General features: G+C 32.4%; 5 protein-coding genes and 3 long non-coding RNA genes across 21 annotated transcripts; 7 read left to right on the forward strand and 1 right to left on the reverse strand.

Moving 5' to 3' along the window:
• The first annotated feature begins 1,420 nt into the window (after nt 1-1,420).
• Nucleotides 1,421-2,987, forward strand: LOC140957622 (uncharacterized). The gene is made up of 2 exons (XR_012171655.1): nt 1,421-1,554; nt 2,492-2,987. It is a non-coding gene; the product is annotated as an uncharacterized lncRNA (long non-coding RNA).
• An 11,379-nt stretch (nt 2,988-14,366) lies between these two features.
• LOC140957064 (ruBisCO large subunit-binding protein subunit alpha) lies at nt 14,367-18,044 on the forward strand. Of its 2 annotated transcripts, none has more exons than XM_073414139.1 (8): nt 14,367-14,590; nt 14,681-14,870; nt 15,383-15,504; nt 15,684-15,891; nt 16,000-16,145; nt 16,228-16,534; nt 16,815-17,266; nt 17,528-18,044. In XM_073414139.1, the coding sequence occupies exons 1-8, from the start codon at nt 14,534-14,536 to the stop codon at nt 17,831-17,833; spliced, it is 1,788 nt and encodes a 595-aa protein (XP_073270240.1). In that variant the 5' UTR covers nt 14,367-14,533; the 3' UTR covers nt 17,834-18,044. The 2 variants fall into 2 exon arrangements, with proteins under 2 accessions (XP_073270240.1, XP_073270239.1); XM_073414138.1 differs by having other exon boundaries at nt 14,370-14,590; nt 14,675-14,870.
• Nucleotides 18,045-23,238: 5,194 nt separating this feature from the next.
• LOC140957402 (P-loop NTPase domain-containing protein LPA1 homolog 2-like) lies at nt 23,239-30,566 on the forward strand. Of its 2 annotated transcripts, XM_073414635.1 has the most exons (9): nt 23,239-23,543; nt 23,681-23,850; nt 24,683-24,754; nt 24,794-25,008; nt 27,092-27,173; nt 28,207-28,620; nt 28,725-29,468; nt 29,650-29,757; nt 30,008-30,566. In XM_073414635.1, exons 2-9 carry the CDS (start codon nt 23,692-23,694, stop codon nt 30,365-30,367), a joined length of 2,154 nt encoding a protein of 717 aa, XP_073270736.1. In that variant the 5' UTR covers nt 23,239-23,543; nt 23,681-23,691; the 3' UTR covers nt 30,368-30,566. The 2 variants fall into 2 exon arrangements, with proteins under 2 accessions (XP_073270736.1, XP_073270735.1); XM_073414634.1 differs by having other exon boundaries at nt 23,240-23,543; nt 24,683-25,008.
• An 807-nt stretch (nt 30,567-31,373) lies between these two features.
• Nucleotides 31,374-37,370, forward strand: LOC140956595 (uncharacterized). Its single transcript, XM_073413403.1, has 12 exons — nt 31,374-31,521; nt 31,622-31,715; nt 31,816-31,882; nt 32,157-32,258; nt 32,547-32,611; nt 33,365-33,460; nt 33,865-33,944; nt 34,032-34,245; nt 35,111-35,166; nt 36,295-36,420; nt 36,703-36,886; nt 37,106-37,370. The coding sequence occupies exons 1-12, from the start codon at nt 31,490-31,492 to the stop codon at nt 37,223-37,225; spliced, it is 1,236 nt and encodes a 411-aa protein (XP_073269504.1). The 5' UTR covers nt 31,374-31,489; the 3' UTR covers nt 37,226-37,370.
• Nucleotides 37,371-38,227: 857 nt separating this feature from the next.
• On the reverse strand, nt 38,228-50,215 carry LOC140956478 (uncharacterized). 5 transcript variants are annotated; one of them, XR_012171477.1, is made up of 4 exons: nt 49,294-50,215; nt 48,857-48,981; nt 38,571-38,795; nt 38,228-38,498 (listed from the first exon to the last, which is right to left on the reverse strand). It is a non-coding gene; the product is annotated as an uncharacterized lncRNA (long non-coding RNA). The 5 variants fall into 5 exon arrangements; XR_012171478.1 differs by lacking the exon at nt 38,228-38,498 and having other exon boundaries at nt 38,510-38,779; XR_012171476.1 differs by lacking the exon at nt 38,228-38,498 and having other exon boundaries at nt 38,510-38,795.
• Nucleotides 47,118-48,982, forward strand: LOC140956480 (uncharacterized). Its single transcript, XR_012171479.1, has 2 exons — nt 47,118-48,082; nt 48,207-48,982. It is a non-coding gene; the product is annotated as an uncharacterized lncRNA (long non-coding RNA).
• A 9,541-nt stretch (nt 50,216-59,756) lies between the features above and the next one.
• Nucleotides 59,757-63,693, forward strand: LOC140957098 (SNF1-related protein kinase regulatory subunit beta-3-like). Of its 8 annotated transcripts, XM_073414215.1 has the most exons (5): nt 59,764-59,877; nt 60,125-60,153; nt 60,331-60,457; nt 63,054-63,097; nt 63,172-63,693. In XM_073414215.1, the coding sequence occupies exons 4-5, from the start codon at nt 63,071-63,073 to the stop codon at nt 63,484-63,486; spliced, it is 342 nt and encodes a 113-aa protein (XP_073270316.1). In that variant the 5' UTR covers nt 59,764-59,877; nt 60,125-60,153; nt 60,331-60,457; nt 63,054-63,070; the 3' UTR covers nt 63,487-63,693. The 8 variants fall into 8 exon arrangements, with proteins under 8 accessions (XP_073270313.1, XP_073270311.1, XP_073270316.1 ...); XM_073414212.1 differs by lacking the exon at nt 60,125-60,153 and having other exon boundaries at nt 59,757-59,877; XM_073414214.1 differs by having other exon boundaries at nt 60,331-63,097.
• A 5,528-nt stretch (nt 63,694-69,221) lies between these two features.
• Nucleotides 69,222-70,413, forward strand: LOC140956764 (uncharacterized). The gene is made up of 2 exons (XM_073413626.1): nt 69,222-70,189; nt 70,304-70,413. Exons 1-2 carry the CDS (start codon nt 69,458-69,460, stop codon nt 70,316-70,318), a joined length of 747 nt encoding a protein of 248 aa, XP_073269727.1. The 5' UTR covers nt 69,222-69,457; the 3' UTR covers nt 70,319-70,413.
• Nucleotides 70,414-72,089: the final 1,676 nt, after the last annotated feature.

Genomic DNA, 72,089 nt, shown 5'->3' on the forward strand with positions numbered 1-72,089 from the left:
TCAGTAAAATACCGTCATACCGAAAGTATATATAAAAAAATTCATTCTCTTGTAATTCCAAGATCAGTGATTAACAATACTAAACAAATCCCTTAAGACAGTCAAAGAAATCAGGAAAGTTATATACAAAACAAATCTATCAAGACAATAAACATCAACCACGACATATGTTTGGAGATCCAAGACATCAATAAACACCAATAAAATTCAACCACAAAATATGCGACTTCTTCATCCGGTATCTTTGCAACAATATCTGAGGTCCTGTGATTTCTCAAGCATGTCAGCTTTTTAACAAATCAAGGCCCAGCATCCAGTCCTTTAGCTAGCTGTAAGGTTAGGTGACAGAGATAAGACTTCTCAACAATTTAAATTCTTAACTATGAGTCGAGTTGCTTAATTGAACTTTGATTTGGACTGTTCCAACATGATGAGTCCAAACAAAAGTTAAATTATTTATTTTAGTACGGTATCGATATGGAGTTTTATACCAAAAAAATACCTTATATTTTTTAAAAATTTAACTTTATAATAAAATATTATATATTTTTTAATTTATATATACTATTTCGATATTTCGGTATTTCGGTTTATATCGAAAATTTCAAATTACATACCGTTACCATGCCGTACCGAAAAATTTTGATATACCAAAAATTTCGATAAATTCATTATTTTCGGTACGATAACCTAGATTATATCGAAAATTCGTTATTTTTCCCCACTCTTGTATATACTTAAAAAAATTATAGTAAAAATAATACTATATATAAATATATACGTACACAGTACAACATTTGGCATCATGAGTGATGAGGCAAAAAATAGCAGGGTTTTCACTGTACGTAGCCTTTTGACTTTAGACAAACTTCATCCACTAGGATTGTGCGAAGGAACTATTTATGCGTTCAATTATGAAACAAAAAATAATTTTGAACACGAAAACTCTACATTTTCATAAATTAATTTTGTTAGACAAATATTTTATTTGAGTAACTTATAAAAAAAAATTAAAATTTTTATGGCAAAAATATAGATATAAATAATGTTGACTCTCATCTCACGAATAAGATTCGTGAGACTATCTCACGAGAGACCTATTCTAATTTAAAATACAAAAAAAGTTCCCGAATAACTGTATTTGTGAATGGTTTGCGAATTAAATTATAAAGATATGTGATCAATTTTATTAGATACTTAACGATTTTAAATGATACAGTTTGAGCTCTAGCTAATTTCTATTATTCGATTGCATAGTTTACTTTCACTCGAATTAATATTATTTTGCATTTTGGACTTTAATTTAATATTGGAATTGATCATCAAATGAATGCATGAATATTGGAATTAGTCATAATTTTGATAATTGTGACAACTGCTGTTGTTGCACCTCCCACTTGATCTTGCCTCACTGAGTGGATATAAATAGACCCCATCAACAATTTTTATGATAAATCCTACCTACTATATATATGAATTCATCCCTTCATTAATTCTCAGACCAATCAAAATTCTATCTAGAGAGAGAGCCTGCAGATTTCTTTCTTCCAGTGTGTAAGTTAATTCTCTCTTTAAAAGCTTCGTTATACTTGTAGATGGACATATCGAAAGTAAAGAAATGAGCAAAAACGCACTTTTATGTTATAAACCAAAGAAAAGTACCAACTGTTAGGTTATAAACTCAAAAAAAATATCATCTCAAATAGCTTGTTTATAGAGTGGTGTAACATCTTGAATTTATAAGTCACTATTTATTATTTTAATATTTTAATGTGAGATATTGTAACATTGCCGACTCCTTGAGAAGTCGACGTCCACGGCGGCCCACTATAGACGTCTTTTATCCACTTTTCAGTATTCAGTGTATGTATAGTCTATAATTTTTTATCAACACTGATATTATGTTAACCCTTTTCTAAGTCACTCTTTCCGCTATGCCAACTTTCAACGAAAGTATCGATCTTAAGTTATAAACCTAAGATCAAGAGTATCATCCCAAAAGTTTTGTTTTTAGGCGTTGTAACCTCTTGAGTTATAAGCTACTATTTATTAGTTTAATATTTCAACGTGGGATATCGTAACACACGCCAATCAATTTTTTAAAAAGATCAAATTCTCCATATTATAATATCACGATCTCTTCATTTTTAAAACAATATATTAGACGTATGCGTTTAATTTCTAAACTACAGTAAGCTATCATTCATCATTAAAAAGGTATGAATTAATTATTAGGAAAAGAGCCATCGAACCAGTCAGCAGTCCATAAGAATATTCTCACATTTTATGTTTAATAATTTCTCAAAAAAGTTTATTTCTTATATCTTACAAATTCGATTATTTAATAGAACAAGACTTGTTCTTTCTTTCTTTATTTTTTTTTTTTTAAAAAAAATAAAATAAAATTCACGAGCCCACCCTTTGCATGCATGTCCCTTTATTTTCCCATGCAAACAACACCGATTTCTATGTATATGGTATGTGTGTACAGGAAAAATGGGCGGCAAGAATAAGATGAGAGTCCCTGTGCTGTTGATTGTGTTGCTATTGATCCTCACAATGGTCGAAGGAAGAAGGGTAGCCATGTTTGCTGAGAAGCACGAGAACATGGACGACAAGCTGGATGGTTTTGAAGAAGATGGCAGTCTGAGTGGTTCCGATGGGGAAAATCACCATTCCTACCCCATACCCGATTTCAATCGCCATAATAATAATGATCAAGGGGATAGGAGTCCTGGAAAAGTCTAATTAATCACTATAAACAATTAACATACATATATATATACGTATATGTGTATGTGTGTGTGTGTGTTATGTACGTAAGCTCGTGGTAATTTAAATTTGACTATAGTTGGTTGCTGTTTATATGTATGAATAAAAAAGTTACTGTAAATATGGAATGACAAATAATGGTATATGTTACTAATTATTGTGTAGGGTGTGGTTACTAAGTGATATTTATGAATAATAATGTATTTTTATGAGTTTTTATAATGTTTAATCTGATTTTATATTTATTGACCAACCAAATAGTGTAAAATTGAAGTCATTAAAACTGTAAAACACTTGAAATTTATATCTCAGACTACTATATCCAATGGGGTTAATAACATTTGTGGCCTTGTAACTTGCCTATTTTTCATTTTTGGTTTTATTATCGGTCATTTTTTATATTCTTGGTCCAGATTTGCATTTTTTTAAGTCATTATTAGTTGAAGTGCTGACATAACTCGGAAAATGATTATGTGTCATCGAAAAAGATAACTTAACAACAAAAATTATGGACATGGGAACGGACATCGCTGACGCGTTTGCACATCTTTATGTTGAAAAAAGATTAAAATTGAAAATCAAGTTCGTAGAACTAAAATCCTGAATTAATCGATAACCAAAAATAAAATAAAAAATTATGCAAATTACTTGACAAAAAATGTAATTTAATTTCCCTGTCATATCGTGACCTCATTCCAAATTTATGGATTTTAACTACGATCTATCTTATTATGATATTAAAAAAAGGACGATATTTATCTAAAATTCCAATATTTTCCAAGTTTTTATTCATTTGTAGCAATACGTATTTTATTTCATGACCGTTTTTAATACATATATGCAAAATTAGGTCATTAACCACGTAATATCAACTACCCCAGGTTCTCGTTCACCGGCTTCAGGCCCAGAGCCTTCCACACGGCGTCGGACCCATCTACTTTATATTGTTCCGATGCGGCATGGTGCGTATGTTCGGCTTCGCAACCTTTCCTGGAGTCACATTCATCCACCATCTTCGCCGTCGCGCTCCGCCCATTATTTGTTTGTCTTGATTATTAGTTATTAAGCATATAATATATTTTACTTGGTTTTTTACAGGATAATCTTACATGGATTATTATATGCATGTGATAAAAATACGCCTTGATTTGAGAACAAAGACAACATGAACTGATCTGGATTAATTTTATATTTACTTGTCAGTTTAACAATGATGGCTCAATGTCTCATTGTCCGAATCAATTAATTGCACTTACCATACAAAGTTAATCTATTCTAACATAAATCGTTATCTATGTGCGGAATCATTTCCAAATTCAGATATGGTGCTCATGAAGTAGGGTAATTCTATCCTAATCCGGGAGATTCACTCCCTGTTATTAAATAATATATTAGTTTTTTTTATTTTATTATCAATTTAGTTTGATTATTAGCTAATTCCTGCATTTTATTCTCGTTACTAGTAATTATTTTTCCCACTAGATCATTTTTCTTAAAATATATCACTAATTAAAATAAATTTAAAAGTATAAAAAAAATTACTCTACCACTAATATTCTTATTTTCATGATCACTTACATTACCACTTTCACCAAACTTCTTCTGCAACTTTTTTTCCAAGTACGATTTGGAAGCATATCATTTTTATTTTTTTATCAAAATTTTAGATTTAGTAAATTTGAATAAATATATAAACAAGCTATGTAGTTTTGATATTTAAGTAATTGTATCTCTTATATTGTATAGAATTTACAATAGCTAGAGTAATTTTATTGGCATTTATAAATGAATAGAATATATATTTATATATAAATTTTTTATAATAATTAAATTTTAAAATATTTATTTTTGAAATTTTATATGATTCTACCACAAAAATAAGAACAATAAAAACGAAAAATTTAAATCTCAAACGTAAAAGTTTTACTATGAAATAAAAATTCATGTAATTTTTAAATATAAAATATTAAGTTTTAAAATTTGAGAATAATAATAATAATAATATGACACATGTTATATACATGAAACGAAATTAGTTGAATGATTTTGTGTGATTATGGTTAAAGTAGTGTCAAATGTAATAATAATTAAAAAAAAAAAGAAAGAAAAAGAAAGAAGAAAAAAAACACGTCTAAGAAAAAAATTAATAAGGTGTAACTCAACTGATCCATGAAGTATCGATTCAATTTACTTGGTTTTTGGTTAATTAAAATTGGATATGATGCTCATAATTATCAACAAATATTTTTGAAGTAAAACATCCACTCTTTTTTCTTTTTTTTTTTATGTGTCGTGCGATCGGGATTCACGATTTCAGAGGGGCGAGAATTCATCTTTGGAGGGCAAATCTCAGTCGTGGTCGGTGGAAAAGTGAGACATTCAACTAATCATATTGTTACACATATACAACTAATGCATATTCAAGCAGATTAATGGGTGGAGACAAAGGACCAACGGTGTAGTGGACGCGTGCAATGTGCATGTATTGTGGAGATCCGGACACTAATCATCTTCTTAATCGTCATTGGGATAATTGGATCAATGTAATTAATATGGGTCTACAATTTTTTTATTTTTTAATATAGTGCGGAACGTAATGAAATCAATCTAATTATACATATCAGTATAATAGTACAAGTCTTGTACAACAAACATCAAACTCAAACTAAGGTGTAACAACTAAATGTCAAATGTTTCAAACCCTATATACATCAAAGTCCGAAGTCTCCACTCTAATCACGATCTCTCTCATCTTCTTCCTGACCCCGATCCTATCTCACCTGTTGTCATGCACACATACAAACACGACAACAGCCGGATAATTCCGGTGAGAAATACATCCCAGTATAAATCAACAAAACATGCAATCATATAATCGATATAAAAGCATGAAACAAATATCAATCACATGTATTAAATCTGAAAACATAAATCGATATAAAACTGTAAATAACTCGTGACTCTACAGCTCAGACTAGACTCATTCCTAGTCTAGGGATCCCGTTTCCAGACGTTGGCATACTATATCGAATCGCAGTAATAGAAGTAAATCCACTCCTAATCAAACATCGATATAAACCAAACATCTAGTGTCTTGACCTATCCGTCAAAGACTTTGGTACCTCCGCCAATAACTCCTCTGTGACAATGTGCAATGGGCCAGTGACTACTTTATAACAGTCTGGCACCTCTGTCACAAGACCAATCGTCTAATCACGCTTTCTATAAATCAATAGAACAAGCATATCAATTCAAATCAATGCATATAATAACAATAAGTATGTGGTTTAGGGAAACTCAAGTTATATCTAACTCGAGTCATTCTCCCGGGTTCGACATTGACTTATACATTTCTTTCGTAGTCTCGGTCTGAAGCAATATAAGTGCTGAACTCAAGACTGTCTCTATAAATCTGAAATGACATATCGAGAATAGCAATATCAACATTCCATTCACAATTCAATACCTAATCTGATCAATCTGAAGTTAATTCAAATCAACGGTATAACGGTACCATCCCGATATCCCCGTCAATACAATAGCAACATATATCAATTACAAATCATAACCCATATCCGTTACAATCTGTAATCAATCAATAATCCAAATCTGATCAATTTCAATCGATAAAGTCAGAAAATCATAACAATTCCAAAATCAACTTGTTCTTCGATCTGACTTCGATTCTACGGTGTCTAGTATTCCCAGAACACATAATAATGGTCAAATAATAATTTCTCCAATATCATAATTTCAAATTATAACAGAACTCAATAAAACTTACGTCCTGTAGTAGCTGTCGACGAGAGGATCTCAGAATTGTCTTCAGATCGAAATTCTGATAGCCGAATCTTGAATAATCAAATTTCTAAAGGATGGAAAAGCTTTGAAAATTCTCGGGAGCTCTCTGTTCTTCTTCTGAACCTTTGTAATTGAAATGAAAGATTCCACTTTATATTTGCATGACAAGTGTCATATTCAAGTTTCAATATTGCAATTTAGCCCCTGAAATCTTCACTATTTGCAATTTGGTCCTCACAACTCTTTTTAATTTCATTTCAATCCTAATTAATTACAAAAACCATGGAATCTAATTCAACATTCCAAAATTCATAAATTAAATAATCTCGGATTAAAATGATAAAATCTCGGGCCTTACATGCATCATGTCATGCATTGAGTCCGAGTCCGAGTCCGCCTCTGTGTGACTTTATAATGGATCTCTATAACAATTACTTCGTCCTCATTTTACGAAAATCATTAACCCAATTTACTATATAAGTCCATTATATTCAATTATAAACTCATTTTAAATCTGTTATTTTTATCAATTGAGAAAAAAAGATATCACATATCAAAAGAATTTGACGTGTGAATTTGTTTTGTTTTTAAATCAAACATTTAGAAATAAAAAATACATTTTTTTCCTTTTACGAAAGTCAACTTCACATGATGTCTAAAATTTAAATCACGTATATTTTTTAAAGAGTCTATTTTTATTTTTTTAATATTAATAGACAATACCATTCTTCTATTAATATCTTTCTTTTTGGTAAATTTATTTATAATCTTGCTTCCTAAAATAAGTTATCTAGAACCTTTAGTTATTCAAAAAAAATTTATAGTTAAATTTATAAATATGGAAAAATGAATAAAATAAAATAAAAATATTGATAATTAAACTAACTGTTAATTTTACTTCATTTAATTTACTTTTTATTTTCAATAAATTCTAATCAAGCGATGTTTTATTCTTATGTTTTTTTTTATATTTTATCCCAGCTTTAAAATATCTGAATTGTATAAAATTTTGTTAGACTTTGAGAGAATATACGAAACATTTTTTAAAATTTGAGATTAAAACAAAATTTTCAGTTATTTTATACTTTTTTTTTTTTACAAAATATCGATATTACGCACTATAATTTTTATAATCTTTCATTTTATATAGAAATATAGTAAAGATTAAAATAATCTATATCCGCCTTCGTTTTAAATTTTGAAAAAATAATTACGAAAATGTTTTCACATTAAATTTGTAAATAACATTTTATTCGAAAATAACAATTTTGTCAATAACTAAATGATATTATGATTTTAAAAAAAAGTTACAGAAAGTTAGAACATATAAATATATATATCAATTACTAATAGAAACAAAAATGGTGTCTTGGTCTGTTTTTGCTCTTTCAATTTTACTTTTATGATGATATCAATATTACACTTTTATTTTTATTAATTTCAACAAATATTTTTGTTTTTATTTTTTTAATTACAACAATTCAAATAGCACTTTAGTTTTTTTCGATAATTATAAAAAAAATTGTATACACATAATAGCTAGAATATGTTGAAAATTAATATTCAAAATAGGTGTATTGAATATTTGAATGTTGAAAATAAGAATTGTAAAAATTAGAAATTTTTGTGTGATGATGAAGGTAATGATGTAATTTATTTTTTGGATTATTATCAAAGAAATTCTATAAATAGCCTCACCATTTGTGAAGAAATTCACAATTGAGTTGAGAGAAAAATATTATAAAGTGTGTAGTTTGATAATTTTGAGAGTTTGATATTTTTATTTTTTACCATAAATTTTTATTTTTTCATAACACGTTATCAGCACGAATCTCTAAAAGTCCTCTATATTTTTCCAAGCTCCCAAACAGAAGAAAAAGGTAACAAAAGTAATAATATTTATTTTACTGTTTATTTATTTAGTGTGTATATATTTAATATATAATATAATGTTATTATATAATAAAGATCAGAAATAATAAAAATAAATTTTTCAAAAAACTTGTTATAAATCTTGGGAGGAAGTTAAGACGACATCCCACATTCCCGGTAAGGGATACGACAAGTATAAAAGCCTATAATATTTTTAAACAAAATAACTTAAGACACCTCATTATAATAATGTGATATGATATACATAATTATTTAAACATGACTAATATTATATACATCATATTATTACTATAAAATTATACAAATACGTACATTTATTTTTTTGTACACCAACGGTCATAAACGGTAACAAAACGGCTAGTTTTTGCCATATAAATATGATCTCACAAACACATTCAATCACTACAACTTTCTTTTCTTCTCTAAAAATTATTATTCCTCAAATTTTCAAAGCAAAAAAAAGAGAAGATGGTTTTCTCAAGGTTATTTTTAATTATTTTGGTTATAATACTCACGAATCTTGTATTTATCAGAGAATATCCTCCTCGTGTGTTTTCTTTATTTTTACGAATGCTTGTACTTGTTGTTTATCCATTACTTTGTATTGCAATATTCATTAACTAATAAAATGTATCATAATTTTTTTTAGTACCACCATGTCAAACTTGGCAAAGCTCAAGTTCATTGCTCTTGATATTACGGAGAAAAATTATATGTTATGGACTCTCGATGTATAAATGCATCTTGAGTCATTGGGTTTAAATGAGACCATAAAAGAAAATGGCATATCCACATCACAAGAAAAGGTAAAAGCCATGATATTTTTGCGTCGACATCTCGACGAGAGATTAAAATGTGAATATCTAATTAAAAAAATCCAATGGCTTTCAGGAAGAGATCAAAAGAAAGATTCGAACATATAAGAGAAGGTATACTTTCGATCGCCCGGGATAAATGGAATACGTTGAGATTCTAAGATTTTAAGAAAGTCAGTGATTACAACTCGGCGATGTATCAAATAATCTCACAATTGAAATTTTTTGGGCACGAGATTACTGAATTGGAAATGCTTGAAAAAATATTTCCCACTTTTCACGCATCGAATATAACTCTACAACAACAATATAGAGTGCGTGAATTTTTGAGATATTCTGAACTTATCGCCTGTCTCCTTGTGGCGGAAAAAATAACGAGCTGTTAATGAGAAATCATCAAGCACGACCCACTGGTTCAACGGCGTTTTCTGAAGTAAATGTTGTAAGGAAAAATGAATTTAAATCTGAAAATCAAAATCAAAGTTCTAGACAAGATTTTAGTCGAGGACGAAATCGAGGTCGTGATCGTGGACGTGGAAGTGGTCGTGGTCGTGGACGCGACCGTCGTTTTGAAAATAATCGAGATAGTTACTTCAATAACTCATCTCAAAAGAGTGTCCCAAACCATCCACTGAAAAAACATCATGAGAATATGAGTGTTAATGAGAATCACTCAAAAATATTTGAAATTTCTTGTTTTAAATATGGTACTCCAGGACATTGGTCCCGTATTTGTCGAGCTCCTGAGCACCTTGGTAAACTTTATAAAGAATCAATAAAGGAGAAAGAAAAGGAGACCAAATTCACTGAACACAGTGAACCTTTGAGTGATTCAACTCATTTTGATTCTGGAGATTTTCTGATTGATTTCTCGGACAATGATCAATTTGCTGGTGGAATAGATATGTAAAATATTTTATTTTCCCATGTACTTGTATGATAATGTTTTATCGTGTGTATTGTATTGTATTTTATTTTTATTAATGTATTGTCAGTAATTTTATTTCATTGTATATTTTTTTTTGAAGTTCAATTATGGAAAATGATATGAACAAAGCTGAAGTTTGCATACCTGATAGTGATACAATGCATAATATCATCTGAGATAAAAGATATTTCTTGGAACTAAAACCAACAAAAACAATGGTGAATACAATATCATGTCTTGTAGACTTGATTAAAGGTTGTGATAAAGCACAATTTTTGTTACCTAATGGTAAAATTTTTTTGATCAATGATGCTTTGTATTCACCACAATAGAAAAGAAATTTGTTGAGTTTTAATGATATCTATTCTCATGGGTATGATACTCAAACAATGAATGAAAAGAATGAGAAATATGTGTCTTACCACATATAAATCAAGAAAGAAATATGTGATTGAAAAACTACAAATGCTCTCTACTGAATTGCATTATACACATATAAGTCACATTGAATCAAACATGGTAGTTGATAATTCTTCAATATTAACAAATTGGCATGATCGATTAGGACATCTTGGTTAAACAATGATGCGAAGAATTATAGAAAATACACATGATCATCCGCTGAAAGACCAGAAGATCTTTCAGAATACTAAGTTTCAATGTAAAGCATGTTCTCTTGGAAAACTTATTATAAGACCATCACCAGCCAAAATCCAACCGAATCACTAATGTTTCTTGAACGTATTCAGGGTGATATTTGTTGACCAATTCATCCACCATGTGGATTATTTAGATACTTTATGGTATTGATTGATGCCTCCAGCAGATGGTCGCATGTATGTTTATTGTCAACTTGAAATGTTGCATTTGCAAAATTACTTGCTCAAATAATAAAATTAAGGAATCAATTTTCCGATTATACAATCAAGAAAATTAGACTTGATAATGCTGGTGAATTCACTTCCCAAACTTTCAATGATTATTGTATGTCTATGAGAATCACTGTTGAGCATCATGTTGCTCATGTGCATACACAGAATGAATTGGCTGAATCATTTATTAAACGTCTGCAACTGATTGCTAGACCAATTATTATGAAAACAAAGCTACCTATTTCTATATGGGGACATGCAATTTTACATGCCGCTGCATTAATTCGCATCAGACCAAGTGCATATCATAAATACTTCCCATTGCAGCTTGCATTTGGTAAAGAAACAGACATTTCTCATCTGAAAATTTTTAGATATATGGTGTATGTGCCTATTGCACCACCTCGACGAAAGAAAATGAGACCTCAAAGAAATATTGAAATTTATATCGGTTATGATAGTCCATCAATCATTCGATATCTTGAACCTCAGACAGCGACGTGTTCACAGTACGTTTTGCTGATTGTTATTTTAATGAGAAAATCTTCTCTGCAATGTTAGGGTGAGAAAAGAAACATACCGAAAAGGAAATTACATGGTATGTATCATCATTGTTACATCTGGATCCAAGAACAAAATAATGTGAAAAAAAATGTACAGCAAATTGTGCACTTGCAAAGAATAGCAAATAAAATACCAGATGCATTTACAGATGCAAAAAGGATAACTAAATCATATATACATGATGTAAATGCTCATGCTCGAATTGAAATTCCAAATAAACAAATTGAAAAAACTCATGATGTCGTAAAACGCCTAAAGCGTGGAAGGCCAGTCGGTTCCAAGGATAAAAATCCTAGAAAAAAAATTCATAGAAAAACACGATAATCACAAAATAGAGAATGATGTTCCTGAAGAAACATGTAATGATCGCAAAATAGAGAATGATGTTCCTGAAGAAACACATGAAGATGAAAATGTTATGTCAGAACTACAAACTGATGAGAATCGTGAAATCTCTATCAATTATATTAATACTGGAAAAATATGGGACCGAAAAGATATAGAAAAAATTGATGATATATTTTCTTATAATGTGGCAATTGACATCATAAATGATAATGAAGATCATGAACCAAAATCTTTTGATGAATGTAAAAATCGACAGGATTGGATAAAATGGAAAGATGTCATCCAGGTTGAATTGGATTCGCTAAATAAACGTAATGTTTTTGGACCTATAGTCCTTACACCTGAAGGTGTAAAACCTATTGGATACAAATGGGTTTTTATTCGAAAGCGAAATGAGAAAAATGAAATAGTAAGATATAAAGCTCGACTTGTTGCACAAGGTTTTTCTCAAAGGCCTGGAATTGATTATGAAGAAACGTATTCTCCCGTGATGGATGCAATTACGTTTCGGTATTTGATTAGCTTGGCAGTATCTGAAAATTTAGAAATGCGTCTTATGGATGTTGTTACAGCTTACTTATATTGATCACTTGATAGTAATATATATATGAAATCCCTGAAGGATTTAAGATGCCCGAAGCACAAAGTTCAAAACTCAGAGGATGTTATTCTGTGAAATTACAAAGATCATTATATGGGTTAAAGCAATATGTCCGAATGTGGTATAATCGGTTAAGTGATCACTTGATGAAAAAGAGATATGTAAATAATTCAATATGCCATTGTGTTTTCATTAAGAAAACAACATCCGAATGCGTAATTATTGCTGTATATGTTGATGATTTAAACATCATTTGAACGAATAAGGAAATTCAAGAAGTTGTGTCATACTTGAAGGAATAATTTGAAATGAATGATCTTGGAAAAAACCAAGTATTGTCTGGGTTTACAAATTGAACAAAAAAATATGGAATATTTGTCCACCAGACAAATTATACAGAAAAGATCCTTAAACGTTTTAATATGGATAAATCAAATCATTTAAGTACTCAAATAGTTGTTAGATCATTAAACATAGAAAATGATCCATTCCGTCCATGTGAAGATGATGAAAATATTCTTGGTCTAGAAGTACCATATCTAAGTATTATCGGTGCCCTTATGTATCTTACAAATTGTACAAGGCTTGATATATCTTTTGCCGTAAATTTATTGGCAAGATTTAGCACATATCCAACAAAGAGACACTGGAATGAAATTAAACATATATTCCGTTATCTACGAGGAACGACAAACTTAGGACTTTTGTATTCAAAAGATGCTAATCCAAGTCTGATTGGTTATGCCGATGCTGGATACTTATATGATCCACACAGGGCACGTTCCCAAACTGGATATGTATTTACTCGTGGAGGCACTTCAATTTCTTGGCGTTCACGGAAACAAACACTCGTAACAACTTCATCAAATCATGCCGAGATTATTGCACTACATGAAGCAATCCTTGAATGTGTGTGGTTAAAATCAATGACTCAACATATCCAAATTTCATGCAGATTATCATTTGACGAGAAGCATGTGATACTATATGAAGATAATGCTGCATGTGCTGCTCAAATGAAAGAATGATACATAAAAAGCGACAGAACTAAACATATTCATCATAAGTTCTTCGCATTCACCAAGGAGCTTGAGAAGAATAGATATATTGATGTTCATCACATTCAATCAAGTGAAAACTTATTAGATCTCTTCATAAAGGCACTTCATATGACAATATTCAGAAAGCACATATATAATATTGGGATGCGTAATCTACGAAATTTGTGAAGAATTGTTCGTGTCAACATGAGGAGGATTTTATGTGACTGCACTCTTTTTCTCTTACTATGGTTTTTATCCCAATGGGTTTTTGCTAGTATGGTTTTTAACGAGACAGTATAAAAACACGTAATGAAGACAATCATTATGATCATCATCACAATGAGAGTGTTGAAAATTAATATTCAAAATAGATGTATTGAATATTTGAATGTTGAAAATAAGAGTTGTAAAAATTAGAAATTTTCGTGTGATGATGAAAGTAATGATGTAATTTATTTTTTGGATTTATTACCAAAGAAATTTTATAAATAGTCTCACCATTTGTGAAAAATTCACTATTGAGTTGAGAGAAAAATATTATAAAGTGTGTAGTTTGATAATTTTGATAGTTTGATATTTTTATTTTTTGCAATAAATATATATTTTTTGATAACAGTATATATAATATTTACTAATTAAACAATATTTAATTCTAGGGTGTTATTGTTCATTTTTACTTTAAAAAAATTAAAAGTGAAAATTATTTAACAAATAGTGAAAGGTAACATTTCCAAATCCTGATATCATATTGAGTGGAAACTTCTCGAATTCGTCGCTCTCTATAAGCCCTAGTTGCGATTTTTCACTCTCAACTAACACACTACGCCACCTTCCTTATCCCCAGATTCAGCACCACCAAGAACCCACCTAAACCCGTTTTACACTCTCCCTCGAGAATGGCTTCAGCTAATGCCATATCTACCGCCGCGCTCCTCCCTTCTCCTTCTAAACGGGTAGCTTTTTCTTGAGTTTGTCTTAGATTTTCTTTCTTTACTCGGTTTTGTGTTGTTTTATGCATTTAAATTTCTTAGCTTCAGTTACAGGGTGGATTGAAGGGCCGGAAAGTGAGCCAATTACAGCAGGGGCAGAAGTTTGAGAACAAGCAGGTCAAGAATCGGTTTGTTGTCAGGGCCAGTGCTAAGGAAATTGCGTTCGATCAGAAATCAAGGGCTGCTATGCAATCTGGTATTGATAAGCTTGCTGATGCGGTTGGCCTTACTCTCGGACCCAGGGGTAATTTTTTCTAAAAAGAATTGCTTAATCTGTGAAATTACATTGAATTTGTAGCAGTTGGATGTATATTTAATAGGGAGTATTTATGAGCAACTGCTGAATGTTGCTTTGTTTTCATATGCGTCTCGGGTAGATGGTTTTAAAGGAAGAGTGGAAATTCACGTCTTTTGATAATTATATGGTTGATTTAAGTTGCCTTTAATACGAGTGGAAATTAAGTGGTTGTGGGTCTCGACATCTGTTCATCAGTTGTCTGGCGAGCGATTAGTTTTCGTTAGCTAATTATCGTTCAATGATTAATCTTAGTATTTTGGCATGCTGACACATTTATATTGCGCTTGAATGAAGAGGGATGGATTATTCTGGATGTTCTTTAGTTTCCTCTCATTAGAAAATTGTAGTTGTCGTAGATTGATATTGTTTATGGATCAGTCCATCTGTTTAATGGTTTTGCTATTGGCAAGCATCTAATGTTTGTTTATTTTTTGTCTTTCCGATGTTACGCTACGCAGGAAGAAATGTTGTACTTGATGAATACGGGGCACCAAAGGTGGTCAATGATGGTGTCACAATTGCTCGAGCCATAGAATTGCCTGATGCTATGGAAAATGCTGGTGCTGCTTTGATTAGGGAGGTCTGTTTTTCCAATGTTTTCTCTCTAGCACATGAACATGAAGGAACACCGAACACCATTGCTTTTTGTGAATTTAACAGTTTTTAATAGTGATTGTTAATACTTGATGTTTTCTGTAACTTTCCCCTTGTTTCATTTTCGATTAATCTTGATGTTGAAGCTTTATATTGTGTTTGAAGGTTGCTAGCAAGACCAATGATTCTGCTGGTGATGGGACAACTACAGCATCCATCCTTGCTCGTGAAATTATCAAACTTGGCCTTCTAAGTGTTACCTCCGGGGCAAATCCAGTTTCATTGAAGAAAGGCATCGATAAAACTGTGCAGGGTTTGGTTGATGAGCTTGAGAAAAAATCCAGGCCCATTAAAGGTCGTGATGATATCAAAGGTACTAACCTCTCTATGGATAATTTTTGTGATTTAATATGTCTAATTTTTTAAATGGTGACAGACCCATAGCCTTAATATTGAAAATATCACTGCGTGAATGTTGCAGCCATTGCCACTATCTCTGCCGGAAATGATGATACCATTGGGATAATGATTGCCGATGCTGTTGACAAGGTTGGACCAGATGGTGTCTTATCCATTGAGTCATCATCTTCCTTTGAGACCACAGTTGACGTAGAAGAAGGAATGGAGGTCTCTTTGCATATAATAGATTTTCTTATTCTTTGCTTCTTGTATACTCACCTTTTCATAATGTATTATTTGTTGTTTACAGATTGATCGAGGATACATCTCCCCGCAATTTGTCACCAACCAAGAGAAGCTGCTTGTTGAATTTGAGAATGCGAGAATATTAGTCACGGACCAGAAGATTTCTGCTATCAAGGATATTATTCCCTTGCTTGAGAAGACTACTCAGTTACGAGCTCCTTTGCTCATCATTGCTGAAGATGTCACCGGAGAAGCTTTGGCAACTCTTGTTGTAAACAAGCTTAGGGGTGTTCTGAATGTTGCTGCCATCAAAGCTCCGGGTTTTGGAGAAAGAAGAAAAGCACTTCTTCAAGATATTGCCATCTTGACGGGTAAACACAATTTTTCGGAAAGACTACTGCATGATGATTCTTACATATAATATATGCCAACAAGAAAAGTACCCGATCCTTAATAACCTTGGTGAGGAGTGAAAGGAAGAAGGTTTATTTGGCAAATTTTTTGGAAATGAATGAGAGCATTAATTAATTACGAAGTTATACTAATATTTATTTTTATTAATCGACTGCTGTGTTTTCTATCCCTGGCTTTTGATAGTATACACAGTTGAGAAGATTTACAACCATTGCGTTCTTATATTTCAATTTTCAGGGGCTGAATATCAAGCTACTGATTTGGCCTTGCTTGTGGAAAACACTGATGTGGATCAGTTGGGTATAGCAAGAAAGATAACCATTAGCAAAGACTCAACCACCATCATTGCTGATGCTGCATCTAAAGATGAGCTCCAGGCTAGGATTGCTCAGCTTAAAAAGGAACTCTCTGAGACAGAGTCAGTTTATGATTCTGAGAAACTTGCTGAAAGAATTGCAAAATTATCTGGTGGGGTTGCCGTGATCAAGGTTGGTGCAGCGACAGAGACCGAGCTCGAGGACCGCAAGCTTCGTATTGAGGATGCCAAAAATGCAACATTTGCTGCTATTGAGGAAGGCATTGTGCCAGGTGGCGGTGCTGCATTAGTGCACCTATCAACTGTTGTTCCAACCATCAAGGAGAAGATTGAAGATGCCGATGAAAGATTAGGCGCCGATATAATTCAAAAGGTATGAGGTGTTTTGATCTTCCATTTTAGTTTGCTACAACTGATTATTAGTTCATACTTTTTAGTCTTCTCAGTGGGTTCTATTCCACTTTTCCTTGAATATAAAGGATAAGTAGTTGTACTAAAATAGGCAATTTTACCTCCTTGGTGGTGAAGATGACTCGAGACAAGAATTGTTAACTGAAATGAAGGTGATTAGCGCTAGCAATCGAAAAATATAGCCTCGAATCAGTTTGCTGTTTCTAAATGTGAAAGATTGCAGGCCCTAGTTGCACCAGCTTCGTTGATTGCGCAAAATGCTGGGGTCGAAGGTGAGGTGGTCGTGGAGAAATTGAAGTCTAGCGATTGGGAGTTTGGTTACAATGCAATGACCGACACGTACGAGAACTTGGTAGAAGCTGGAGTTATTGACCCTGCTAAAGTAACAAGATGTGCACTGCAAAATGCTGCTTCGGTTGCTGGAATGGTGCTTACCACGCAAGCCATAGTTGTGGAGAAACCTAAGCCAAAGATGCCACTAGCAGCTGCTGCTGGTGGCCCGCCAGGTATGGGCAGCTACTCAGTGTGATCAAGCATCGTTTTGCTTTTCTTGTAGGAATTTTGAAAGTGTTTACCATCTGGTCCAATGGTTCTTGGTCGCGGATGGGGTGAACAAGAGACTAAAAGGTTTTTTTTCCCTCTCTAGTTAATCAGTTTCGTGAACTCTAGGAATTGTTTCTTGGTGAGAATCTGAATGTTAAAACCGTGACATAATAAATTATTGTTTCTCGGATGTTGCATCAGTTATCTTAAGTATACTGCCGTAATGGATGTATCTGTTAAGTATACTGCCTTCATTATTTATCATACATCATTGCATTAAAAAACTACAGTATTACTCTATATATAATATTTATTTACATTCATTTATTATTGAAATAGTGAAATTATAATATACCACTATATCTCAAATTTAATTAATCAATTTGAACATTTTTTTATTTACTCATTTTTTCTCGTTATCCAACTCAAATGTTTAAGGAATCACACAATTTTTTTCACATACATTCAGTTAAATGAGCCATATGCATACTCTTCATTACGGGTGTGCATTCGGAGTAGAGGCGACAATATAGGTTGGTCTTGTTGGGTTGGTCGGTCCGCCAAACTATGTAATTGGGTTGAATTCAAATTTATCAACCTTTTTAAAGATGGGCCAGCTTGCGTGGCTAGGTGGGTTNATAGATAGATATAGCGAAAGCTGTGAATTTTTTGTGCAAATATCTTTGGTCAACGTGAAATCAAGAATTTTATTAAAATTTTCTAAAATTTTTTATTTATGAGATGCTCAAATTCAATGAATTATATAAGATTTTCATTTTTTGATAGTTTGGCTAACAAGTAAGACAACCTAATCCGCAATCCACTTTAAATTAGACTTAGTCGAGTATTTCTCAACTCGTCAGGTCGGCGGGCCGGACCAACCCACCGTCAGTTGGGAGGTGAAAATGTTCGGGGGGGTATGTTTGGTTTCATTTTCTACAATTCATTATTGAAAAACATCAAGTTATAAATATATTTTTACGGTGGATGATTACTTTATTTATTTAGATTTCTAATTAAGATAAATATGACAATATAATATATGTGAAGATTTGTATGTTGTAATTTTTTCCTATAAATAGGTTGATTGTGTTCAGTGAAAATTGCACCTGAGTATTGACTCGTTATCTATTTTCTTTATGAATTCTCTATGCTCATCTCTATTTTTTTTATGGTTTATAACACGACTCTCATTTTTATAATTTTATTAATATAATATAACTATCTTAATTTTCTAATAATTTTCCAAAAACATATTATGGTATTATACGATATTTTATTTTATATATTTTAAAATATCTTACAGAACTTAGAAGTCCATTTTTTTGTGCTTTCATGAAATCAGCATATTTTGCCGGAGATTTAGAAACCGATGCATCTTTAGAAAAATACGAATATAAATTACATTATCTAATAGATTTAGCGAAAATCAATAATAATAAAAATTGATATAGCAGTTACGTTTGTTTGACAAGTGGATCCGACCAATATGGTTTGCTGTCGTGTCCGAAATGGCCATTTCGTAATGGGAATGGCATGGCCAAAGACATTTGTTGTAGCGTAACGCTGTTCTTTGACGTGTATAGGTGGTTTCGTGCGAAACACCTGTCTGTTTTTTTTTTTTTTTTTACGAATTGGAACATTTTGACTATAATTTATAATAGACCGATTTACCCTAAATCCCTAATTATTTTTTGAGTAGGTCTCTTGCGATCTCACGAATCTTTATCTGTGCGACGGGTCAACTCTACCGATATTTACAATAAAAAGTAATAATTTTAGCATAAAAAGTAATATTTTTTCATGGATGATCCAAATAAAAGATTCGACCCACGAAATTGATCCATGAGACCGTCTCAAATTTTTTTGTTAATTTTTCACGCATCAGACGGTCTGCAAAGGTACCCTTTTCTTTTGTTTTTTTTAGTTGGGAATCTTAAACCATTTGAACGATATAATAAGGATTAGTTGTGTCAAACATCTCTTGTGAATAATAAAAATAAACATCATATGTAAAATTAATAACATATTAGACTTTGTGTTTTTAAAAATCAGACATAAAACCTCCTATCAAATGAATGACATGTGTTTGATTTTTACTTTTTAAAAAAAAATATGCATTAGCATATTAATATTTTTAGGGGGTTTTATGCATTTTAGATTTTTCATAAAGATGTTGGTGCATTTAACTCTTGTAATAATAATAATATTGAATGTCAATTTTCCCACAAATCTTGAAGTTCTCTTTATGCTGTTATCCAAATAGACAAGAAATTGACCCATTCCAAAGTAATAAGGGGAAGTCTCGACGATCAAGTGGCTTCTTGTCCATTTCCATTCTTGCCCTTGAAAGGGATGATGAAATCGTGTGAGGATTGCTCCTTGCACGATGTTGCAGACGACCACGCGGGTTCTCTCAGAAGCACCACCAACATTTTTTTCTTTTAAATATTTAAATAATTCAAATAATTAATAAAAAAACTAAATAAATAAAAATAAAATTAACGAAAGTAAAGGCGTGATTGAGATGATTTAGTCTTTCTAGATTTGGACAATGATTTATTAAGTTCATAATTTATTTGTTTTAATTATTTGTAATTTTTTAAAATTTTATTTATTTAGTGTATTTTTCTGTATGATTTCGCATTTATTCTTAATTACCATTTTTAATAGAATAAAAAAAATAAATATTTCAACATAAAAAATTAATATTTTAACATAATCTCTGCAACATTATCTTAACCTCACAAAGAACCATGACCATAAAGTTATCAACACTGACAAGGTCGTGAGATGAAGTTTCTCACCAAACATATTATGCCTTCGAACATGCTCTGATATTCCAATCTCGTTTCCTCATTTGTGATTGTTGTGTGATTTTTTTAAGAAATATATTGGTGTACAATAATTACTTCGGTTGGTAGAGTAATAGAAACATAATGTTTGTGTTTCTGCACGATTTTAAAAAGATTTGAGTTGTATTGTTACCGCAAACTATAACTGATACTTCCATAAGAACTCGGGTCATCTGTGACCTGGAGTATTAAATGGATAGCCCAAATCAGAGTCAGTATGCAGAGTACTTTCCTCAGTAGTCGCATGGAGATGCCCAGGACATTCTCTTCCCGGACAGTTTAGAGTTCGAGCTCTCGTGCGAGCTCCCGGGTACTTTCTACCCAGGCTATCTCGAGAAGCACATCACACTCGAGTGTATCGGTATGAGCTATCTAATCTATTAGAATAGTATGGGTTTGACGTGTTTTAGAAGTCATCAGAAGCAAAAGTATGAGCAGCTAATTTGCCGTACTTAGCAGGTGCCAGGTGGACACCGAAAACAAGGTAATCATGAGATTTTATCCTATAAATAGCAAGTATCAATTTCATTTACTTTTTCTGGAATTTTAAACTCTCGAGCACTCACATATATTCTCACATATATCACTTGTATCTTTTTTCTTCACATGCTGATTTAAGTATCGGAGTGGTTACGTCGGATACTCCTCCGGCGCCCATTCACGAGTTCATTTCATTGTCTGCAGGTCACAGTGGAAGTCATTATCCTTACTCAAATTTCCTAAACATAAAATTATCCGCATCATCCGGTGGATTGCTCACACCTCTCATACCCGATTCACCCGGATTATATCAATAACTTTTAAATAGGCAAAAAAATCTTATAATTGACATCAGAGCTAATATCATTTTTTCAATTCTCATTGATTGCAATGAGTGAAATTATTGAGATAGATTGTTGGAGCGTAATAGTTGTTTCAACGGAGTAAAACAATCGAATTTGCTACTGCATTATTTAAAATATTTGAGTTACATCGTTATATATTAAAAAACTCAACTCCGCGGTATTTTCTCACAATGGTGCAATGAATTAAACCTTGGATCTTTCCCACTTGAAGAGAGATTGGTCCGATCAGAGTGTGTTTCACAAGTTCAATTTGTATAAATAAAACTAACTTTGCATTATATTCGCATAACAAATCTCCAATTTGGATGTAACTTTTCGACTAAAGACAAAAAGTAAAAAACATGAAACACACTTTCAAAAAAGAATATGTTTGAAAGTATTTAATCTTCTCGGAAAATAAAGTGAAAAATTAAAGAATAATTTTAAAAGTACAACAAATATATCATACAAAAATATTTACAATAATTATATCGTGAAATTTTGTATCGAATTTATCATTAAATTTTAATAAATGAACTTTTTGTATTAAATTTTTTATATTGTAAAAAATAATATAAAAATTCAATTGTATATATAACATTTTTCATAGTTAAAAGTTACCCAAATCTATCATGCGAAAGAAAATACAATCGCGTAATTAGCGGAGCTTTTACTTTACTAGTTGCTACCACCGCTAGGCCCCTCAACATCCTAAAATAATTGAACAGTCCTTTTCTCCTTCATGTGAATTTTGTTTGGACAAGACACCGAGTTCGTAGTCATTTATCACAGTCACGGTCAATTTGTAATAATAATAATAATACAGATTAATTGGTCATGATATATTTTTATATTTTTTTAATAATAAATGCGTTAACTTATTAGATTTTTAAAATTTTTAATAGTAAATAAATAAATTAAAATGTCGAATTCTAGCTATCAAGTTATAATATAATATCTAAGAAAAGAAATACTTTTCAAAGGTGTGGACTTATTACTATAGCTATAATTAAAAGTTTTAGCTCACATTTTATAATAACTTGGTTGAATAGGTCTTTTGTGAAACGATCTCACGAATCTTTATCTATGAGACGAGTTAACCATATCAATATTCATAATAAAAAGTATTACTCTTAACATAAAAAGTAATACTTTTCATTGATGACCCAAATAAGAGATCCGTCTCACAAAATACGACCCGTGAGATCGTCTCACACAGGTTTTTGTCAACTTGGTTAGTAAAATAGTAATTTATTTATATTTGATTAAAAAATAGCAATTTATTTCACCGAGTAAGTTTTTTTTTTTTGTAAAAGTTTAAGGCAAAAATTTGCATGAAACGGTTTCACGCGTCGTAGTTTGTGAGACGGATATCTTATTTTGGTCATCCATGAAAAATTATTAATTTTTATGCTAAGAATATTACTTTGTATTGTGAACCATGAAAAAATATTACTTTTTATGCTAAGAATATTATTTTTTATTGTAAATATCGTTAAGATTGATCCATTTTACAAATAAAGATTCGTGAGACCGTCTAACAAGAGACCTACTCAAAGGTTGAAGGATGATAATCGTCACAAAAAATGTGAAATTTTAAAAAATATAAAAATATATTTACCTTTTTTTAAAAAAACAAATATTGACTTTATATTTTGGAATTTTGTGACTATAAAAAGCAAGAGTTCTGTGTTAAATAATATACCCACCCATTGTAGACTAAATTACAATCTCTGCCACTCTCCTCCTCATTTGCTAGAATACCCTTCCCGGGTCCCAGCGATTTCCGTGTATATAAATCTGCCCCGAATCGGTAAATTCACCGTCTGCTGTATAGGTTGAACGAAGGTGGTATTCTCCGAAGCAAATGCCGTTGAAAATGGACAGATCGATTCGAGAACTACGTCGTTTTGCCTCTGCTTCGCTTCCTACTCTCATTTTTCGTGCTTTCTCTCCAACTGCCGCTGCTTCCGCTTCTTGAAACCCTATCCCGAGTCTCTGGATTTACCTTCTCAAGGTTTGGATTCCTTAAATCTACAAACATGCATTGTGGTATTGTGATCGCGTATGAACTGTCTTTTCGTTGATTTTGAATCTGAGCTGTGTTTTAATTTTGGGGGTGTATTGTGCTCTGTTCGCATGCGGATTGAACAGGTTCGGGGGGAATGGCGGTGGCGGATGGGGTGACGAAGCTGCTGTACGTTGTAGTGGTGGACGATGATGCGGTCCTCGGGAAGAAGGATTTTCCATCGTTTCGGTATACGCGTTCTGTTCTACAGAGTTCTCTGCAGCTCATGGGTTGCAAGCCTCGGCACGCCTTTAAGGTTCTCTATTTGTTTTAGAAGTTATATTATATTATATTTATAAAAAGAGTCGTGCTTCCTATTTTTACTTCCTTTTCAAACTTTACTTGACCTGTGTTATGCATTTGTGTTTTTGGACACATGCATGACTTTTAAGATGTTATGTGTGAACCGCGTGTGATGATTGATTGGAAATTACGATGAAAAGAAAAATATTGATTTTCAGATCTACGAACTGAACTCATGTTTATTGCCTGTTAGTTTATCTTAATGCTATATTCTCAACACCCTCGATATGCAATTTACTGAGTCTTTTGTTTGTGGATTAGTGGATCCAAAATGGGCGTGCCTTTTCATCATTGTAGTTTAGGTTAATAAATTCATGTTGTAGTTTTTGTGAATTGTAGTACATTTTCTCCAGAGAATCTCATGATAGTTCTTGAAGTAGTGAAGTAATGATTCATATCTGGGCTTATGCTGTTATGTGTTGTTTCAAGAATGATCCATGTTTCATGGGGATCTATAATTTTCCACCGTTCTCGTGATGATTGTCAGATCTCTTGCCATTTTGATCAACTGAAATCTTCATTGGATTTTTTGTTTATTTATAGCAGTTGGTGTTTCAGTAATTTGATTCAAATTTGCAATTGGTTGCTTTATTTTTCTATAAAAATGTGTAAGATTATTAGATTCAGGACATCTTGAATCTGCTAGCAGAAATTTCATTTTTTTCTCAATAGGGATCTCATGTATTATCTGGTGCAGTCCAAGCATGCATGTCTTTGTTGCGCCTATCGCTTACCTAATTTTGTGATTTTTTTGTTTGTGATTCTTATGTTCCTAATTTGTTCAGATTAGTCAAAGGGTATTTGAAACGATGAGGCAGGAAAGGTTGGCTAATAAGTTGGCTTCAGCTTTTGTGGATGTATCCCTTGAGGATGCTGCAGTGTATCCTCATAGGGAGACAGGACGTGTCACTCATGCCTGCTTGGATAAGACAAAATCTGATCAGTTCACTCCAGAGGAAGATAAGAGCAAAGGGGAACCATTTGAATTGTACAAAAGGCGCACCACTGTGGTTGTCAGAAGAATATTTTTTCTAAATGTTGTTTGTGGAGCGCTTTCTGAGTACAAGTATGTGGGACTGAATCAAAGGGCTGATTTAATATTAGCTTGCAGGTACTGTTACCGTTTTATGCCCATCTTAAACTAAATATGATGTTTTAGGTTCAAGTTGAAATGGGAAGACTATTCGTGAAGAGAGTCTTTGTACACTGTAATAACTTTTTTTGGTGTTTTACTTTGGTTGTATTACTGGCCTTGTCAAATTGTTCTTCAGCCTCCTTCCTATTGTATGTTCATTTCTTTCATCAGTGATGCACAAGCTCAACCAACTGATTATCAATTTACTTTATATCATATTATCTTTTCTGAGCGCATTCAGAAATTTGAAGGAGCCTGTGCTGTGAGTATAACCTAAGAATTATTCTGAATTCCCAGAAGAATTCTGAACATGGTATAATGTGCGATCATACTAAAAATTGGTCATCTACTGCCAACTGGAATTCTTTTCTTCAGTTCACCTTTCAATGTGCTAATGCGTTCTTATTCCCCTTTCATTTTCTTCCTGGACTTTTGCAATATTGGGTATTCATGCGGATTCCGAAACCACTGGCCGAGCTTGTTTGTATGATATATTTTCCTGCAATTATTCTAGGTTAGAACTAAGAGGAAGATGTAATACTTGTAGGCGCATAATTTATACTCTTATTATGACGATTTTGCAACTGTTAAAAATACTATTGAATTATTATTGACAATAAAACACTGAGTTTAATTGGTGGATTTAATAGTGAACATGGAAATATATTGAAATTATAAATGATCTTTCTCTTGGTAGTGTGATTCTTTGCTTTATGTAGTCGAACTAATTGTTTCTTTAGTAAAAATTCACTCATTTCTAATTGGATAGAAAAGGTAAGAGCAGAATGACAGTTCCTTCTAGTATGGTGAACTTCATTGCAAGAGAACCTTTCACTTTTTAACTTTCCTACTCTTTTAAAAAAATTATTCTCTGTTTTTCTTGCTGGTGCTTTCTTCTCCTGTCCTAGCTGTGAACCTAAAAACTGGGGTGGCATCTGCATCTTGCGTGAGAGCCATTTTTAGTATATGAATTTTCTTGTTTCGTTTTAACTAAGAAAATGTGGTTTGGATCAACTGAAAAGAATACTGAGTTGCAATTTTCCATTCAGATGTTGAAACATACATTGAAAAATCTATGATTCAATATATGTGTACATGGTCCTCGCTCATTAGTGTTGTGTTTTTACTTTTTATACATATACTGCTTTTCCTACTAGGAGTCAAGATATGCCGATTTGGGAAACNTGTATATGTATGTATGTACTGCATTTACTTTTCTGGTTCTCCCAAATGTATACTTCAGTTTTATGTATAGTAGGTTTTCTTTATCAATATGCCCCTGTTAACTATGTTTTTGAAATATGTGCAATTATTTCTTGAATAAATTAAACAAGGATAAAATATAAAATTTATTTTTCCATTGATATTCTTATTTCTTAATATGTGTTAATAAACAAACAAGCCTATATATTTAGAACTGAGGCAGTATGTATTACCTCGATTGACATTACCGACATGTTGTCCTTTCTATAACCTTGCCTATCGTCACACGTGGATTGAAACAAACTTATGACTTTACAACACCTATCATAGTATCTACTTCCCAACTCAATTTACGAAAATTTTATCTATGCATGTCTTCTGTGTTATTTGTTTTTCCTGATTTATTTAGTTCGTATCATTGCTGGCAAAATCATTGGTCTATATCATATTTTGTATTTTAATATAATCATTCATAATTGTGCTTCTGAGATTTATCATATCAGTTTAAGAATTTTTTTGTCTCTGCATGTATTTACATGAGTCACGGCATATTTAGATGTGATATTCTCACATTGAAATTTATGACTTTTTTTCATTTAGATTTTTTGTGTCATACTTTATTAGCCAAGTCCCAGCCATGAAATATTAATGTACTTATGGTTGTAAAATTAACTTATTAAAAATGAGCGATGTGATATTATGGTTGCTGGCTGATGTGTCTATTGACACAATGTTTCAATAAATTGTTAAATGTTTACGGTTCTTTATTATTTTGTTTTGTTTTGTTTATTTTTATTTTTACTTTTAAAGGTACTTGTTCTGTTTTATTTATTCCGAGTGTTTGTTTTCATTTCAGAATTCGAGAAAGAAAGGAATCTGTGACGGTGTTGCTGTGTGGTACTAGTGGCTGTGGAAAATCTACTTTATCTGCCTTACTGGTATGTCTCTTGTTGCCTTGAGTTTGGTTTCTGGTAAAGTTTCTTTTATTTCGTTCTCTTTTCATTTTTAGCACCCGAGCTTCCGTTAGTTTTTGAACTTAGTAGTGTCACAGACTCATAGTTGTATGAACATTGAGAGTCGAGTTGATAAATCAATATCTTTTTACAAGTACAGGTAATCTTTCGTGACACAGTCTCATCAAATTGGCTCTGTTTAGAAAATGTTTTGATGAATATTCAGAATAATATGATGTGAGATATGCACATACATGCTTTTTATGGCTGTAAAGGAACTTTCTGTTTTACCTCAACTGTAATAAGATTGATTTATGAAAATGTGATAAGTGAGTTTTAAGTGTTAAGAGAATACTGGTTCTTGCATTTGTCTTCAAACCTACCCATGCTTAACTGATTTAGTTATTTATATTATATGCAGTGTTCTAAATGACGGTTGAGGCGGCCGCCTAGGCTGTAGGCGGCCTTCGATCGCCCCGCCTTTGTCTAAGGTGGTCTCTGTAGGTGGTCCGAGGCGAGGAGGCGGCCAATGATTTTAAAATCATAATCAATTGTCAAAGTCAAAAAATTTTAAAAATCGGTCAAAGTCAATCAATCTAGAAAAACCTAGATATAATAAAAACACATTTAACTCTCTTTTGTATTTACTTTTGATTTCAAGTGTCTTCCATCATCGGCCACCACCTGCCTCAAACTGCCTCCAGCCGCTGCCATCAGCCACCACCTTGATTATCTTGTTTGTTTGCATTTATATATGTATTTGCACTTTGTCTAGATTGTATTATATTGTATGAAGCTTTTTGATGAATAAACATTATTAATTACATAAAAACTGATGATTGCTTGTATAAAAACTGATGATTACTTGTAATAACATTGCATGATTATATATACTTATTTATAAAAAATTGCTAAAATAAATTCAATCGCCTCGGTGGTGGACTGTCCCCGCCACTGCCTCCCGCCATTTACGACATTGATTATATGACCTTAATTCAGTTATATACTATTATTTCAGGGAAGCAGGTTGGGAATTACGACTGTTATATCTACTGATTCAATTCGGCATATGATGAGGAGCTTTGTTGATGAAAAACAAAATCCACTGCTGTGGGCCTCAACCTATCATGCCGGGGAACATTTAGATCCAGTGGCTGTCGCAGAGGCAAAGGCCAAAAAGAAAGCAAAGAAATCAGCTGGCATTTCAGCTACCTCAGTCGGCAAGGATGACGCCTCTAGTATTCTTGCAACTGGAAAATCCGAAGGAAATATTTCTGCTAGGGATGTTATCAGTCAGAAGCAGATGGCGATCGAAGGATTCAAGGCACAGAGTGAGATGGTGATTGATAGCCTTGATCGATTGATTACAGCATGGGAAGAACGGAAAGAATCTGTAGTGGTGGAGGGTGTCCACTTAAGTCTCAATTTTGTGGTAATAATTTTTAATATGCATTAGTTCTAGAAAATTTGCACGGAGACGTACTTTTTCGTTTATAGTAGAGGCCAGATTTGATTATGATTGAATTTGCAATGCAGATGGGGCTTATGAAGAAACACCCTTCAATTATACCCTTTATGATTTATATTTCAAATGAAGAGAAACACCTCGAAAGATTCGCTGTTCGCGCAAAGTACATGACACTAGATCCTGCAAAAAACAAGTATGTCAAGTATATACGAAATATCAGAACAATCCAAGATTATCTATGCAATCGGGCAGATAAACATTTGGTGCCAAAGATGAACAACACTAATGTAGATAAAAGTGTAGCAGCCATTCATGCAACAGTTTTCAGCTGCCTAAGAAGGCGGGAAGCAGGAGAGCAGCTTTATGATCCAATCACAAACACAGTAATTGTTGTTGACGAGGAGTACAGGAATCAGTGTACTGCCAATTCCTTGAGTTCTAAAGGAATGTTTCAGCTGATCCAAAGGCAAGGTTCTAGTAGGCAATTGATGGCACTTTTGAACGATGATGGTTCAGTGGCAAAGGCATGGCCAGTTGACATGATAGGTGACAATGGCAAACCCATTATTGGGCACTCCACTGGGAATGGAATTGGAACACCTGTGTATGGGCCGCTGCGGATTGGAAAAGCAGAACCAGTCAACCTTCAGTTTGGCCACTTTGGTATTAGTGCTTGGCCAAGTGATACTGGGGGCACAAGTCATGCAAGCAGCGTAGATGAATCAAGAGGTGAGCTGACTGACAATGGCAGTATATATTATTCATCCTGTTGCAGCTCACCGAGGATGTTGTCTGATGCGCCTGCTAAGGAAGTAAGTTACAGCATCATCAACTACGAAGTGAACTTAAACTGTGAAGTTGGCTAATAATTTGAAATTTTGAACGTAGTTTTTCAAACATAAATATGCTTCCAACAGGATGGGATGAAAGTTTCAACCTATGGGTCCTTCCTGGTTCTAATCGTGCTCTTTTTTTCCGTTGTCCTTTTCACAGCTCAAGGAAGAATTGTCTGTCGATGGTAGTGAGGAAGATGTTGAAGAACCACCTGAAGCAGACAGTGACGAAGATTTAAGTGATGAGCAAAAACAGCTCCAAGAAGAGGTAGGAATATGTTGTCGGAAAATTTTCCCTTGGCACACTACATTGAACAGATCCTCCACATTAATTTGTGATACACAATATTGCCATCTGTAAGCTTCATAATTTGTGTTATAACTGGTTTGATAACTTGATACTTGTTTTTGCAATTTGGATATAGTTGATTTCACTGGATTCATTGTTTTTTGGGCCGTTGTGTTTTCTATTTTGTTGGTTGTAAAAAATGTTTCTCATTGCATGTTATTTATCTCAGTTGGAAGGGTCCGTGGATGAGGGATCAACGGAATCAGATGAGTATGATGTTCTTACTAACATTCACGAAAGTGGTTATGCCTCAGATGATGATGAAGAATTTGTCAGTAAAATGGGTTCACACAAAATGGTGTCCTCTGCTTTAGGAGACCAAACAAACGAAAATGACTTTCATGACCTCTTCGAGACGGAAACAGAAACCCATTCAGGGTCACCAAAACATGCTACTCTCACATCTCCTTTCAGAGATAATACCGATAGAAGAATTCTACCCCCTTCCTTGGGCCATAGATATAGGAAACGGTCGCTAAGCATCCCTTCATTTGTGAAGCGTGGATCGTCAACTACGACCACTAATTAAAGCACTTCGGAGGTAGCAGTGCAGATTATGTGGTTGTCCATAACTCATAAAGTCTTTGATGTATCTTCTTCCCGTTTCATAGCTTTGAGGCATTGTTAAGACATTGTCAGTAGACACAGCCAATTTGTTTATGGAGTTGGGCGTTTTGTTACTCAAATGCCTGTTGTTTAGCATTGAGAAGCTCTGGCTGTTGAATGTAGAGATTTCTGAGGTAAACGTTTTTTCCTTTTTTTTTTTTTCAATTTTTTGGGTGGGGGGAGGGGAGGTGTAGATGTAAATATTGCGGGGACCTTTTCTCGCATGCAGATTTAGATTATAGAAGTATTTGGTTACTTCTCCTTGTCTAAATAAAAAATGTTTATGATCTCAGGCTCACAAAAGTCGGATCATTTTTCAAAAATATATTGAAGTGATTTATATCTGCTCCTTCCCGATATAGGACAACGCTATAGCATCAGGTATTGAACAAGTTTTTCAAATACCGCTTAATACCTCTGAAAAGAAATTTTCTTCATTGATCTGTCACGGGCTTACCAAATTATAATATCACAATTTACTATATTTCTATCTATTATTATAATAATGTGCCAAACGGGTGATATCAAAATGACATTTATATTTTTAAATTTAAAGAAGTGTTGGTACGGTAATTACTATGTAATGTATCCCTTAAACGATTTCTATACCAAAAAAATAAACAGCAGCTAAACTAGAAAGAAGATGGCAATTTTGTTTACATTGGGGGAGGGGTTTTGGGTCTTGAACTCAAGATTGACAGTACCCATTCCAACTTTGGAAAGGCTTATGCCATAGGCTAACAAAGCCATGGTCGAATATGGGAGTTTCATTCTCTTTATTATTAGCATGCTAAATGCATAAATACCGAACACATTCAACCATACAATATTTTCACCTATTAACTTAGCATGAGTTTTTTTGCTTTTCTTCCAAATTCATGATAAATTTTAGACAGCTTCATTATGGGCCTACGTGATTTGGGCTCTGGTCCATAAAATTATATTCCCTTTGGCGGGAGTTCAAAATTACACTACAGGAGAGAGACACGAGAGCTAAAATAATATGTTTATCCCAGAAATTTTAGATTATAGTGGGTGAAAAATAATGAGCGAAATTGATCTGAATTCTCTCCGAAGGTGTAATTCTTCAAACACCAAGCCTACATTCAGCTCGATGTTTTGTTGTGTTAATATTTTTTTTCCATTTCGGTGTTGATTTACTTTTTCTTATGTACAGCCGAATCTGGGAGCTCCGGAACATCTCGGAAAACTCAGAACTTTGCGACGAGGATACGGAAAATTTGTTGAGCAAGGTCGTAGTCGAACTTGAGGTAATTGAAATGAAAAATCTCGTGTGTTTGATAGCAATTTTTGATATTTTTTTTTTGTTTTTCCGATGTTAAAACTGGGTAGCTTTTCATTATTTTTCAGAGGAAAATTAGTCAGGTTGTATCGGACTGTTCTTCGGCTGTAAGCTCGTTGGCGAATGAAGGCCTTAGTGAGAAATTCATTTATCTTATTTATTGTTTCTGTCGTTTTTATTTCACTAGTACTTGATTGCAAATTTGCAATAACGAAGGTTCATTTGGCTATGAACTGTGTACCTTTTGACTAATTCATAATTTTTTAAGGCATTAATGAGTATGATTTTTTAAAGAATTTTGCTGAACCACCAACCGAATATTTGGTTATCCACCGAGGTTGTTTTATTGTCACTAGATGTTCGTCTTTTTGTTAAAACTCAATGTTGGTTTATTATGTTGAAATTATAGATGAACTAATGGAGCATTTGAAGAAAGAACTGAATGCAGTAGAGGGAGAAAATGCAAATGCTGAAAGTGAAATTATGGAGCTTTTAAGAAGATGTATGGAAGGTAAAAGCCTTTCTTTTGTTTGAGTAGGTGAGAGGGCGCGCTCCTACCCCCCTCAATTTTAAAGACTTTATATTTTTATATGTAATTTTTTTTAATATCAAGTTTTACCCACCAAGCAAGTCTTTCCTCCCCATCACTCCGATCTCATCCCTTCACCCCAAATAGTCTGGTTTACAATGAGCATTATTTTGTTGTGCTCATTTTCATGTTTTTATGTTGTTGAGTTTTGCACGCATTATAACACGTTGTTATTGTTGTTGGTGGTGGTGTTTTTTTTTTGTTTTGCAGATAATGATAAATTGGAGGGCGAACTGGAGAAATTAAGTTGTTCTTTGGACTTTATAGAGTCACAGGTCATATTACATGGCATTTCCAGATTTAAATATATTGACTGTGGTTCACTGTTTGTAAATTGTTCAGCGTCAAAGAGTTTTTTGGTTTATATATGAACTCTTGCTTTATGTTTGTTGTCATGCCTTGTGTGTTATTGCACCTTGTATTTTGTTGCGATTCTCTCAGCTACGAGCTACTGAAAGGTTGATATATATATATAAAGGCAGGATGTTAAATGCACTGATTGCATGTCTGCTAGTAGGCGGTTTTCTCGTGAAACAGGCATTAGAACAATCTGGAGGTGGCTTAAAGTCTTGCACTCGAAACTTTTACTGTTGATATGAAGTATAGTTTAAAGCTACAATACTGAGATTATGGCTTAAACTTTGAGTCTTCATATCCTAACCAAATAATGGGGTTTCATGTATAGTTATGGCTTCTTGATGTTAATAGATCAAGGCCTCTATCTATCATAATATCAGCATTCATGATGACCTTATGTCACTTTTATTTTTCCAGCATGTTGAGGCAATGTAAGGCGAGGGAAGAAAGTTGATTTGAAGCGACTGAAGCACATAAGCTTTGCATTTTAAAACTAGTACAAAGAAATTGACGGGAACTCTAAATTAGTTGTATTACATATACTTTGTGGTCTGTTTGTGGTCTGCACGACCTCTCAAATGGAAATATTGTTTGCTGTTGTTTGTGTCTTGAATCTGTTTCCTGCATTATCTGTTAGCATTTCTGCTAAAAAAAATTTGTTCATGGCGCAGAGACTTGAAAAAGAAAAACAGGACAAGCAAACAGATGTCTCTTATGAGGCAGCTTACAAGGAAACCTTTTCAAATGCACACGACTCTAGTTTTGAGGTTTATTCATTATAGCATTTGCCCTTTCTATATTTTTGTTTTGATGAACTATTATACAAATGTTTTCATCATGTTCTGAATAGGAATGTCTTTCTATCTCAGATGTTAGAGACTGTTTCCCTCATGATGCCTTTCGATGATTAGTTATATATGAATTTCTTTCACACAATTTCAGCTGCAATATTGTAATACATGGCCTTCATTTCTCAGTTGTTATACTTTAGTTTCGTTGTGGTTTTGTCTTAGGCATGGACCTTTTTGCATTTGCATTGAATTTGTTTCGTTGAAAACTGAAAAGTATGGATAATATTGTAATTAAACCATTTCTGTAATTGTTGCATTTCTCTGTGACATGCTAAATCAATTTTTAAGTAAAGTTCTTTTCCTTTTTGTTCCCCCTTAAGATGTTGGAACTCAATCACCGGATTGAGAAAAACAAGATGACTTTGAAGTCACTGCAAGATCTGGATACGATTATTCAGAGGTTTCATCTTTTCAGAAACAACGGAATCCATTATCCTTTTTTATGTATTTATTGTGATCTGACATATGGTCACTCTCGTCTTCACAGGTTTGAAGCTGTAGAGAAAATTGAGGATGCATTGACTGGTCTCAGAGTAGTTGAATTTGAAGGAAACCGCATTAGATTGTCCTTGAAGACGCACATCCCAAATTTAGAAAGTGTATTGCGCCAGCAAGAAATAGAAGGTGTCATTGAGCCAGAACTGAATCATGAGCTGATAATAGAAACTATAGATGGAACATTTGAATTGAAGAATGTTGAGGTAAGACATTTTTAAAGTCATTGAAGGTGATCCGTGATCCATTGCTCCAGCAAATTTGTAGTAACACTATTCGTACAGATACTGAATCTGATAATTGAAATTAGTTATCATGATTCATAATTTCAAATTAAGTTATATGAAGATGTGAATGCCAAGAACTTAACTGAGGCTATCTATTCTGAAAATAACACAACATGGGATAGCATGACATTGTGTTATTTCACATATGATCCACATGAGAAAAATTTTTCAATATCTTGATCGAACTCAAACATCACATTTATCCCATTATACATTATCATTGCCTTGTAACTGATGGACTTGGGATATTCTTTGTGCCTGATATTTGGCTATAAACTCTTTGCTGAAAAGTATAACTCCTTTTTTTTACATTTAGATGCTTGTAACTTTATTGACTCTAATCCCATGTGACATCTGGCTATGAATTGGACTCATGGCATCAAATTCATTGATATTGTAGTCATTTGGCCAATGTTCTTAGCAAGATAACCTTAGAAAACATTACATCTTACAACATTTCATGTATTTCAAGATTTTTTCTTATGTTCACAAACTTGCAACCTAAGCTTTACACTATAATGACATTGTCATTTAGGTAATTTGATGGCAGAAAAACTCTGTATTGATGTTTTTTGTTTTGTTTATCTTGTGGTCATTTACTTTGTCTTCTTTGTCAAATTCCGTTGTTTTTCGGTAACCTTGCTTATCACCAAGTGATTGAAAGTTATTTTTGAAATAGCAGCTGAGGATGACCCTTGCAAGTTATTGCTGCTTTTATTTTTAAGATCATTATGATTCACTAGTTACATCATTCTTATGTTTTCTGCCTTGGATATATCCGTAGGTTTTCCCAAATGATACATACATAGATGAAATTGTTGATGCTGCCAAGTCTTTCAGGTTGGTGATTTCTTTTATTGTTTGTAGATTTATTTTATTTTTTTATATTTTTCATGTGTGGATGGACTGTAAACATTTTTGATAAGATGGATTGTCTCTAGCTGTAAATGTCCACTATCTATATGGATTCTAAGCTTCACAAAGGTTAAATTTTTCTTTACCTGGTGAAGGTAATAGTTATGGTCATAAAATTAGAGTTGTTTGTTATTTTATGTGTTACTATGTAAGAAATATGTTAGTTTACAAAAGTAACTAACTGTTAATGGCTTTGGTGCTTTGTGTTCAAACTAAAGTTCATTAGCAAATGCTAGAAGGTCCACAATGTCACTTATGGATTAAGATTGATTGCAAAATTCATGGAAAAGATAATATCCTTAATTTGTTAAATTAGTTGTAAAATATGCACGATTGACGCAACAAGTAACTAGTTGATGGCAGATTTGAGTCATTTGATCTCTTTTCTTTGATTAAATCCATGCTTGCGTGAAGAGTTTGTCAGGGCGATTGAGGTGGAACTAAACTCGAGTAAATTAAACATCAGATAACTATTTTGAGTGATAGAACCACAACATTGATGGTGAAATTGTGCCTCGTTATTCACTGATTAACTGCTGATAGGTATCAAACTATAGCTTTCTTTTCGTGACTTTTACCCTTTTTTTCCTTTCTTTGTTCAAAATCTCTGCATTCTACTGTGTTTCATCGCTTTGATTTTTGCCATGTGTATTGTGCCAATTATATTTGATTCTCATTGTTGTTTGAGAAAATCCTTTGCTACTTATTTGCATTGGTGTAAAGTTAATATCTGTTGGTTCTGGATGAAATCAGTCTAATTCACAGTGCAGATTAATTTCTAGATTTCTGTTTGGATCAATGTTTACATGATGTAGTCATGTAACTGTGGAATGACGTTGGGACTTCCCTTTTTGTTGATGATATGTGTAATTTGAAAGGTTTAGTCATCAATATGCTCATACTGGTGAACTTTCAGAAATTAGTTGGCTACACATCTAACATGCATCTTGATGCACATTGAAATCAACTTAAGTTGATCTTTGTCATAAATCGAAATGCCTTATTTTATGGTTCCNATATATTTGAAATTTATTTAGTTGTTACCGCATCCAGGTTGCTTTATCCATCATTCTCAGTAATCACAACCAGATCTTCCCTAGAGTGGTTTGTGAGGAGGGTGCAAGATAGAATCGCTCTTGCCTCACTCAGGCGAATAGTTGTGAAGAATGCAAAGTCAAGGTATACTACTTCATTACAATGCTAATTTTGATCTTGGTTATTTGAGCACGTGTTAACGGTGGTTTGACAGAGAATTGTTATTTAGTTTGTCAGTAAAACCATGATTTTGATTTGAGCGCTATGATTTTCTTCTGTTATATGCTTGCAGCTGTGATCCACTGCATAGTTCTTAATAATTAACATCTCACCCTATACGGTCCCCACATAGAAGTGGAAAGATCAGGTGATAGTTACCATTAGATTTTCATATCAGTTTCTTTTTTGCCCTTTCTATTGTTTCAGGCACTCTTTCGAGTACCTAGACAAAGAAGACACAGTAGTAGCTCATATGGTTGGTGGGGTTGATGCTTTCATAAAGCTGTCTCAAGGTTGGCCAATATTAAATTCTACTTTGGATCTAATTTCACTCAAGAGCCCGACCCAGCTCTGCAAAGAGATTTCGTTGGCCGGTCTTTGCATTATTGTGGTGAGCAGTATTAATGCTCGATTCTTGCTTAGCAGCAGATCATATTTCATGCACTTCTCAATGCAATTTTTTTAAGAAAAAAATTGGTGAAAAACCTATCTAGAAAAATTACTGGTCAAAACTCCAGAAAATTTGTGTTTCAGCGTACATTGTTTGCCTCTTTACTGTTAAAGACTGAATGATTTCTTGGCCTGAGCTTATGTGTCGTGTAATTTGTAGGAGTCAGCGAACTCATTGAATGCACCTATACGTCAGAATATCTCAAGCTTCGTGGATGGGATCGAAGAGATACTTATGAAGCAAATGCGTGCGGAACTTCAATCAGATAATAATAAGTGAATAATAATTTATGTTTCTAACTTAGCCTGGCTGATGTGTTGGAGAAAATTTTTAAGTTTAATATGGTGAAAAACATCCCATTATTTTCTAGTTCGAGTTTGTGTAATGCATGTCTTATCTGGCTTTGGAATAACATCTGCTTTTTTAGATAAACCTAAACAGAAGTATCTTGTCTACTGTCGAGTTTGCAATCAAACAAAGTCTTTGCTCTTGATAAAGTTGGATCAAGTTGGGACAATCATGACGTACGTAATGAAAAAAGTTGAAATTTATGTTGTTTTTTTTTTAAAAATAATTGGTTACGTTTATTGTCAAATTATTGGTTTTCTTTTTGATTTCACAATTTTTTATGTTTGATATATATGCAAATCCAAATGACAATTGCGTGATGAATAAAGAATAACATATTTCTGACTGGGGTTTTGTTCTATAGTTGTTACAAGAGTAAGGATCAAATTCATTGTAATTAATGGAAGACATTACTGGCCTTGGAGGATCCATAACCTGATGTATTTGTTTCTTGAATAAAGTTTTGTTGGATTCAAGTGAGAGTGATTGATAAAGTGGGTGAATGTATGGTTATGTGTGGTTCCGCAATTGCTACAGTCTCAGTTTCAAGACATATTTGTAACTTCCAACAGAAAAACGAAAGTAAAAAATATTCAATTGCTCAAGAGCTAGAATTGAAGACCAAAAAAAAAAAAAAAAATATCCGAGCTTGATTCTCCAAGCTCCAAGACAAACATCAATGGAATGAGATATTTTCACAATTTTTATACTAACCAATTTTTGGTACGTCAGTGAAATTTTTTCATTTTAATTTCAAATTTTGATAATTTTGATTTAAAATTCCAAAAACCATTTCTTTTTATTTTTTAAAGATCATTTTACGACAATATATAAAAAGATGGTCAAGTGTTACCCTCTCTTTTGACTTCCCTAAACCTTTGGTTAAAAAGAAATTTTTGATATGATCTATACGTTGAAACCGGACCAAAACTGGTCCATTTGCATACAAATCTCTTCTTTTTATTCATCGTTTTTATTCCAAACATAACATATGCAGCTAGGCATCTAGGACCACCACCTATATATTATGCTAGGACCACTGTACGGTTTTTTTAAATTTAATAATATAATGATGATAATTCCCTGGAAATTGAGTAATAATAACAATTTATAAACTTAATGTTATGTATACTCCAATAATTGCTATTTACACTTCGATTCATGTACAAAATAATGTTGAATGCATCTAACATAAAGTGAAGTACTGTCTATTATTATTATTATTATTATTATTATTAATAAAGTGATGTTACAATAAGTGTAAAGGTAAAAAAACAAGAGCAGGAATTAACTATATACATACATATATGTTAATTTATCGAGTAATATTGAATTTTACATGTGTCAACGTTGAGTTTGGTGTGCTCCATGCCTCCATAATTCATTACGAGTGAACAACTTGGTACTATATTTGGGACATGACTTGCTCTTCTCCTTGCGTTAATTATGATCCGTACGAGGAGCTAGCTGGTTTTGCAGCGATTTCTGAGAAGATTCATACCTCCACAATATGACAAACATATAACAATTTTTACATATTAATCGGACTTGACTGTTCAAATCTCCAGTATTTTTATAAGAATAAATATCTTGTGAGACGATTTTATTGATTTATATATATGAAACAGATTGATTTATCTATATTTTTCATCACATAATGTGAAAAAACTCAATTAATGCACAAAGAAAAACTTTTGATCAGTCAGAAGAAGAAAAGTCTACACATGTCAAATTAAATGACCGATTTTTGAATCTTCTGTGTTAATGCATCTCCGGGAACAAAAAAAGTTACTTGTCTTGGAGTTTAATACCAACATAAAATGAATAAAACGATGGAGAAATGAGTACAGATCTAAAAATGTGGACAAACTTTTGTCTGCGGGACTCGGTTAAGTTCCGTGTATGGTAATTTTGTGACAATTAACCGTACAATTCCTGCCAGGCCGTTTAGTCGGATTTTAGGGTTTAGTGGATTAAGATGCGTAACAAGAAACACATTATGAATGCGAAAATTACATTGTTTTTTTTGTTTTACAATTTGCAATTTTTCTATTTTTGGTTCTGTTAAAAAATAAATTTGTATTTTCAGTCTCTTAATTTGCATTTTTTTTTCATTTATGATAATGTTAATGATGTAATTGTATTTTCAGCCACGTAACTTGCTTGTTTTTTTTATATTTATTTTGAGTCTTGTTAACGATGAATTTGCATATTTAATTTGCATTTTACTTTTTCATCCTTTTTTTATCGGAGTCTATCGTAGATGGTGACATGAATTTTTTGAAGGAAACTTACGTATGTGTCTTGATATTTTTTTATATTATTTTTTGGAAAGAAACACGATGGAATTTGGTCAAAAAATGGAAAAAAAAATGTTATTGCATGACTAAAAATGTTAATTCACAATGAACATGGAAAAATGAAAAAAAAAAGTTACAGGACTAAAAATAAAAATGCATCGTTAACAAGACAATAATGAAAAAACATGCAAATTATGAGAACAAAAAAGCTAATTCATTTTTAAGAGGACCAAAACTAAAAAAAGTGTAAGTTACATGATGAATAAAATGTTTCGATTGTTATATAAAATGGAAAACTGTCATTTAATTCTTTATATTTATTTATTTGCTGTTTTGGTTATCTATATTCTCCATTTAGTCTTAGTTCTATATTTTTTAATTTTTGACAATTTTATTCCTTCTTCATTCTAAATATTAATGTGACATTGTACACATTGATATCAAGCATAATTCACATATATAAAACTAATATTACCGTTTTCCTATATAAAATGTGTGAATTACTTATTTGTAAACATTTGTATACCTTGATATCCAAGTCGATGGTGTTAAATAGTATAAGCATAAGAACCAAACTTCCTCACGTTAAATCATAATCTAAATCAATTTCGAGCACTTGTTCCATACAATGACTCAACGTTTTTAGAACTCTCTGTAAGAAAAAATGACACATAAAAAAGAAGGATAAACGTGTAGGAAATGACGACAGTCATTGCCTACAACTTTTGACAAAAGATGCGTACGCTGCCTCAACTTTAGAAAATTGAGACGTGCATGCACCTCTTCCTTTGACAATATGACTCCCGTAATAACTCATCGATGGTATGAGATGCCTATAAATATTAGCGATTGAGGTCCTTAAGCACACATCTCATAAGAAATATACACCATCTACAGAGAGCGTGAAGTGCTTAGAAGACTTCAATCGGAGAAAAATCAGAAGAATTACAAATTATTCAATGGCCGGAGGTAATACTCGATTTATTTCCGCATATTGATTATCATGTTTATATACGTACATAAACATGATTTTTAAGAAAAATTCTGACATTTGGTATCAGAGCCGTGATACATCTACATTGAAAATTTGTTTTCATTTTTCTGCCTGGAAAAATTTGTTTCCGGAAATTTTCTTAAGAAACATGAAAATTGAAGATCGGATAAAATAACTTACCTGAAAATTTTGTTCTCGGTTGCACTTTGGAATTCTTCCTTGAAGTCTTGAAGATGATAATTGATACTTGAATTTTTCATATGGAATGAGAAAAATTTTTAGAGAGCAAATCTTTCGGAACGAAAAGTTGCAAAAGAACAATTGCATGTAAATGAAATTGAATTCTCGTGCATGAATTGATAAAAGAAGACCCATTTCATTGAATGCAATTGTCGGTAAATGATTAAATTTTTTTTAAAAAAATATTAATTAATGCGGGACCCATGTGTCGATAATCATTTCATTTCATTATTATTATTATTTAAAAAATAAATAATAATAATACTAATTAATTTTGTGGGATTCACCCCAATTTAATAATTGGTGTACGGTTGTTTTTTTTTTTAAATAAAAATAATAAATAAGTAAATAATGATTAATGTGTTATTAAGTTATATGTATAATTCGGTATACATATAGCATTTGGTTAAATAATTTGTAGACATTAAAATAATTCCAAGTTCGACGTAATTTCTAATACATGTTTAGAAATTATTTTTGCATGTTAGATATAATGTCAAATATTATGGATAAATGTTTGATGTGTACATGCAAATTTATTATTATGTTTGCATTTTTTTAGTCTTGAAATTTAAAATGCAAATAATATTGAAAAATAATTATATGTTCATATTAAATTATATTAAGTTGTTTATAATTTTAAATGAACATATCAAGTAAGATGTGAATATAATATTATAAAATAAAATATTTCAGATGTTCACAAATGAACAAATAATTCTCACTTTATCACTACTCTGATTGAAGAGAAAAACTGATGGGAAAAGTATTTGTTCATATTAAGTAAAAATGTGAATATAAAGTTATTTAATGAAAAAAATTTTGGCTCATAAAGATTCACATAAATGTTGATAATTAAAGTGAATAATAATTATAAGGTGACATGAGAAAACATGATCTGGGGGAGTTCTTCATAGATCGGTTTAAACTGCCTTGACTAGCCACTGGTCTCCCTGAGGAATGTTGCTCTGACTAGGAGTTAGGTATTTAAAGGGCCTTAACACTACCTATCTTTTCTGGGAGCACTCTTGGAAAATGTTGATTTTGTTACTAAATAATTATTATATAAAGTATTAAAGTAAAGCCAAAATTTTGTCCAGTAAACCATATAATTTTAAATAATTGAAGAATAGCCATAACATCTTTAATTATGGAAAATTATGTATTAAGTGGATTTGGATCACATAATGGACATCAATTGCAATTAATTATATAAACATAATAAATTTTACCCCACAGGGATTTTTATTATATTTATATAACTAATTAGGTTAAAATATCAAATTATATTTTTCTTAATTTACCCACAGGAGTTAAGGAAAATATATTTTGATAGTTTTATCATAAATTTACAGAAAAATCTTATTGAATTAAAATTTTAGCTCATAGGCAAATTTTATGTCACTAGATTTTTAAAACATGAATTACATTGGTAAAACATGATATTGTCTTAAAATTTTAAGCATATGATATTTTGTGCAGTTATGCAACCTGCGAGTTTTTCTCATATGAAATGTGACATTCCCAAACTAAAGGGCGATAACTATAAAATATGAAAAGAAAGAATTCTTCTTCAATTGGGGTGGATGAATATTGATTATGCTATACGGAAAGAAGAATCATCTGCTATTACTGAAAACAATATTCCGTATGATGTTGATCTTTATGAAAAATGGTAGCGATCGAATCGACTGTGCGTACTGTTCATAAAGACCATAATATCTGCTGGTATGCGGGGTTCTGTCGATCAACATGATAATGTTTGAGAATTACTGAAGACTATTGATGAACAATTTCAGTCTTCAGATAAGGCACTTGCTAGCACCCTAATTATGAAATTCTCTTCATTAAGGCTGACCAGTATGAGAGGTGTGCGAGAGCACATCATGAAGATGCGGGACATAGCGGCTCGACTAAAGACACTAGAAATGGAAATGTCTGAAACTTTTCTTGTGCACTACATTTTAAGCACTCTTCCACAACAATATGGACACTTCAAAATTTCTTACAACACACATAAGGATAAATGGTCAATCAATAAATTAATGACCATGTGTGTTCAAGAGGAAGGAAGGTTGTTAATGGAAACAAGTGATAATGTATTTATGACTATACAAGGAAAGTATAAGAGACAAGCCAAAGTCAAGGGAAAAGGGAAAGGAATAATTCCACTCCAACCTGACATGAATAAAGAATCCAAGTGTTTCTTCTGTAAAAAGACATGACACATGAAGAAGGATTGCATTATATTTAAAGATTGGCTTGAAAAGAAATGTATTCCTACTTCATTGGTCTGTTATGAATCTAATATGGTTGATATGATTTGTAACACATGGTGGATTCATTCTGGTTCTACAATCCATGTTACAAATACCTTGCAGGGTATGCAAAACCTAAGGAAGCCAATAGAAAATGAGCGGAGCATCTATTCAGGAAACAAGATGTCTTCGCATGTGGAGGCTATTAGGACTAGGTACCTTATATTGGATAGTTGTTTTATTTTTAAATTGGAAAAGACCTTTTATGTTCCTAGTTTTCTAGGAATTTAATTTCAGTTTCAAAACTTGTACGTTATTCCTTTAAGTTTATGGATAAATCAATAAATTTGTTTCATAAATCAAATCTTATTGTAAATGGTACAATGATTAATGGTATTTTCTCTATTTCTTTACAAAATAACAACACCACTATGCATGTTCAAGGAGGTATTAAAAGATGTGTTATAAATGAAGATTCTTCTATATTGTGGCACAGGAGATTGAGACATATCTCCATAAAGAGAATTAAAAGATTACTAAATGATGGAGTACTTAGTACTTTAGATTTTACTGATTTTGAGACTTGTGTGGACTGCATTAAGTGAAAGCAGACCAATAAGTCTAAAAAGGGTGTCAAGAGGAGTACATAAATATAAGAAATCATACATTCAGATATTTGTTGTCCAGATATGGACATGCAAAGTCCGTAATACTTCATCTCCTTCATCGATAATTATTCACGATACATGTATATCTACATGCTTCATAATAAAAACGAAGAACTTGAAGCCTTTAAGGTTTTTAAGGCTGAAGTGGAGAAGCAATGTGGAAAACAAATTAAGATCGTGAGAATTGATAGAGGTAGAGAATATTACGGCAGATACACTGAGAATGGACAAGCACCTGGTCCATTTGCGAAATTTCTCCAAGAACATGAGATTGTTGCCCAATATACGATGCCTGGTTCTCCGGACCAAAATGGCGTAGCTGAAAGGAGAAACCGAACATTATTGGACATGATGAGGAGCACGATGAGTAGCTCCAAACTTCCTAAATTTTTGTGGACTGAAGCTCTTAAGACAGCTGTGTATATATTAAACCGAGTTCTAACTAAGGTTGTCCCAAAGACGCCATTTGAGTTATTAAAAGGTTGAAAATCGAGTTTGCAACATATACGTGTTTGGGATTGTCCTTCTGAAATAAAAGTTTACAACCCACATGAAAAGAAACTGGACCCAAAAACTATAAGTGGATATTTCACCGGGTATGCCGAAAAATCCAAGGGGTACAGATTCTATTGTCAATCTCACAACACTAGAATCGTGGAATCAAGAAATGCAAAATTTCTTAAAATGACTTGATTAGTGGGAGTGATCATGACATAGTTTTTGAGAATGATCACATTAATTCACAATCATCTTATTCAAATGACAGATTGGTCGTTATTCACACCCCTCAATACCAAATGGGTGTTAGACAACTAGTTACTGAAGTTCCACAAATCGCTGATGAAAATCCAATAATTTATTCAGTAAAATAAAAAAAAATTTCGCTTTTAATATTTTAATAAATATACAAAAAAACTCACAATCTAATAAGCAAATTATATTCTTAATTTACCGTCGAAAATACTATATTCTTGATTTTAAAAATTTATTAAACTTTAAAGAGAAAATCGAAACTAAAATTGTGTAAGGGAGAAAAATTTTAAGTGTTGTGAAGTGGTATGGTAGAAAATGCACCGATGATGGAGATATTTATAGACAGTTTGAGACAGTTTTGACTTTAACCGTCGCAAATAGCGACGGTTATTTTTCTAACTGTCGCCGATTTAAAATTAGCGACGCTTTTACATGAACTGTCGCTATATTTAACAACGGTTATTAACAACAGTCACTAAATATAGCGACGGTTAAGTATAAAACGTCGCTAATTATAGATCAGCAACGGTATTACCAAAAATGTCGCTAAAATTAGCGACGGTTTTTATTTAGCGACCATTCTTGTAAAACCGTCGCTATATTTACATCGGCGACGGTTTTACTTAAAACCGTCGCTAAATTTTGCGACGGTTATACTGTAACCGTCGCAAGATTTAAATTAGTGACAGTATAGTATAACCGTCGCTAATTTTAGCGACAGATTTAACTTAACGGTTGCAAAATGTAATATTGACAACAAATTTATACAAAAACCAGTTGAAAGACAACGATTTTTTACAAACCGTTGTCGTAGCTTGAAGAAAAACGCTAATAGACAACAGTTTAAAAACCGTTGTCGTAGCAAAAAAAAAAACGCTCATAGACAACGGTTTTTAAAAACCATTGTCGTAACAAAAAAAAAAACGCTCATAGACAACAGTTTTTAAAAACCGTTGTCGTAGATATATCAAAGACAACGGGTTTAAAGAAACTGTTGTCTTTGAGCGGATTTTTTAATGCTACGACAACGGTTTTTGTTAAAACCGTTGTTAAAAGTAAAAAGACAACTGTTTTAATAAAAACCGTTGTCTTTAATGTGTTGTTAAAACTGATTTTTCTTGTAGTGAAAACTCATTAGGCAACATTGAAAGGTATAAAACAAGACTCGTTGCTAAAGGATCCACTCAGCAGGAAGTAATCGATTATAAGGAGATTTTTCTCCTGTATCTAAAAAAGATTCTCTTCGTGTCATTCTAGCATTAGTTACATATTTTGACTTAGATTAGATTTGCAACAAATTGATGTGAAAACAGCTTTTCTCAATGGAGAACTAGAGGAAGATGTTTATATGAAACAACCGGAAGGATTCTTCTCTAGTAATGGTGAGCAATTAGTTTGTAAGCTTAAGAAATCTATATATGGATTGAAACAAGCTTCTCGTCAATTTTATTTGAAATTTCATGATGTTATCTCTTCATTCGGATTCGTTGAGAACCCCATGAATCAATGTATATACCAGAAAGTCAGTGGGAGTAAGATTTGTTTCCTTATTCTATATGCGGATGATATATTACTTACAACCAACGACAAGGGTCTATTATATGAGGTGAAACAATTTCTCTCTAAACACTTTGATATGAAGGATATGGGCGATGCATCTTATTTCATTGGCATTAATATACATAGAGACAGAATTCGAGGTATTATAAGTCTGTCTCAAGAAACCTATATCAACAAAGTTTTAGAGAGATATCGGATGAAAGATTGTTCATCAAGTATAGCTCCCGTTGTGAAAGACGATAAGTTCAATTTGAGCCAATGCCCAAAGAATGATCTAGAGCGGGAACAAATGAAATACATTCCTTATGCTTCTGCTGTCGGAAGCTTGATGTATACTCAGGCTGTACTAGACCTGACATTGCATTTATTGTTAGAAAGATATCAGAGTAATCCAGGTTTAGACCATTGGAAAGCTGCAAATAAAGTAATGAAGTACCTTCAAGAGACCAAATATTATATGCTTATGTTCAGACGAACTGAGAATCTGGAAGTAATTGGCTACTCTGATTCAAACTACGCTGGCTGCATTGATTCACGAAAATCCACTTCAGGATATATTTTCATGCTAGTTGGTGGTCCTGTATCTTGGAGAAGTGCAAAGCAGACATTGACCGCTTCTTCCGCTATAGAAGCTGAGTTCGTAGCTTGTTTTGAGGCAATCTAACATGATGTATATTTGAAGAGTTTCGAGGCTTAGAATCATGTATTCTATATCTAGGCCATTAAGAATATATTGTGACAATTCAGCTCAGCTGCTGTTTTTATGGCTAAAAATAACAAAAGTGGTAGGCGAAGCAAGCACATCGACATTAAGTATTTAGCCATATGAGAACGTGTTAAAGATAAAAAGTTACTTATCGAGCACATTAGCACTGAATTGATGATTGCAGATCCTTTGACTAAAGGCATGCCACCATTGAAATTTAATGATCATACAGAAAGAATGAGCCTTGGTTCATTTATGTAATTTTGTTGTAAGAACAAAGTTAATGAAACTATGATGTCATATTTTCTCATATTTATTGTGTACACATTCATTGATTTGAGAAATATCAATAAAGTTGGATCTCGAATAAACATAAAGTTTATTCATTAAGTTATACAGATTTGAGATATATAATGCATTGTAATACATGGAAGATAATATTCGTTTTAAGATGACCTATCGCCCTGATTCATGTATTTTGTTTTCTCCTATGGTAAATGAGATATATGTGTTAAGTGGGAGAATGTAAGAAAAAATGACACATATTAGAAAGAAGGATAAACGTGTAGGAAATGGCGACGGACATTGCTTACTACTTTTGGCAAAAGATGCGTACGCCACCTCAACTTTAAAAAATTGAGACGTGCACGCACTTCTTCTTCTGACAATAAGACTCCCGCAATAACTCATCGATGGTATGAGATGCCTATAAATAGCAGCGATTGAGGTCCCTAAGCACACACCTCATAAGAAATATACACCATCTACAGAGAGCGTGAAGTGCTTAGAAGACTTCAATCGGAGGAAAATACGAAGAATTACAAATTATTCAATGGCCGGAGGTAATATTCGATTTATTTTCGCATATTGATTATTATGTTTATATACGTACATAAACATGATTTTTAAGAAAAATTCTGACACTCTCAACATCGCTTACTATCAAATGATGTTTCAATCTCAAATTTCATTAGACAACTGTCGTTTTTCGATAACAATGTATAAACATATTTTGACAATACAAATAGTTCTGATCAACCTTCATTAAAGAATGGAAACTTAATGAAGAAAAATTAAGTGATTTATGTAATTCTTGATTCATGCACATCAGATTATATCTAAACATTTTCCACAACTTCTTATGTAATGTACCTAGTTACATGTTTTTAAGGATCATTACATGCCATGCCGATGGTACAAAACGAGGTCTCATTATCTCTTGAATAATGGATGATATTAACGAATGGAAGTAAATTTCAAAACAAGTACGTACAATCAATAATTTTTCAACAAAATCAATGCGTGTATTGTGCCACAAAGGAAACAGGAAATTCAATTAATGAAGCAGAAATTAAATGACAGATCGAAAACATTTAGAAAAGCAAAGGACTAATTACAATTTATAGTTTCATTTAATTTATGAAAAAATATAGGTAACGGAACAATCGAAAAAATTCAGAAAGCAAAAAATCACGGGGATTGAGAACAATAGCGATATATGTATATAACCAAAGAACAAGTAGGAGATGATTATGATGAAAAAGCAAGAAGAATCTGATGACTTAAAAATATCACATAATATTATGTGAGACTTAGGATTTATGGTTGATAACTGTTATTACTATTTTTTTCACCTTACGTGGAAACCAACCAAATATATAGAAAAATGATTAAACCTTGAGATTCCCATAAAAATGTGAGCAAAAGATTCATGAAATAAGCGATTTTTTCATCGAAAAATAGACGTATTTGGGAAAGCCTTTTCGATGAAGTGTAAATATCATGAGTAGGCCAAATTGCATAATGCTCGAGTGTAGGTCCAAATGCACCGCAGACTGTGACTACTTGTAAAAAGCAAGAACTGGTCATCACATACACATTACTAGCATGTTATATACACCGATATGTTAAAAGGGCACTCGAAATTTTCAAGGAAATTATCGAATTTCAAGAGAGAAATTTCAACTTTTTTCTATGAATATTTGTTTGATAATCAAGCATAGTTGAATCTCATCCAAATAAGACAAGAAAACATTATGAACAGAAAAAAAAAATAGTACAATTTATCAATCGTGATTCATACCTGTTCGTACTGAATTTGATCTTAATTTGCTGAAATCATTCAAGTTTAAAACGGAATTCAAGATGGGCGCTTTTCGATCTGAATCTCCTCGGATGCACAATCGATACGGCAACAAGTTATGAGCCCTGTAAAACCAGTTTGCAAATGGTTAACACATTATATGAGCTACTTTTTGCTGAAAAATCAGAACGAATAATGCATAACAAGCATGAAATATCTAGTATTAAAGACTATATAATTAGAAGCTCGGGTTTTTCTTTGATATAAGAAAAAATATGTACTATACAAAAAAATTTCGTGAAATAGTAAAAGATCTATATTATATATAATGATCAGAATGGAGTTTTTTCAAACAGAGCCAACTAAATAAATTAAAGATTAAAGAACAATATTAACTAATAAAATATTAAATTCACACAAAATACAAAAAATCATACTTGTCAGAGGCTCAGAATCATATGAAGAGCTGGGGAACTGTGGGTTTTGATCCAACGTGCCTGAGACCGACCATTTTGGCTGGCTTTGTAGTCGTTTATTGCCGATGCAGCATCATCAAGATTCTCATCGAGAAAAAGCTTCGGTACTAAGCAGGCACGGATCTAAGATTTTTTTCATAATCAAGAAAAAAAATCATCAAGTTTGATATTAATCAGCACCACACCTTTGCATGTGAATCTTGAAGATGCTACACCAGAAAACTACGACTGTATGTGTAGATCCATGCATAAAACTAAATCTTTCGGGATTTTCAGATAAAACCCTTCAATCAATTTCATCTGTCTTGAGAAATATGATGGGCAATTTTCCACGATGCAGTGTGAGTTTGGTGGAGACTTAAAGTTTTGTGCATCGATCTTGGGTAAAATACAGTAGCTAGCACACAAGAATCTTTGGTGTTAAAAAAATCAAAGAAAAAAAGTACAAAAACAACCCTAGTGGGACAAAAGAAGTTTAATAAAATTTACAGAAGAGATCAATAAAGCAGAAACACCCGATTTGATGGATTATAAGATTTAAAAAACTTCCAATCAGATTCATTTGAGAATCAATTGATATCAGATAAATCGTTCATCCACTCTAACAGAAAGAGGAATAAAGATGGATACATATTCTGATATTGATTGGTAGAATTTGCATCTTTGATGATGAAGAGAACCACATAAAAGTCAAGAAAACCATTTACTTTGAAAAATGAAGCGAATTCCAGAAGAATATTCACCAATCAATGAAAGAAAGAACAAGAAAATATAAATGATCCAAATTTTGAGGATCAAATTCAGCCACTGAAGCTGAGTTTGTTTGATTTTTCCGTCACGAAGAACAAAGCAAAAGGGGTGCTTTAAAGAAAAGGGTTAGGGAACTCACGCTGTGGGGGAGGTGTTTCTTGAATATATATCCACGCAGACACTATATATATAAAGGTTAATGCCTGGTCCAATTTGTGATAATGATTTATTTTTACGAAAATATCATATTCATTTAAATAAATAATATTTTTAATATAATTTATATATAACTATAATATCTAATTTACTTCAAAAATTCACATATTATATCTATAAATCACATATTTAATATAATTGAATTATCTTTATTCAAATAATAATTAAAAACTTAGTAAAAATTTAAGAATCGACTAGATTGATCATAATCTTGATTCTGATTCATAAACACAATAATCATTGTTGTACACAAATATCGCAAATACTTGTACGTGATTTGCTAGTAAGTATAAACAAGTTAATTTATTTATGTATATCCATATATGTTTGTGGTGATTTGGGTTAGTGAATATTTATTGCACTTATTTAATATTTAACATTTTTGACAAAATAAAATTTTATTTTAAGACGACCTCTTTTTTCCAAACCCTAATCTTGTTTACACTGAGTCGTGATGCTTACGTGGGCCGTTCAGAATTACGAGTTCCCTTTAACCACACAACTCGAACAATCTATCACTATTTACTAAAAATAAAAATAAAAATTATAACGGGCAACTGAATAATGAATGTCGTAGTCTCTAACCCTAATTCACAATATTGTCATTCTCTCGAGATGAATATTAAAATGTTATAACTTTGATGAATTTATCAATTTTTGAAATTTTTTTGGTTATGCAGTTATTAGAATTGAAAACATCTCTAATGCTTGTGGGGTAGCAGGGGATTGGACCGATGAGGTATTAGGTCCAATTTTTTCTTGACGGAGGGCGGATCCGAGTTTGGCCTAACCCGTCTCAAATCCAGCTTCTTGTCATCTCTATATATCATATCACAACTATAGACAAGAATCCTGACGTGTTTGCTGTCGTGCAATTGTTTTAGAGAAGTATGACTTAAAACAAAATGAAAAAACTTAAAAACGTAATGCACTAAAAAAATTAAAAATAGGCCAAGTTATAAAACGATTTTGGTAATTTTTTCTCCTTATACTAATATTCGAGCTAGCTAGTTATTTTAGTGCATTGTATCAACGATGAATTAATCATATACCACATACATTTTCTCGTCCAATTTTTTTTAGATAACAAATACATAATTTAGTCTTAGTACAATATATTTTTCAAAATTGGTACTCTTCTTGACCTGACACTTACATGTTGCAACTATCAAAAGCAGAAAGATACTGATTTAATATTAGTTCAGAGAAGATAAAACAGTAAAATATAAAAAGCCAAACATATAGAAGGAACATTGTAATTTTCTCGTATCCATTATAAAATTTAAGGCATTTATATATAAAGCAAGTAATCGTTGTGTGTTATATCACATCAGACCGTAATCATTCTCTCTTTTTTTTTAACCGATCATATTTAACACGCAAAATTTTGTTGCAAAGGTGATATGTATGAATAATTGATTGAGTCGGAAATATCAAACAATGGGACGTAGTCATAGATCTCACGCGTGGAATGTCGCGTGGAGATTTTTTCAATACAAAATGTTATAAAAATTGTCAAAATATACATAACTAAAACTCAATTTTGATAATATAAAAGATTAAAATTAGAATGCGACAAACAATGAGAACAAAACATGTAATTTTCCCAATCATAATAGGACTGATGATTAATAATTTCAATATATAAGGTTAAACGTTGCTATAATTCAAATTAGAATCGAGTAAGATTCAACATAATTATAAGACGATAATTGATTGTTAAACTCACGACGAGTCCACATTTTTTTAGAAAAGAAGGCTTGAATATATGTGGACCTAATAACTAAAAAAATCAACTTGATTAGACAACTTATGGGGCCCTAATTAATCAACAATTAATTCCTAATAATATTGTAAAGATAATAATAATCAGGTGTACCTTCTTTTGTTTTAAAAAAAAGGGCAAAAAATCATTTTTAAATCTGGGAAAAACCGTATCTAAACCACCTTTGGCATAAAGTAAAAAGAGAAAAATACATGTAATCAAAATTTAAGATTTTGTTGAAATAAAATCAAATTTGGTTCTACTTACGTGTCCCTTTTAAGTGACTCGATCGAGAGAGGCATCAAAGTCCTTTTTTTTATTTATTAATTGACCAAACAGCTATCAATTTGAGATGTTATATTCCATCCATGGACATTATAAAAAGGAAGATTGGATAATGNTAACCATTATTTTTTTGAAAAATAAAAAACTAAGAAAGGTATATATTGTTATTTAATTAGTTAGATTCTCGGCAAAAGTATCAACCTGAAGAGAGGACCCATTTCCGTACAGTATGATGTGGCCTGCTCGGAATTTGCATTTTTAAGTGGGCCAACCCGACCCTATACTTTTCCCTTTCAAATAAACAAATAATTTAGGTGACTATTTATTGTTAGGCATTGTTTCTGTTTTCTCAACCATTTCTTTTTTCTGTTTTTCTAAAAACAAAAAAAAAACCTACAATTAATAAGACTTTGATTGATTTATATGCATTAAGCGTCATGAGATTTCACAGCTTCATTTGCTTTCTAGAAAATAAATACATTAAAAAAAATATATTTGCAATCATATATAAAATTAAATACCTACATTTCTATTGACGTTGCTCACCAACCGTGCCAAACTCTGTGTCCATCAATGAAACGACACTCACCTAAGCAAAAGAACACAGTTCATTCATTGTTTCTTGTTTTTTGGGTGAATTATTATTTGTTGATTTTAATAATTGGGAAAAGAAGGTAATTTTTTTGGGATAATTACAATTGTGATCCTGTAATTTGTTTTTTTATTTTTTTTATTTTTGGTCATGTTAACAATGAATTTTCATTTTTAGTCCTTTAACTTTCATGTGTATTTTTTTTCGTTTTTGGTCACATTGAAAATTAATTTACACTTTTATCAAATCATTGTATTTTGCTTCCACTCCACACTTGATCTCCTTGTAATGTCGCTTAAAGCTCAAGAACATCATTTCATTGAATTTAAAAAGGATGAAACAATTCGAAGGTTGTTTATAAAAATTATTGGTAGGTTATATAGTAAAATAGATTAAATTGAAATATTTATAATATTAATCAGTGAGTTCTAGATTGATATAAAATAAATAAATAATTAATATAAAAAATAATACTAATAACAACAACACGAGCTTAAATTCTTGAATTGGCCCCATACAATAAAAGCAAAAAAAAAATGGTTATTTATTGCTTAATTAATAAGGTGGTGATTTTGATAAATTATATTTCTTAAAAAATACAAATTTATATTTTATAATTTATTTTGGTGGGGAATACTTCACATGGACTTCACGAGACTTTGCCGGATGGAGAAGAAATAAACAAATTGGACCATACGCGTGATGACCTACACAAATATTAATTGTCCAACGCTATTCATATTTTTAATTCATATTTTCCTTTTATTATTGTCCAATATCCAAACATGTGCTGATACAATTTTTACAATCCAATTGAAATTATCAAAATTGATTCGGGGTATTTTATCAATTTCTTGAATTATTCATAAAAAGGGTCTACACCGCTCCCCTTAATATATAAATAATGTACCGACGCAAGTATTTCGTGTTTATACCATGTTTTTATAATTCATATTATTTATATTTAAATGATGATCAAAATATAATTATAAAAAATAACAAGAGACTATACTGTCATTTTAATATTCGAATTAAAAAAATAATAAAAAAAGAAAGAAAATTGCTTAGAGAACGAAGACTCTATGTACTTGACTACAATAAATTTCATAAAAAGTTTAGCAATTTATTAATATATATATATAATATTTAAAATAGACAATGACATCAAATTTAGTTACTCATAGTGTCTCAAAGTTAATAATATAGTATAGAGAGATAATAGATATATATGTTGTGTATAAATAAATATCAAATTATAAATATATTTAAATGGATTTTTAGAAATCTTGTTTTGAATTACAATTTTTTTGTGCAATTTACCTTTAAAAATCTATAATTTTTAGTAAATATTACTCGTGATGGCCAATGATTGAAGAATACCATTTTTGAGCTTCTATATTATGATTAAAAAATTTGAATTGTAAATATAATATCAACTAATTTAGCTTGAAAAGTACGAACAATATAAATATAACTATAAGTTGATAATAAAAGTAAACGAAAGGCAAAAACTTGTGTGAGATGGTCTCACAAGTCGTATTTTGTGAGACTAATCTCTTATTTGGGTCATCCATGAAAAAATATTACTTTTTATGCTAAGAGTATTACTTTTTATTCTGAATATCGGTATGGTTGACCCGTCTCACATATAAAAATTCGTGAGACCGTCTCATAAGATACCTACTCTAAAAGATATCAGATAAATTAATTGTATTTTATTTAAACATTATATGCACGTAAATTTAAATTAAATTTCAGTGGTAAAGCTCTCGAGCTGTAATTTTCTTCGGCGGACTCTCATGCATCGACTATGATAGGTCAAATTAGACAAACTTTGAATTTTTAATTTCTGTCAAGATTGAATTTATTGAATGAATTATGGCACTCAAGTTAGAGTCGATCATTAAGCTAGTTGATAGTTGTTCTGATTAAAAATTAAATACAAATAAAAATATCATATATTTTAATTTTTTTAACTATTAGCCTGCGTTTGGTTGGAGAATAAAATAAACTAATGATTAGTATGTAAATGATAAAGAAAATAATTGTCGTAGAAATGTAATATATGGTGTAAAAAATATTATGGTTGGTAAGATTTTTAAGTGTAAGATAATTTTGAATTTTTTGATGAAATGACAAAATTGCTCTTTCTTATTTTTTTTTCTTCTTCCACTCCAGCGGCGGCGGCGGTCCGACGGCCGATCCGGCAGCGGAGGTGGCGGCGACGGTCCGGCAAAGTCAGTGCGGCCGACGGCGGAGAAGGCGACGGCTCCCTGCCGTCCGGCCGGAGCAGGCAACGATCGGGTCGCCCGACGGTGTCGGCGGCTGCGGTCGGTGGGCGGGAAGTAGTGGTGAGTTTGGAAATAAGAGAAGGGTAAAATTGAAAAATAGGAAGGATTAAGAGTTGGATAAATAGTCCTAGGGTGAGGAGTGATTATTTTATCCCAGTTAACATAGGAGAGATTGACTTAGTTAAATAAAAAACGTACCAAACTTGGGATTAGGTTGGTTAAAAAACTATAAATCCACTTAATCCTATGAACCAAACACAACTTTATAGTGTAAAATCAATATCTGATTTTTAGGAAAAATTGTAATTTTCTTCTTGTATATGTCTCTTCGTAATTTGATTCTCTATGTTATCGAAATTAGGTCCTAGGCCTATTTTTTCACTTTTTTTTTTCAATTTTAAGTAATTTTAATAAGGAGTGCTGACTTGACATTGCACACGTGAGTATAAAAAACATATTAAGTCAGTGTCAGTCGAAAAAATTTTAAAATGAAAAGAAATACAAAATTAACAGGTTGAAACTGAAATTTCACAACATATGACTAAAATCATAAAGAGATGTATAAAAATTATCAAAAAAATATTCCCTATTTTTTATCAACCAATATATTTAATAACAATAACAAATACAACATCAATAACAACAACAACAACAACAATTAATTAATTTTCAAGTCAAAATGCTAATTATATAAAATCTGAAAATCAATAAAATTAAATTAAATTTAAATTAAACACGTATCCCAATTCAACTCGTCCCGTACCCCGTGCATCACAAATATACATCGGCGAGGAATATAGTTCTTTCAACCGACGACACCTTTCGACTGAAATTCTTAGCCTTTTTTAATTTATTTATTATGAAGGTGTAAACATTGGTGGATGCTCCGAAAAATATAATTTAATATTAGAATATCACTTGGTACAAACTTAGATGATGATGCTTTGGACCAAAATGATGAGTGGAGCAATAATGTAGGACCTAGTTAATCATTTGAACACTACTTTGTTGGGCATATGGTTCGTCCGTCTCACGAAAATAAATCTGTGACACCGTCTCACAAAATACCTTCAAATTTAATAATTTTGATAAAAAAAAATAAACGACTCGGTTGAATAATAAATACTTATTGAGGAATTAAAAATGTATCGAGATCCCCACGTTGAAAATGAGCACATTTTCACAAATATACTACGCAACCCAATATTTAGTTTTTTTTTTTAAATTATATATTTGGCTCGTGTAGTTTTTATCAAGACGTGGGATTTCGTGAGTCAATTGATCAAAGGTCATTAAGAAGAAACCCATTTAAATTTCCATTTTTTTTCTCGAAAGGAAATTTTATTCAATTTTATGTATGCAATGGGTATTTTAGTTTGAAGAATTGGGCAGGTTTTGTCAAAAAATTGGTTGATTTATGGGCCAACGTAGCCCACACAATTTTTTTTTAATACAAATGGGGAGATTCTCTTACATCATTGTTGCGATGTATGGAAAGACACGTTTAGCTCATTTTCAATTAATTTCTATTACTAACTTTAAAATAAAATAATTTTTACGTCAAATATAAAATATGTTTTCCAGTCATCAAATTTTTATTTATTTATTATATTTACAGCTAAGTTATTCGACAAAACATTTATTTGCACATTACAAATTTATAAAATGATATAATGCGATCGATGGAAATTAAACTCAAATACGCTATAGCTAACAATTGGAGTGATCACTTGCCTTTGATCAAATTTGCATAAACAATATGTCAAAGTTATAGTAGACATAGTTAAAATAATTAGAGAACGACTTAAGACAGCTCAAAACTACCAGAAGAGTTGAGCTAATTTGAAACGAAAATCGAAGGAGCTTAAAGTTGGTGAAAAAGTGTGCGAAAATATCTCTTATGAGGGGTGTGATTCGATTAGACAAATCAAGGAAGTTAAACCTGAGATACGTGAGGTCATTTGAGATATTGGATGCTATTTTTTAACTGTACCTATCGCCAAATCTATAAAAAAATCTCAATGTTTTTCACGTATAACAATTAAGAAGGTATATAGCTAATTCAAGACATTTACTTGAGATAAAACCATTGATAGCTCAAGAAATTTTGGATGAAAATCTAAAATATGAGAAAGTTCCAATACAGATAATGGATAAAAAAAATCGCGTGAAAGACTATTTCATATGTTAAAGTTCAATGGTCCAACCACATTAAGCGAGAAGCCACATGAGAATTAGAAAAAGTCACGGATAAGTGTTATCCTACTCTTTTTGAAACTCAAGACTAAGAGTGTAAGTGACTCAAATTATTCGTGAGTAGCTAATAAGCAGCTCGATCAAAACTCGACTCGAACTCCGTTTGACCTAGTGGCTCTTCGCTCGAGTAGACTTTGAGTTTTAAATCTCCTAGTATCTTGTGAGCTACTCGTTGATGAAGAATACGGTGATAGAAATGGCTGCTAAAAGACTGAAGAAGAGAAGCGGATGAGATTGAATAAAGAACTAGAAAAGGTTCGTTCTTTACGATTATTGCAGTTTTTAGATGTGGCTTTTTTAATTCTTCTAAAAAAATTTTTGTCACCAATTATAACGACAACTCAACATTTGTAAAAATTGTAGAGTACTGCTTACCAGTAAGACTTCAATCTTCAATTCCTTGAATATTTTGAAATTTCAAAGGTTTGTAATTTGTTTTAATTTGTGATTTATTTATTTTTTTTTTACGTTTGATTTGGTTTATTGTCTATTCTTTATTATCTTATTTAATGTGATTTTTTATTTATAGGTTTTTCATCTTCTTTCACTTTCCAAACAAGACAAGGCTTCATTTTGGATTTTTCTGGATCTTTCTTTTAATTATTTGGACTTGGGTTATTTATGAACATGTGAATGAGGGTGGTTGTTTGCTTTATTTACAATTTGTTGGATTTCCATTTTTCTGGATTTCGCTTTCATTGTATGTTTGAAACAATTGAGGCCAATGTTTTTTGATTGCTTGTACTGATCCCTCTTGTTTGAGTTGAAATTTTGTATTTAATTCATGCTTTTTTCAAATTCGAGCTCTTCAAGAACGAGGTTGAATAGATCGTTACGTTCAAAAGTTGTGTTCAAACTTGAAAATTAATACTAGCTCGAGTTCGAATAGATTAAATTTATGTTGTATTCTACTCGAGCTTGACTCAACTAGATTGTATTTTTATACCTAAGAAAAGTCAAATTTCGATGACGAAATTTTTAAATAAGTAGGGAGGTATGTGAAGACCCGATCAAATATAAAACCGCCACTTCCCACTTGCTTCTACCAATTCAAGGAAGGAGTTCTTGCACCAAAACATGGTGCAATCATGGGCTAATCATGTGGTAGATTATGGAGATAATGGGTTGATAATCATGGGATAATTTATGGAAATAATCAGGGTGATAATGAGAGGTAAAAACGACTCTTCTTCTCTACAAATACCCAACACTATCAATTGTAAAGTTACACAAAAAATTCAATCAAATTCCCGTATAGAATCCTTGGCTACAATTTTTTGAAGTGCTATCGTATTCTAGACATCTTCAAATATTTAAGGGACCAATACCAACAAAGATATTAGGATTTTACACTAAAATCTATATTTTCGTGTTAAAAATGACCAGTTGCGTATATATGTTTTAAAAACAAGAGTTTTCTAAAATCTTGTTATAAGAATACTGTTTTAGCATTGAATAATTATAAACTAAATGTTAAGAATACATATTCTGACTAGTGATAATTAACTACACCTGATTCTTGATTCTTTATTCTTGACTTCTTGATTATTGGTCACACTTCTTAGAAGACTAACATATAAGAAACTAATGTTTTCAGCTATGAAGAACATAATTTAATTTAGGCTGATTTTTGAATTATATAATACATAGACTTGTTGTTTTGAATAAATAAATCAGAAACAACGTCGGGTAAGGCTAACAAAATTCTCCAAAATCTCGACCCATTATGAATATTTTCCATTCTTGTCTAGAAAATATCCCGCCACATCTTTTCCCGACCCGAGTTATCGGAATTTTTTCGATCAATGTCGGGAGAGAAATCGGGCCTATAATCTCTACCAGATGGGATTTCCTCCTTACCCGAAATATTATCAGTAATATATTATATTAATAATATTATTAACACGTTGGATTAGGAGATTATAATTTTAAATATCATAGTATTGGGTTGAACCTCGTACAAAAATTGACTAAGATATTTAAAAGAGACTAGCCATAAATAACGATTTTAAGACTTGAATTAAATTTTATAACTAATTCGTCAAAATAAATAACCTCACATCTAAAATTAATTATAATTCAAATAAAATTTTATATTATACAATTTCTTGAAAATTTTCTCCGGCTCAAATTAGTGATTGGCCTACTGTTTCGGCCCACATTTGAACATTTTTATCAGATCAAAGCCCAATTTGTTAAGTAATTTAGCCCAAGCCTTTTGCTAACATTAATAATTATTAATAACCCCGAAGTCGCTGATTTGGTCGAAACAGGATATATAACTCAGAAGCAGAAAGTTAAAGGGCGCTCTTCCTCCCAAAAATTCAACTCAATAAGTAAATTACAGCAACCCGCAAGAATTTTCAGATTTTAATGGCGGATTTTCCTAGGTAATTTAATTTTTGCCTCCGTAAAATTATAGCCATGTTCTTTTTAATATATTTTTTCCTTTTGTGTTTCTGATGAATTATTAGCTTTCTTCTTCTTTTTATTCATCTTTTGCAATTGTTGCTCCTCACCCACCGCCCGTTATTTTGAATTAAGAATTTTCCTAAAATATTTTCCTCGTCTGTTCCAATCATTGATGGATTTTCACCTGCTTTGTTTTTTTTTTTTTTTTTTTTTGGTTCGAGACAGAAGCTTGGGCTGAATTTGATTCTGGATCGGTTCGCTTTTATTCGGTTTTGAAATTTTTTGTTCTTTAATTTTTATGTTTTCCGAAATTCCGAGTTCCGGATATTTTTGCTTGTTGGGTTATTTCGTTCGTCAAACACGTGATGGAATGATTTCTTATTTCTTGTTTTTCATTTGCATGTCTTTTTAAAAAAAAAAAAAATTTGCAGATGAATATCTGGGTTTGAAAATTATTCAAAGACTTGATTCTTTACCTTCTGCATTAAGTATTAAAGAGGAGAATTGTCTTGAATTTTGTGGATTGAGGATTGTAGCTGCCGAGCCGACATCAATCGGGTTTGATTCTGCATCTGTAATTCTGTTGTTGCTTTTTATTATTACGTTTGCATTCAGATTGCAACTTAAATCTTGTGGGTGGAATTTTTTCCCTGGCAAAATTGACTTTATGTAAAAGTGCTGTTTATGTTATTATATCAATTGAAACGAAAGACGTTTCAGTTTTCTGCTGGCAGTGGGGAAGACGATGTGGTTAAAGTTTTAGTTAAGAATGTAAGAAATATGTTAGCTCCACGGTTATGCGAATTAGGTCGAGTTTTTAGCTGTTCATCCCTTTTTGGTGACGTGTTTGTAATTTTTGCTCCATTGACTAACTTTCTAATATAGGTTGGTCAGTATCTTCAATGGGTATGCTTCTAGGTATGATTCTGGATCATATTTTCTCAATAATTTCAAGGTTTAGTTCAGTCTTATGATTCAGATATCTAAAGGTTGGACCATTTTGATTTAAAAAATGATGTTTGAGTCAGGGAATTGGTGTATTTGGTTGCTTTGTTTATCCACCCACATGATGGACATTGTAAATGTGTCTAATAAGCTGTTAACTATATTCAGATTTCTAGAAGCTGAACCATTTTGACCAAAAAAATGCTGTTTTAAGTCATGGTGTTGGTGTATTTGGTTTGTTTATTTATCTCCCACGTGTTGGATATTGTGAATATATCGCATGAGCTGTTAAAGTATTTGAACACAGATTTTTGGACACCTGGTTTGCATGGTAGTTAGCTTCATGTAACATGTTTTAAAATAGAACGATTAATCAATGATCCGGTTTTAAAGAATTCTCAGTTTTTGTGGCAGATATATTGAATACTGTTAGGAGAATAGGTAATGTGTCACCGAAATGTGACTGCCATTTATATGTTATGTTTGTCTGTGAAATTGTAACCCAATATGCAATTAATATACATTTATAATTTAAATTAAGACGATGTGACATGTTGAAAATTTCAACACAATATCCTGCCACGTACCTAATGGAACTTATGGCAATGTTGAGGAATTTGACACGATTTCCTGCCACATGGTTGAAGGGAAAAAGCAAAGCGTCTTTTAAGGTTGGTGCCGAACGTATATAACTGAGATAGGCAGCCTTAGTTGAACTTGAACAATAAATAACTGGAGACCTTTAATCTGCAATATTTCATCTTTTGGACAAGGATCTGTAAGTCAGATGCTTTCTAACTCATGTATACCAACTGATTTAGGTTATTCTTAGTCATTTCCATGAGGAAATATCAATATATTTCTGTGATGTGGGCTCTTAGCCTCTTACTCACTATTTTTCCTTGTTTTGTTCTATATTTATATTTAATTTGTCTCAAAGACCTATATCGTTTTGCTTGAATGAGCGGTCTTGAATTTTAAGCCACTTGAGCAGCGAATATGCACTTTTCACCAACAAATGCACCATTTATGCTGGAATACGTATATGTAGCTATTAATAGTCTCAAATCCTTACGTTAACCATACATATCCCTGTGCTGTATATAATTTACTCATAAAATCTAACCATCTGATGGCACGTAAGAATTATGTTTCAGGTTAATGGCGTCCATTTGGGAATTTTACCCTTTATTTAATGGTATAATACAACTAAAAAGCTTACAGTAAGGCTTAAGGGAACCTGAAATTCTTTAGTTAGTTGATATCATCTTTTTAAAGAGATTTGATGCTTTAAAAATTTATTATAACTCTAAAGTGCTCTTGAAGGAATTCTAAGGGCTCATTTGAAGTTTAAAATATCTTCAAAGAATCTTATACTTACCTAATATTGTGCCTTGAAATGTGCTTTTCTTTGAACTGTTTTGTTTCATGGATGACCTTTATGCCTTGGATCACATAACTCATTGGTCTTAGTTTTACTTTTCTTGCTTTTTTGCAGACATACGTGGTAAATATATTCTTCCCGACGCTTTATGAATTCTCATTTATCTTACATGAAATTAGACCCCTTTAATTTTCAATTCCGGGAATTTTTAGTTGAATTATTGATCCTTAATCTTTATTCTGTTTTTTTTCCCTTATGTTTGGCCTGCCTAAACCCACATTGCTTTTTCATTTGAAATAAGATTAAATATCTCTTTCTAGGAAACATTCACTTTCATTTGATGAATCAATCAAAGTGAATTTAGCTGTATAAGTGGGATAAAGTTAAGATATCTTGGGCACTAGTATAGTACTTTCTGAGAAACAATGAAATGCTGAGCATTTAAATGTAAAAATGTGAACAAAAAACAGCTGGCAGCTAATAGCTCCCATGAGATCTGTTCCTCATAATAGATATGCTGTAGATATGTGAACAAGTCTCAATTACTTATTATATGGGCATATGATTTGTTCTTATTAGTCTATATGGCACAGCTTGGATCATTACCTTTAAGTTATTGTTTGGTTCATAAATATTTGAGTTTGTTGCATCAGCTTAGAGTTATTATCATTTTTCAAACATTCAAGTTTGGATATGCATTTGATGGATAACATTCCATTGAGATATCCTGATATAATTAATTTTCACGTTACAACCATTATTAGATTCTAATATCAAACATTAAATGCTTATATGAATGCCAACACAAATCTGTCTTACTTTCAGGTGATTGCTGGGCTGCAATGAACCACCAATACGGGGAAGATCAAGTAAATTTAGAAACTTCTCTGATCAACTGATTTGCTCTGACGTAACTTCTTTTAAATGCAAACTTCTTATGCAGGATCAAGTCAATGTTGTTGGATTTGACATTCCGAATTCACCTGACGCTAGCTACAACAATGTGTACCATGGAAATGAAGATGAAGGGCGAGAACCACCAACACTACCACCACACCTGCAGCATACTCTATTAAATCATCCAAGAACTGGTGATCCAGGTGTATCCCACCTTTCATCGCCCCAGAATGTCACTCTAAACCATCTTTACATCGAGAACCGAGAATCTACTCGTTCCGTAGTGGCACTTGGGGTCACTCACAGGTTCCGTTCCAAATTCGTAACCGTAGTGCTTTATAAACCAGTTCCGAGGAGGTGAAATATGGACAGACAGATCTGCTTTTATCAGAAACCTTGTCTTGGTACTTGTCATTTATCTGTGTATTGATTAGTGCAGTGATAGGAACTAGCCAAAATCCAAAAATAGTAAACTTTAATTTTTTGGGTTGTATAAACTACAATTATCAGGAGATACTTGTGCTAAAAGCTAAAACTTTATGTTAACGGTGAGTGCCTGCTTTCTTGATTTTCTACGTTTAGTGATGTTCATGTTACACAAGCTGCAAAAGTGTTGATAGCAGTGGCGGAATTACACCAATTGCGGATCCAATGGGGACATGTTCGATCTGTGACAATGGTAGTAATTGGATTTGATAGTTTGAACTCAACACAGTATAAATAGATTATATATGCACCCAACCTACTCAAATTTTTTAAAAAAGGGTTCTTGAAGTACGCGATATACACAGAAGAATTATATGTGCCTGCACAATATCGAAAACTCCACGCCTTTCATTCAAGGAAAAAAAACTCAATCTTGAGGATTGTTGGAAGGCACCTGAATATTTTTCCACAAATTCCTTCATTATGTGTTAATTTTCTCTACTTTGTAATAATAGTCAACTTTGCTGGATATATACTGGTAGAATATGTAGGTTAATGAATTCGAGTTTATTAAAGCGAACGCACAGAAAATCTAATATTACTATTTATAAATTTCATTTGAAAATTAAAATATCAAGAATTATGCATATGTTACAAATTAAAATATTTAATTTACCGAAAATATTTATTAAGTAGCCCGAGTAGCATGACATATAGTATCAAATAAATTATAACAAGATATCGTATATCAATCCATATACAATTTTGCGCGAAGTTGAGTAAAGAAATACTCCAAATTGAATTGTTTGCCAACAATCGGATTTGATTAATATGTAAATCACATTGGGAGAAGTGTGGCTTTGTTATTACCGTTGAACTAGCTAAGGGGAAAATTCCAGAGTGGTCTTATGCATTCAAACTTCTATATTCATAAAATATGCCTTTTTATATATAAATGAATAGAAAAGAAATTATTTAAGTACTTCTATCAAATAAAAGGAGAATTAATTTTAAAATTAACAATTTATTTTATTTTGAGTTAATTCATGATTTAGTATAGTTTGTATTTAAGAATTCACATATATTTTACTAGACAAAAACTTATGTGAGACGGTCTCACGGGTCGTATTTGTGAGACGGATCTCTTATTTGGGTCATCCATTAAAAAATATTACTTTTTATGCTAAGAGTATTACTTTTTGTTATGAATATGGGTAGGGTTGACCCGTCTCACAGATTAAGATCCGTGAGACCGTCTCACATAAGACCCACTCTATTTTACTAATGATCCATTTAAATTTGAACCAATTCATTATAACTTACATGCAATCTGTAGTCTTATTACACTAACTTGTATTTTCAATCATAATCTTTTTCCACGCGAATGCTGACATGATAATGGAAAATACTATCATGGTGTTGGATATTGACACGTCAATACTCAAATAAACAATAACTAAAATTGAAAATATATAAATTACAATACAAAAAATGTTATTCTCCACGATCTTTCCCATTTTATTTGACAGGGTGCCTTAAGGAGTTCTACAGGATCACTGCATGAAGAAACTCAGTTTCTTTGGCATTTGTCTGGCTTAACTCAGCTAGTGTTTTTCACCAGCTCAAAATATTCAACTTTGATAGGATTATCGTACATGGGGGTGATGATAGTTTGTTGCACTCTCCCTATCACTTTAGTTCACTTCCGACAGTGGGGGACATGTTCTTCCCGCACTACAACAAAAATGGCTTTTCGTAGCGCGCAAATTCGCTTTTCGCAGCGCACATTGCACGCTGCAAAGTTGAAAGCTGTTGAAAGTTCAAGATTATCCGCGGCGTGCATAAGCACGCCGTTAATACAAACTATTATTCGCGGCGCGCCTATGCACGCTGTTGATTAGCGACAGAATATTTAAAACACCGTCGCTATATTGCGACGGTGTTTCAAAATTTCCGTCGCTAATTAGCGACCGAATTAAAATAAAATCCGTCGCTAATCTTGTTATTACAATAAAAAAAATTACGTTTATAATTTAATAAATATTAAAAAAACGTACACTATAATAACAATATTCATCTTAACTAACACTTAAAAATTTACAAAAAATTGAAACAAAAATACGTACATTAAATCGAAATTTTAAAAAAAATTGAAACAAAAAAACGTACCTTAAATCGAAATTTAAATTGCTTGAGAGAGAAAAATTTTAAGTGTTATGAAGTGTTGTGGTAGAATGTGGTTCGACTGGTGGTATTTAAAGACAATTTGCGACGGTTTAGGTTTTACCGTCGCTTTTAGCAACGGTTTTGTATTAAACTGTCGCTAATCGCGACGGTTGTTAATTTGTCGCTAATAGCGACGTACTTATTCCGTCGCAATTAGAGACGGTTATAATATAACCGTCGCTAATTTGAATTTTTGGCGACGATTATATTTAACTGTCGCTAATTTTAGCGACGGCTTGACTAAAACCGTCGCTACTTTAGCGACGATTTGAAAGAAATCGTCGCTAATATAAATATTGCGACGGTTTTCAAAAAACCGTCGCTAAATATTAACGGCGCACATTTTCATGCACTCTGTCGTTTATATAATTTTTTAACGGCACATATAAACGCACGCTGCGGATATTACTTATCTGCGGCGTGCTTTTATTATCCGCGGCGTGCATTTTAAGCACGCCGTTAATACTGTCAAGTGCAATAATATCAACAGCGCACATATGAGTGCACACCGTTAAAAGTAATATTCGTAGCATGCTTTTAATGCACGCCGTTGATGACGTGCTGCGGAAAATCATTTTTCTTGTAGTGCTGGCTTCGAAAAACTGTTATTTGTGTTTCTGTTTTAATCTTGGATGTACAACGAGATTGAGTTGAGGCAAGGAAAATCTTTTTCCGCAACACGAATTTTTCCGTATGTATGTGTTATACGAAATGACAATCGTCACCAAGATACAACAACTCCGATCCAGAAATATAGTACTATAAGTGTTATATGTCAGCGAACAAGTATATGCCTGAACTTTCAAGTTTTGGAGGAAAAAAAATGCAACGAAATGTATGCTAAGAAGAAGTCCTGAATGCTCAGCAGAGGGATATATATATATATATATAGATATATATATATATATATATAGAGTGAGTTACCGGTATCACACAAAGGGCGCACCCTTCTGTGATAAGCCATGGGACGCGCGCACAAGCCAGGGGACACACGATTCTGCGTCAAGGGACGCGCCAAAATACAGTCACACGTGACGCACTAGTTCGGATGCACTGACTGGAGGGTACAAACATTGGACGCACTGTTTCAAAAATAAAATTATTTTCCTAAAAATTAATAGGATCAAGAGACCGCACCACACCAGGTTGGGCCAGCCGGTCGTAGGCATGTTTCACCGAGACCCAGCCTATTAGCGTCTTCTCCTTTCAAAAAATTCTGCTACCCCTTAAGGTCCAAACATTTAGCTCAAACTTAGAGTAAATTAAGAAGACTGTACTTGGTTCATTTTTCAATGTGGGACAACTCTCATTTCTTTTCATTCACTACTCACGCTTATCCAACAAAAACAACAATAAGGAACTGAGGAGCATTACAATATATCTGAATTGAGCGACGAATTAAGAAAAACACAAGGGGATGCGAGCAGTCTTAAGTTTGCGGAGAATAGCACATCCGAGAGGGCTCCGAATTCGAGACCTTCTCATGTCTAATTCTGGTGTATTGAACAGTTCTAACAGGGCTTATATGTTGGATGTCCCAATGTTTTTGAATATTGTGCCATTCCTTTTTGCTTATACATGAAGTTATGAATTCGTGATGACTCTGCAGAGGTGTTAAAATTTCAATATTGGGTGAGCAAAAATTTAAATAATATTTTTTGGTGGATAATATATAATATTTTAATTATTGTCGTAAACTTTACCACTGAAAAATATATAAAAATAATTATCATTCAGATTATATCATTTCAAAAAAATTTCTGTGGTGCAGAAACGCAAATTAATATCGAACTTTATCCACATAAAGCTTCTCGAAGAGAACTAAATTTTAATCATAACAATAAAATTTTTGAATCCACGTTAACATGAGAATTTTATCAAGTGTCATGTTGAATTATGGGCAAACTTCTCAAAAATCCCCAAAAGTAAACTAAAATGTGTTTCCAGTCCCCATATCAGAAAAAATCAGTTTTAACTCTCTGACCCATTTTAATATATGTTTAAGGTCCCTAAATCGCATGAAGTTACGTTGTTGCCCTTGTTATTTTTCGAAAACCCTTAAACACCCTCTTGTATTTGTTTTTATTTTTATGGTTCCCTCTTGTATTTGTGAAATATCTTCTCGACATTACTCCTCATAATTCCCAACGTCTCCCAAACTCTATCTACTTCATGCCACTGTGAATCGGAGGAAAGCTTGGCAGAGAAATCGAACAACAGAGAGACAAAATGGGTAAAAACTTGAGTACAAGAATCCGAAGAAGAGTATAGAACCAAAAGAGAGAAGGGCGAGTAAATCACCACAAAAAAAGATAGTGAAGAAAGTTGTGAAAGAGAAAAATCAGAGAACGCGGAAATCAGGTTTGTATATTTTTGTAATTTTTAAATTGAACCCTCTTGTTATGATGTTGCTATTTTGTTTCGTAAATTTTTTCTTGTTCGGACAGTGAGTGCTCGAAATTTTTTCCCATTGATTAGGAACATTTTATATACATCAGAGATAGAATTCTTATCTTTTTCTCATTTTCTAATGTAGAGTTTGCTGTTGAGACGAACTTTGTTGAATCAGGTAATGAGCAGAAAGAGGAAAGTGAATTATGTTCAAAGCTACTTTCACGTTGTTCCCCTCATTTCTTTAAATCCGTTATGAGAAAACTGAAGCATGTATTAGGTGAGCAACAAATTGGTCGGATAAAAGATACACCGTTTGCGAAATGGATTGATATCCTTGTCCTTGCGATAAGTAGTTCGAGAATTGATTATGTTCTCAGTAGATTTCAGTTTGATTCGTGCTCGTTAGTTGTTGGTGAAGATATCTCAATACATTTTAGTTCAACGGATTTCTCTGTTATTCTCGGGCTGCGTCATGTTGGACAACATGTTGATTTGGACTTGAAAGTGGATTCCAATTTTTTGTCTCGTCAATTTGAAGGAAAAGTGACTAATGCCAAACGTGCAGATATTTTTAAAAAACTAATTTCGCTTGCTGCCAGTGATGATAACAGTGAAGTCGATGATTTTGTTCGTTTTTTATCTTGTTTGTTTTCAACTGCATAATATTCCCAACTTGTAATTATTCAACCCCTGGTTTTATTTTCCCTTATCTCGATGACCTTTCGACTTTTTTCAAGTATGCTTGGGGAGATGCTACCTTCCGATTTTTGTGCCGAGGTTTACGTGACGTCGGAAGTAAAACTTATTTAGACGGAAGCACTGTTGGTTTAATGGTTAGTATTGTGTTTTGTTTTTATTAAAAAAATTTTGTTCTCAATAATTTTCAGATTTTCTTATTTGTTTTAGGCATGGGTATATGAGAGGGTTCCAGTATTATGAGTGTGCACCGGTTTACATGTTTTCCCTCGGTTGTTTCGATGGGTGGAAAGCAAGATTCCATTGAAGTTTGTTTAAGCTGAATCACTCTTGAATTTCATAGATTCAACCCAAGTTGGTCTTATTTCATCCGAGTTCATTTTAAGTAATCTCGTTTTGTAAATATAATGGATGGATGAACTGACAGAATTTTTTTTTTTTTTTGTACTGGTGAACAGGTTCTACCAATTTCACCATTTTCTGAGGAGAGGGAGTTGTTGGACATAAACCATGCAATTAAGCTGGAAAATGGTAGATCTCGAGTGAGAAAATTTGTAAAATTTTTAAAAAAACAAAAGGATGAACTGAAAATGTTGAAAAAGAAATGTGTTGAATTAGAGCGAGAAAGTATTTTACATGTAACCAGAAGATCATTGGTTTCTAAGAAGAATGATGAGATTTTTTATTTAAAGTTGGAGGATGTTGAGCAGAGTGATAAAGAATTGGATGAGATTATTGAGGAAAAGTGGGATGAGGCTAGGCAGATTGATAAAGAATGGGATGCTGAGTCTGTAAAAAATGTAGTTGATAATTTTGATGATGTTGTTGACGTAATGTTGAAGAATGTTGTTGCTGATTTGCATAAAGAAAACCATGAACCGAGGGCAGCTAATTCTAGGAATTATTCATGTAATAAAGAGAATAACGAAGTGAAAAGAACTGATTCTGGAAATCCTTCAGCTGGTAATATTACAATTGGATCTAATGCAAATTTGATGGTGCATAATGTTGATGTTGATTTTGAGATAGAAAACAACAAAGTATTAGGCCATGAATTTGCAACCGCTTCATTTGATGAAAACAATTATGTGTTTGGTCGAAATAGCGGGAGTGGAATAGATGACGATGATGAGAATGATGCCGGCAGTGGCATTGGTACTTCAGAAGTGCCGAAGATCACCTTTTTTCAATCTTCAATTGTAGATACCGTCAGGACTAGGGGTGATCGTGTGAAAAAGAAAAAACTCACGAGTTTTGTGACTCCACCCAGCTCTACACCAAAACGGAAGAGGCGTTCCAAAAAACAGGTTTGCCGATCAATGGTGCACAATTTAATCCCAGAATTGTTACTTTTATCTCAATAATATGTCAATTTTCTTATTTATAACACTGCTAATCTTTTTTGCATCTTATATTAAAAATATATTGCGACATAGGAAAATTCTGTCTAAGATGTTGACGAGGGAAGTAGTCCTCTGAAGACTTGCATGTTGAAATTCAAAGGTAGAAGCGATTTTTGTGGGAGTGAAGAAATTTCTGTAGAACAGAGGAAGTTGTTGACAAAATTTCTGAATAGGGAATAATTGGAGTATATATATCTTTGAAATTTTATTTTTTTTCATAATATTTTTTTCTCAATGTTTGTAATGAATTTTGTATTCTATTCATGTACTGTTACAAATTGGATGGATGAGGACATTTGTTTAACTGGACCTTTGTTTTGTGACTTCTTGTTTGGTGAGCTTGTCAGTGGCATTATGATAAACGTGTACATGAGAATAATGCCAAAAAAAAGTATGGATTATGGATTTGAGACTTACTGTATGGACACGTTGGTACAGGTGCGATTCAAATTGAATTCTTGTTCAACTTATTGGATTATGGAGTATGAGTATATTTTTTTGTGAATTTGTAGAAGGAAATGCTTGAAGATTTGGTATGATACGGTAAAAGGAGACGTATAAGCAAGACAGAGTATGAAAATTTCATTGGTAGGCTGACATCCGCGACGTGAGAGAAGTTGCATGAACTAAACGAAGAACTTTTTAGAAGATGCAAGTATATCATTTTTCCAATTAATGACAGATTTCATTGGTATTTGCTAGTTTTCAAATCATCTGAAGGGAAATTCCTACTTTTCAATTCGCTTCGCGATCTTTTTGCAGTTGGGACTGCTAAAGTAATGGTAAGTATGACAATATTATATTCCAACAATAGTAATGATTCCATTGTCAATCAATTTTGCAGCATCCTTGAATATTGCCCCTCGCCTCGGATGCAATGAAACCAAGCGTCAATGGAATTTTGTACGGGAGCATCTTCGAGCTCGTTATCACTACTGGAATGTGTGTCATCTTCCTCAACCCTTACCAATATCAAAACCATATATTCAGTAATAAATAGGTAAAAACTAAGTTCTCTAATTGAAAACATTAGTACTACAATAGATACTGAAAATTTTGTCATCAGTTTACTCACTCAAACGGAAATAATGACAAAAAATAGACTACTGCTTGAATTAGTCTAACAAATACACAACACAAAACCACTGTATTCTTAACTTTCAGGATTATCACTAAAAAAAAGTGTAATATGAACACAAAAAACATACCAAAATAACACAACATACAAAATAGAACTAAATAACGATACTACCTCTCCACAGATTTTCCACCTCTAATCTGTTCTTTTTTCTCTGCCAACAGTTCAATCACTGTAAGCTTTCATACACATATGAAGATGGATCATATTAAGCACATCATCATCTTCGTTCAACGTCACATACATCTTATGTTGGGGAGCTAGGTATTGCAGGATAATAGATTGAGGATTAATCTCCTCGTTTTTTTTCCCAAGACTAGCAAAAATATCAAACAAACTACACCCACTGAAAATCGAAATCACAAAGAGTTGGTTATTGAACTTGCAGGTACCAAGAAACGCAAGATTCGATGATGACCCAACTCCAGCAAATTCCATTACACAGAAAATTAAAGGACAAAAGTTACGAGAGATTGCAGACAACGAAGAAAAATTGGGTGTAAAGTTTAATCTTGTTTAGTCGTTGAAAGAATTTGGCCACAATTTTTTCCTAAGATTTTCATCGGCAATAGGAAAAGACGAGTGTTTAAAGGTTGAGGATAATGAGAGCCGATCCATTTGAGTTTCTGGGGAATGATTTTCATTTTTTACACATGCCCATATAAGGGTATTTTAGGGTTT

This window comes from Primulina huaijiensis, chromosome 14, assembly GCF_012295235.1.
Source record: "Primulina huaijiensis isolate GDHJ02 chromosome 14, ASM1229523v2, whole genome shotgun sequence".
NCBI lineage: Eukaryota > Viridiplantae > Streptophyta > Magnoliopsida > Lamiales > Gesneriaceae > Primulina > Primulina huaijiensis.

Excerpts from the sequence above, each read along its gene's own strand:
- LOC140956764 (XM_073413626.1), top strand. The coding sequence starts at position 69,458 with ATGTTGAAAAAGAAATGTGTTGAATTAGAGCGAGAAAGTATTTTACAT.
- LOC140956595 (XM_073413403.1), top strand. The coding sequence starts at position 31,490 with ATGAGCGAAATTGATCTGAATTCTCTCCGAAG. Across the intron at positions 31,883-32,156 it reads GTTGGCGAATGAAGGCCTTA|ATGAACTAATGGAGCATTTG; the intron begins GTGAGAAATTCA and ends TTGAAATTATAG. Across the intron at positions 32,612-33,364 it reads TGGACTTTATAGAGTCACAG|AGACTTGAAAAAGAAAAACA; the intron begins GTCATATTACAT and ends TTCATGGCGCAG.
- LOC140957402 (XM_073414634.1), top strand. The coding sequence starts at position 23,692 with ATGGCGGTGGCGGATGGGGTGACGAAGCTGCTGTACGTTGTAGTGGTG. Across the intron at positions 29,469-29,649 it reads CTGATGCGCCTGCTAAGGAA|CTCAAGGAAGAATTGTCTGT; the intron begins GTAAGTTACAGC and ends TCCTTTTCACAG. Across the intron at positions 29,758-30,007 it reads AAAAACAGCTCCAAGAAGAG|TTGGAAGGGTCCGTGGATGA; the intron begins GTAGGAATATGT and ends TATTTATCTCAG.
- LOC140957098 (XM_073414210.1), top strand. The coding sequence starts at position 63,071 with ATGAACCACCAATACGGGGAAGATCAA. Across the intron at positions 63,098-63,171 it reads ACCAATACGGGGAAGATCAA|GATCAAGTCAATGTTGTTGG; the intron begins GTAAATTTAGAA and ends CTTCTTATGCAG.
- LOC140957064 (XM_073414138.1), top strand. The coding sequence starts at position 14,534 with ATGGCTTCAGCTAATGCCATATCTACCGCCGCGCTCCTCCCTTCTCCT. Across the intron at positions 14,591-14,674 it reads TCCCTTCTCCTTCTAAACGG|TTACAGGGTGGATTGAAGGG; the intron begins GTAGCTTTTTCT and ends TCTTAGCTTCAG. Across the intron at positions 16,535-16,814 it reads AGATATTGCCATCTTGACGG|GGGCTGAATATCAAGCTACT; the intron begins GTAAACACAATT and ends TTCAATTTTCAG.